Source organism: Centrocercus urophasianus, unplaced genomic scaffold (assembly GCF_019232065.1).
Source record: "Centrocercus urophasianus isolate 14NV4802_14NV808 unplaced genomic scaffold, USGS_Curo_1.0 seq_10, whole genome shotgun sequence".
NCBI classification, from domain to species: domain Eukaryota; kingdom Metazoa; phylum Chordata; class Aves; order Galliformes; family Phasianidae; genus Centrocercus; species Centrocercus urophasianus.
The window spans coordinates 48561544-48622491 of record NW_024884142.1 but is presented as its reverse complement, the minus strand read 5'-3'; the positions used below and the strand labels follow the sequence as shown (position 1 = coordinate 48622491).

The 60948-nt window shown below is 39.1% G+C and overlaps 2 long non-coding RNA genes across 2 annotated transcripts; one reads left to right on the top strand and one right to left on the bottom strand.

Annotated features, from left to right (window-relative positions):
* Window positions 1-1489: 1489 nt before the first annotated feature.
* LOC122157828 lies at window positions 1490-4281 on the bottom strand. The gene is made up of 3 exons (XR_006168033.1): window positions 4051-4281; window positions 2782-3173; window positions 1490-1569 (listed from the first exon to the last, which is right to left on the bottom strand). It is a non-coding gene; the product is annotated as an uncharacterized LOC122157828 (long non-coding RNA).
* A 299-nt stretch (window positions 4282-4580) lies between these two features.
* On the top strand, window positions 4581-55105 carry LOC122157795. Its single transcript, XR_006168027.1, has 5 exons — window positions 4581-4750; window positions 6673-6736; window positions 6867-6959; window positions 52189-52260; window positions 54496-55105. It is a non-coding gene; the product is annotated as an uncharacterized LOC122157795 (long non-coding RNA).
* Window positions 55106-60948: the final 5843 nt, after the last annotated feature.

The window sequence follows — 60948 nt, the reverse complement described above, 5'->3', positions numbered from 1 at the left end:
TTTGGAAAGTGTTGGGTAAGCAGTTTCCCTCAAGATAGGATGCAAGTGCAGCAATAAAGGTACCTATTGGAAGGTGTCTGTTGTGTTGGTAAGAGTCAGGCAACCCAGAGACAAGGAGAGAAAGTGGGAGCTGATCCTGTTCCTGCTGAGACTTCTGGGAGAAATATTGCTGGATTTCAGTACAGACAGTTGTGCTGGATGAATATGCTTATCTAGAAATAAAACCCGGTTTTCCAAGTGATTTTTTTTTCCTATCAGAAGTCCAATATGTGGGAATTAATTTCTAAAATAAGGATTGGAGTATCAGCTATGATCTAATTTAATAACTTGAGGATATGCAAAGCACCCTACAAATGTTAATGAACTAATCACCCAGCAGACTTCTGGGGTGAGAAAAATGTGATCTCTGTGTTACAAATGGGAAACTGGGGCACAGAAAAGATCAAAGATTTAGATTAGCCCTTTAGTTCTGTTCATAATTAATACACTTACCATGTACAAAATTAGCCAGTTAAAAAAAGAAAATGATGTAGAACTGTTAGCTGCAGAAGTCAGAGAAACTATTTTATTAAGCAATTATATAGATCTCCAAACCTTTCACCTCTGAGTATAAATCACGATTTAGGGGCATCAAATCAAGTTCTTTTCCTTGTGGCTAATATTATTTTCCATCCTCTTACACTTCTCAGGTGCCAAAATAGTGAAGTGGTGATACTGTTTTCATTACAAAATCCTGAAGACAACAGAACAAAAAAACTAATGTGCTCAAAATAAATCTTGACATTACCATGTGTTACATTAAAATTGATTAGATTAAGGATCTTGCACATCATTTTTATGGTCTTTACAGCAGCATAATTCCACTGCCTTTAGCTTAGTACCTCTGATTTATACTAGTGTGTGTGAAGTTGGGCTGTACTTGTAATTTAATTCCATGTATGCAGCTTTCAGCTGCAATTTTTCACACCCTTCATGAAGGTTACACATAATCCTGGCTGCCACCATCCAAGTGGGTGTTTACCAGAATAGAATAGGGCAAAGGATGACTTTGTGCAGCTCATGTAATCCAGTCTGTAGTTACTTGGTACGATATTTTTCTTTATGATGATTACATGACAATGCTGAATAAAGATTTGATCTGAAATATTTCAGCCTTTAGGGTCCATTTTTTTTGTTGTTTGAGAAGCCTTTTCCCCCTTGTTCTCAAAAGACCTTCTAGATACCTTGTGACCACGCAGTTATTAAGGCCCAGTATACAAACTATAGTTTTTCAGAAAGAATTTGCAGTTCAATGGAAAAATGTTTAGTAATGGGATAAAATTAATGTTGCATCAGTGAGTAAAAATGAGATCAAACACAAATGTGTGCTAGTTCCTACCTGGTTATGCATTAGCAATTTTATTTGTCCTGAGATGTTTTCATTTCTCTCTAAAATAATGTGGGATAACAGTTACTGCTAATCCTTTCAAAAATACATTCCTTCCTTACCAGCACTCCCTTTACAATGAGAATTTCCCTGTTTCCCTGGAGATTCTCCTCTCATCCATGCTGTGGGGTTAATCCTGAAATCTTCATTCAGACAAAAAAAAAAAAAAAAAAAGCATTAACCTTCCTGGAATATTTTCCCGGGCTTTGAGAAAAGTCTGAGGATCTAGCTTTTAAGTTTATAGGGAATCTTTCCTCTTTCATTTACAATGGTGCTGTATTAACACGTCTTAGTAATGCTTAACTTCAATGCTTTGACTTTTAATTTGAAACATGGCTATTAAGGTGATAAAGAAAGGTACTGCTAGTTTTCTGGAATGTCCTCAATAGTTTTGAGAGGTATTACATTTTCTCCAGTGTTGAGTATTTTAGTGCTCTCCCATTAATTTTTATCTCCAAACATAAAAATGAACTCTTTCTGATGTGAATCGTGAAGAATATGGATATTATATACTCTTTATACACTGATTTTCAGTTTCTGTTCTGTTATCAGGTATTTCTGTTACCCATTTTGGTTTTATGGTGCTATTTTTGAAGTTATGACTTTATCATTGCAATTCCAAATGGTACATTCAGGACAACTGAGCAAAAATAAACAATCCTGTTCTGATCCTGATTGCATCCGAACCTGCTGCAGTCTCTGATTCTACAGGGCTGGCAGTACTTCCCTTCAAGTGCAGGTTGCATGCTAAGTACATCTTTGTGGGATTCAGTGACTGGTAGGACCAGCTCTCAGCATCTTCTGTTATTCACAGGAAACCCACAGGGAAGATCTAGTTACATATTTCTTGAATTTCAAGTAGGTAGGAACACCCTGGTTAAAGGCATGTTTTTCACTCAAGCTATTATTTTATATATATTAGATGTATACAGTATATCAGATTATCTGTATAAGTATCAGGTAACTACTCCTGCTTTGCTGGTGGAACAACTTATTTGCCATGGCAAGCACAGCTGTCTTCTAGCCTTCGAACCAGATTAGGACTTCAGTGCCTTGGTTGCTATTTGGTTATCTTATTCCCTTGGCTGGCTGTTTCTTCATTCTGGTCCTCATTTTTCCTGCCTGTAAAGGATGACAATATCAAGACAGACTTGCCTTGAGATAAGAGATGTCAAAGCATGCATGCAAAGCTGAAGCTTATGTTAGAAACTTCAACCTTGGAATTAGTCTACTTTCTTTGCTGATAGTCCTCACAGTATTTGTAGAAGGTTACTTATTTCAATTTCAAGATTAATGCGCTTTAACATAGACAAAACAAACCAAAACTCTCTCTCACACACACACACAAAACAAACCTTGTCTGCTGTGCTTTAGGGATACTTGCATCCTTGAACATCCTGTTCTTGTCCCTCTAAGGAGCCATGGACTCTCTTCGTGAAAGAATGGGGAACAAGGGAAAAGAAAGAGTATGACTTACTTCCTCTGGGTTGTACCTTGGAGCAGGAACTGGATCGGCCAAGGAGTGCATTCATATGTGAAAGCTGTGCAGTGCTCCTGTGCCAAGGGAAACATAGATTCAATGTGGACTATGGTGGCAATCCCAGATTTGGTATTGTCAAACCTTACTCATCTTCTTCTCAGTTGGTAATAGCAATTTACTGATGAGGGGAAAGTTGTAGTCCCCACCAACATCTGCTGACAAAATGGGTTGGCCATGTGCTGAACTGTACATGTTATACAGTTTCACCTGCAAGGACAGATGAAAATCAGCTTTTGAGTTACCATCACACCAAAAGAACAGTTTTTTCATAAAGTCATCTATGCTGAGTAATTCTGCTTTTACTTTACATTAAAAAACGAGAATTTCTTCCCATTTTGGAGTTTTCTACATTTGCGGAACAGATATTTTGGAATACAATACCTCTTATAATTATTTGAGATAGGTATGCTTCAGTATTGTAAAGCTGATGACAAACATGAGGATAATTGGCAATATTTGTTATTATTCTCTAGGACTTTAGGATCATCCAGTAACTTCTGAGTCACTGTTGCTTTTTTGTTGGTATTTTTTTTAAATTTTTTTAAATTTTTTTCATGACTGGTCAGAAAAAAATCTGAGTCCACAAATGAAATGAGCACCAAGGTCTAGGAGGTAAAGGGTAAGAACTGAGTTGTCCACTTGCTGAAAAAATTCATGCCTTCCACCCCAGCTGGCAGCCCAGAGGCAGCAGGGGGGAAGTGGTGAGGGACAAGGGTCCCACTGATTGTTTTGGGATGGCAGTACCGGTTCTGGTGCTGAGCTGCAGCTTTCCTCCACATTCACTCATGCAGCAGCTCTGATGTACTGCAGCCTCTTGGGAGCTGTTATTTAGTGCTGCAGCAGCTAATTAAACCCTGGGAAGCAAAGTGCTGGAAAAGTGAACCTCAGCTGTATTTGTGAAGCTGCACTGCCTTATTTTCTTTCCCTTTCCCTTTCCCTTTCCCTTTCCCTTTCCCTTTCCCTTTCCCTTTCCCTTTCCCTTTCCCTTTCCCTTTCCCTTTCCTTTTCCCTTTTCTTCCCCCTCCCCTCTCCCCTCCCCTCCCTTTTTTTTTAAGGGTCCCCAAGGCCATATAAGTATCCTTACCTGCTGTCTTGCCAGAAGCTGGCAAGCTGATGGTAAGTTTTGCTCCCCTCCATCTTGCCCGGGCCAGGCACTGAGGCCTGATGTCGTTCCTTGATACCCCCCCCTGCAGTGGGTAGTAGAGGGGTGATGGCTTTCATCCCAAAACTCCTGGTGGTTACTGCCTGCTAAGACCCATAGCCCGCAATGGGAACAGGCTGCCTGCCAGACTTTCCCCACTATCCCAAGATATAATATATAGGGTTTTCTTATCTCGAGGTATGATTTCCTGCTGTGTTTTTTTTCTCCTTCTGGGAAGGCTCACTAGATGGCACTGTGTTCCTGCTGGACAAGCCACCTCTGCTCCTAGGGTAGGTGAAAGGCAACATTGCCTTTGTCTTTATTTTCATCTGTCTGCGTTCAGTCTTTACCAACGGGAGGAGGGGGAATTGGGTATTCATTAATAAAATGTGCTTTAGTACAGTTTCCCATTCCAGCTTCTGGAGCCCTGAATCATTTGCCCAAGGGAATCTCTAGTTAGAGCAATACACTTTATATTACATGATTTTCTACTTTGTTCTTTCAGTGTGCTTCTCTCTTCCTGTTACCGCCCATGCAGCAGGCTTGGAAGGCATAGAGAAAAGTGGGACTGCAAGTTTAGTGCAAGACTAAACTTTCTCAAATGTGGATGTTGCCTTGCAAGTTTGGAAAACAAATCAAAATAGTAAGTGTGTATGTTTGACTACATGCACATAAATGGCTAAAACACAGCTATCCAATGACATGAGCACATAATGTTGTTCACCAAGTTGTAGTTTCAAGAAATTCTTGCTGTAAATATTTTAATAGAAATATCTTTAAAAAGTGCTTGACCAAAATCAACTTCAGCCACCAATCCTACAACTCTGGGATGAAAGTCTCATGATGAGAGAGTTGCTTGGGGCAGTTAAAAGTTTCTATACCATTTTAGGATCCACAGATCCATAATTTGGCAGAAAAAGAGAATAAAGTGATGAAAAAAAAGGACTAAAAATGCTAAAGGACTAAAAATTAATTGTTTACCTTGGGCTGAAGCCTGAATGAAAAGCTTTTGGTCATTTCCTATTGGCTCCACAAACCTTAATATACTACTGCTTCTTTCTGCAAGAAGTGTTGCCAAGCAGAAGTACGTGGAAGAAGTGGGTGTTTGAGCTCTTCTTCACAGTGTCAGAGAATTCCTCACTACTGTGTTGTTTTGATTAGTAGCTGACTTAAATGCAGAACAATTACCAAAGGCAAAAATTCCACTGTTGGGGGGCAGACCAATTTATATAAATTTGTGCAAAACAATGTTGCTCAAAAAATGTGATTTGTGGCTTAATGCTATTTAAGTCCATTTTTGGATTGCAAACACAATTTAAAAAAAAGTATGTGAGTTTTAAAATTGAACGGCTTGAAAGGAGAGGGATGCAATTTCCTCTCTTCAGTTAAGGAGGTTCATTATGAAGGGGGTTATACTTATCAGCCTAAGACAATGAAGGTTGATAGCTGAACTCTAACAGATACTTCATGTTTTCTACAAGTCACTAGGCACGGATTTCTATAGTTACTGTATTTCCCTCTTAAGTTCACAAAAGGATATTCAGTTCTGTGAGATCTTGCTGCAGCTGGAGGATGTAGTAATTCTACAGGCTTCATTCTCTCCATAGCAATTGTAAATGAGTCAAGCGTTGGTGCAGCTGTGCATACAGTAGCTATGTGAAGGCAGACATGGAAGTAGGCCCTGTACAATACCTAATGTTATTCTCACCTGAAGCCTCTATACATAATGCCTCCTAGGCTGCAGAATGCTGCAGAAAAAAGTGCTGTGAAGAAAGTGACTTGGTAGTCTCTAAACCTTGAGCATCTCTTGCATCTGCAATGACTTTTAGTGAAGTCTATCTAGTGTTGCACAGACCCATATTTCAAGTCCATGTAATTAATGCGGTTCATTTTCCTTGTCAGTGCAGAACTTGTATAGAACTATGCTCCAGACTCACACACAAGACAGTCTGGACTAAGGTGGCCTGAGGAAAACACTAGAAGGAAAGAGTAGATGTCATATTCTGAGCTGGGCTAGATGAAGGCAGAATGAATACTGGTTCTGCTCAGTTTGAAAATAAACTCATTTTCAGTGAGTTTGGTTATAGAACACATGGTGAGTAGAAACTCAGGGTAGCAGTATGTGAAGGAGGGGTCTTAGATATCTTGGTGCAGTCATATTCGATGATCCCAATTGGATTCCATGTCACATAACTTGTGAAGACACTTATCTTCCTTGTGCATAAGCAGTTATGTGGTTCGAAGTTAACGTGATCCAATGATGTAATGGACAAAACGAAACAAGAATTGGAACTGACCAAACTTAGCAATGTTGTGAGAGTAATTCTAGACTGGTTATTGAGGGAGAAAACCCAGAGATGTTTAGCCATAAATTATAATAATGCTAGACAGATGAAATTGAAGTGTGCATTAGGGTTTTGTAACTCAAGGACACTAAGGACAATATTAAAGGTCAAAGTGCAACTTATGTTTCTGAATATCTGCCTGTGGGAACTGAAGTGGGGGACTGTACACCTAATCCCTGGTGCCTGTAAGTCTTATTACAGGATCTTCTCATTCCTACAGCTGTATGGATCATTGAGCAGTCGGAGTGGAGTAATCTTCCTTCTCTGCTGATCTGTGACACAAGGTATTATGTTTTCTGAATAACATTTATCATGCAATAGGATCATAAAATGCAAAAAACATTCTCCAGAACAACCATTTCAATTGCTGGATGAAGTCTTGTTGTGTTCTCAGTCAGTGTTTGTCTCTTCAAGGGTAACTTGTACCAACTGGAGAGCACATATATGGAATCTTGGTGACATATACATCTGCTACAAAAAGGAGACGTTAATCACCACTTCGTTGAGGTACAGCTGAGTTCTATTCATCCTTGAAAAACAAAACAAAAAATTGCTAACCAATGGTAATCACAGACCTGCTGTAGCTATTAACGCACAATCTTCATTTGGAGATACAATGTTTCTGTCTCTGTGTACTTGATTATGTAGATGCACAACTCCATGTGACATCAGCAGATCAGTGGGCTGAAGCAGATGAATCACCACCTGATGTATCAACATTATTGATGGTTTTGGTACTTTATTTTGGATTAGACTGAATCTGTTTCCCTGACATCTCATACATTGTCTTGAAGGACCACTCACCAGTTCAGTCCTTTTCTCTCTCCACTATGGACTGGGGTGAGCTGTGTAGAGAGAGGAACTTTGCATAGAGTCTGGTTTGAATGTGCTAAGGCTACTCTCCAAACCATACTGCTGGGTGGTAAAATGAAACAGGACAACACTGTGCTGCTGCTCTGAACCAGACCAGTAATGTGAGCACAACCCAGTGACCTCGTGTTTTGGGGTCAAACACTTCTGGTATCTTAGCTAGACTGTTTTGTTCTCAAGTCATTACAAACACAGCAAGGAACTTGTTCCTTTGTCTGCAACGTTGTCTAATGAATCACTTAGCTCACCATGGCAGTTAATCTTTTTTTTTTTTCTTTCTAAAATACATGTCATGACACAGCTGTTAGGTCATGTGCCCACAGGATGTTCTTCATGCTGTTTTTTTTAACCTGTTAGAACAGAAAAGAGAAAAAAAAAAGCCACGAAAAAACCAAACCCTTCTCTCTTGAGCCTCTAAACTCACTGGTGATCTTAAATTTGAGTCATACAAGCTCGCTTGTTCTTCAGCACTATGCACTGATAATAGTTACTCTTTAATTTAAGGATGGCTATCAACCATGATTTCCTATGCATATTTTCCCTTTGGGTACCGAAAATGAGATGCACATTAGCTGATTTTGGAGAGGCACTAAGTCAATCCAAAACACAAGGGTTGTATTGCCTTAGCCCTCTTGACTATTCCAAACTCAGCACGTCTGTTTTTTAAGAATGTAGGTGTGCAAATGAAGAAATGAATTTTGATTTTCTTCAGCAGGTGTCACAGCCACACAGTCCGTGTAAGTTTGAGATAAATCAAATTATATCCTTGCAGGTGATAGAAAATGTGAAAGAACAAGAAGCAAGTGAAGAGATCAATATCAGTATTTTCAGATTAGGCTGCAAAGTTCTCTTCCTTTTCTCTTCCAGACCACCATATCATAGACTTTTTCACAGATTGCTCAGGCTTTGTCTTAAACTTATCTGAATTTCTTCTCCTTAGTTTCTCCAGAGTTATTTGAATTTTCCAGGACCTCACTGTTCTGCTGGTTAGACAAACTTGTTTTCCAGATTAAATTTATTCAGAGTTCTTTTCTAACACATAGGTTTTATGTGATTAACTGAGACATCCAAGACTTCTGTACTATTGGTAGTTTCCAAATATTGTTTCTCCAATTTGGTGGAAGGCTATCATCATTTTATTAACTAATTTGTATTTGTCAAGTTGTTTACCCAATTTCTTTCTCTGGAATTCAAGGGCACTCAGTTTCTCTATGATGATGTTCTGGTCTTCCTCTTCATTAATGAGATCTCCTAGCTTTGTCAGCAGTAAATTTCATTATTATTTTTTGATATCAAAATCACTGATAAAAACATTGAGGAAATATTAATCAAAGACCAGTGACCAAATTATTAACTCTTCTCTGACTCAACTTGTCTGCCCTGTGTTGGCTGTAGGCGCATGCATGCTCCTCATTAATGCAGTAATTCTCCTCATCAATGTAGCAATTCTCCTCTTCCCCAGTCAAATCACTGATTTTCTGGACAGACTGTATCACACACTTTGCTAAATTAGATCCAATGCATTTACACAGAATCAGTTGCTGCAGTGGGAAGGAATCTCTGAAGATTATCTAGTTCAAATCTCTCTTCAATGCTGGGTTATCTCACATTTAGAGAAAAAAAAAGTCTAGTCTGGTGTGCACTTGCCAAATGAAGGTTGCACTTTACCCAGATTTGGTTTTGTCTTTCTATCTTTAACAAGTTTCTGATGGGACATGTACCTTCGCCTTGGTATGTATGTGTTAGGGGAAAAAAAAGTGCTTCTTGTTACGAGGGAAAAACTCTAGTAGGCTACTGTTGAATCAAATCTGTAGGATGTAGTTTGATTGATAAGAATCTGTAGTATGTTACTGGATTTTTTTTTCCTGCCCATTGGATGTCAACGGAAAAAATATGTATATTTTTGACAAGTGCTATTCCTTGGTATCATTGCCTGTATACAATTTTGTTGTTTTAATTTTCCTTTCTACTGCAAATGATAGCTTTGCATTTACAGACCTTAAAGCTACCTCACAGTACTCTCTTGGCAGTCCAGTTTTGAGGTAAAAGCATCAAGTAACATACCCAAGGTGAAGGATGGGTGGGATACTCTCTTCTTTCAGCTGCTCTGGCTCCCTCTGTCCCATGGGTGCACTTTAGGGTGTTAGATGTGACGCTAAATAGTTTGAGAGCAGAACCACATTTCCAAAGCTGAGCCCTTTTCTTGATTTTTGATTTAAAAAAAAAAAAATTGGGGAGGAGAATAGTAGGAGGAAGAGTGGATAGGGAGCTGTCAGCTGTAATACACTTTTTCTGAAATTCGTTTTCTACTCTGAACTTGTTGCAGATGGGGTTTCCAGGGTTCTAACACTTCAGGCACGTCAGCAGTTGCTAGCTTTCAGGACAGGATGCAGCCCCCTCCTTACTTTCTAAACCAGCACTCCAATCCACCCACCTTCCCTTTCCAACCTTAGTTTCCTTGTGCTTGGGAACTGCTGAATCACGGCCTGAACCTCTGATTGATCACCTGAGGCAAGCAATGAGTCAGCCATGGGAGCACAGCTGAAGGCAATTCACCTGTGCTGCTGGAAGGGGTGGAGCCAGGCTCCACCTCTCCTAGACCCACTTAAGAGCTGACTACGAGTAGGGAAGGATCTCTTCTGGAGATCTAGTCTGCTGGAGTTTCATAAGCGAGCCTAGGGTATGGGTAAGCTTTTTTTTATCTAGTCTCTTTCTGTTGTTATAATCTGCTTTACCTAACTCTCTTGTGTATATTGTAGTTGTAACATCTTAGTATTCACTGATTATACACCTTGCTTCTACACATACATTTTAAGCTACAACTAGCTCCCTCACTCCTGTTTCTTCCCCCTCATTTCCTATCTGACAAAATGGGGACTCCAGTCCTATTCCTCTTCTTTCTTAATTGCTCTTCTCCTTTAACCTCTGGGGTGACCAGCCTATGACTAGCCCTTTTTCTATCCAAGCCCAGTGCTCCCTTCCTCATCCTACAGAGATCCATTTACACTGGTGTTACAGGCATAGTTGTGTTGAGTGCTAATTGCATCGCCATCTCATCACACTCTGGGAGCCATGAGGGATTCACCCACACAGACATTATTAAGAATATCTGCTGCCACCCACCGTGCAAATTCACCTGGAAGAGATTTCTGTATGCCTTGAAGTCAGGAATCTCTGATCTTGATGTAGGACTTGTGAGACTGTCATGAAAACAGAAGGACTGAGTTTTTAGGTGTGACAGGTATATGTTGTGAGCGTGGAGTTGGGAGAGGAGGGTCTGTACATAAGATGCAAGAATGTGAACTGGTCATTCATGGTATTTTAGTGTCTGTAATGTTTTGCCCCCTATCTTATGAAAGAATCGTAGAATGGCCTGGGTTGAAAAGGACCACAATGATCATCTAGTTTCAACCCTCCTGCTATTTGCAGGGTGGCCAACCACCAGACCAGGCTGCCCAGAGCTGCATCCAGCCTGTCCTTAAATGCCTCCAGGAATAGAGCATCCATAACCTCCTTGGGCAACCAGTTCTAGTGTCTAACCACCTTCTGTGTGAAAAACTTCCTCCTAATATCTAACCTAAACATCCCCTATCTCAGTTTAAGACTATTCCCTCTTGTCCTATCACTGTTGACCCTCGTAAGCAATCTTTCTCCCTCCTGTTTACATGCTTCTTATCAATTTTGAACATGAAGCATTCATTTTTGCTTCAAATTAACTGTGAGTACAAAAGAAATTTTACTGAAGACAATTTAATCATTTACAGATATGCTTGAAATGATCATTTTCTGTCAGCATCAACAGCTATCTTTATGATAGCGACTTTCTTTTTTTTATATTATAGCAATATTTCCTGTTCTTTCTGAAATATTTGAAGAATGGCATTTCTGACAGATCCCAAGTAGCTGGAAATTGTTCATATAACTTATTGAAACTAATTAGAGTATGCTTAGAATGGGTCAATTAAACAGTTGTTGAAAATTTGAGTAATAAATTGATCATTGTCGATTCTGTTATGTTAGTATGCTCTTTATAGCCATTGCTACTCCCACAGATAAAACTGCTAATGTGCTTCTAATACTCAAGAGGCATGCTTCCCTGATAAGTCAGTCCTTCATAAACAAAGCAGTGTGAATCATGCAGAAAACTCATGGAAACCTGTGGCCTGTTGTAGGATAAGATTGACTGGAAAGGCTTTCAGGCATACAGGTAAAGCGTGCTCAGATAGCAAGGAAACACGATTTTTCGGATCAATCTTTGTAAAAGCTCTATCAGTATGTATTCACAGAACTTTTTATAATGAGGATGTGTCATACCTTATTTATAGGCACATTTTAAAGGTAAGTACTTGTTTTTCCCACTGGTAACGTATTCTGCAGGCATGAAAGAAAGAGGCAGAAGCATTTTAAAAGATAAAGCTGGATGATCCAGGCAGTTGAAGTCATGTAAGTGTTGACCAAGGTGAGCTAAATGAATCTCACCTCTCCTCAGAGCTTTGTCCTTTGGGAAGGTGGGAGACACATTTTTCCTGCTCTTGCCTTTCCATCTTTGTCAATATTATCTATTTACACTGATGTGTCTTTGGAAGAGAGAGGTCTGGATCCAATCCATTAAGATTGCATAAGATCTCAGTTGATGTTCAGAGAGGTAGGGGTAGGCCTCCTTATCGTGCATTGTATCTTTATAAACTGAACATAAAGGAAGTCTAACTTAGATGACACCATATTTAAGTTTGCTTGAGCTGGACAGTCAGTTGCTCGGGAGCACTGAACTCTCTAAGAACATCTGTACCACAAATTATTGTTATGACTGTCTTACCTCCCAGGATACATGCTGGATTTACTTTATTTTAGGCTTCACTGTTGATTAAAGGCCTTAAATGATATAAATACATTTTGATTGAGTTCAGAAGTGGAATCTCTCCCTGCCTTTCTTCCACACTCTTTGTTTAATCTGACACTGCAACAGAGAGTAATATTATCTTTCTTTAATGATACGTGTCTCAGAGTTGCTTAATAGAAAACAGGGCCTTTTGCAATTTTTAATCTCTTTGTTGGTCCAGGATAAAAATTCTTGGCACCTAACCATGGCCTGTGACAATTTCTACTCCTTCAGATTAACCTAACCATTTAATTTCCTTACTCAATTTTAATGCCTTCCAAATCATATAACTCTTGCAGTCACCTCCTACTTTAGATCCAGTTTGGCCAAGCTAAACACATTTAATGATTTTAATCTTTCTGCATAAATCAATCTCTCATTTTGCATACTGAGGTTATATCAGTTGGACAAGATGAAGGAAGCTCATGTCATAGATTAACATTCCCACCCTGTGTGTGCTTGCCTTCTTGCCAGATGGCTGAGAAAAGAGATTTTGATCATATTGCTCGATAAAAGCAGTCTTGGTTGGTCAGGACAGGAATACTTCTTACTTCCTTTCAGAAATATATAAAGCCCAGCAGTGGGGTAGTCCAGCAGCTGGAATTTACTAATAAAGGCATGAATGTCTAAATTTCTGTCCCTGCTTCACATTCTTTCACCTTTACTCCACTACTGTTGGAAAGCTACTTAGGATAAGGCACTCAAAAGTTCTTGCACCCAGATTTTCTCTTCAACACCGTAAGATCTGGCTCCTGCATGGTTGCTCCAGGGAAAGCGTGGGTCTCCAAAGGTATGTGCAGAAGCAGCCATCTCCAGAGAGGCAGCCATGAGGAAATATACAGAGAAATTTTAAGCACCAGCCTAGAGGTGAGTCTAATGTACTTCATAGGATTGTTATCTGTGGACGCTTTCCTCTGAAAGGGTTTAATTTCTCAAATGCAAAGGTGGGGAATTGAAACAGATTTGTGAGTAGCTGAACTGAAAATGTCCAAGGTGCTGGAGGGAGGGATTCATTGCTTTCCTCCACTTAATTGAGAACAAAGACTAGAAGGTTTTCTCATCCCGGGGAGAAACTATAGCCATGCATGATTCTTCCCAACCCCTTTATTGGGGAAGGTGCCTCTTGGATTATTGGTTGGTTAGGGCTTAGCTCTGGTGTAATCGCCAGGAACTGCCAGAGCATGAATGGTGCCTTGAGAGTATCCTCAGAATTCCACGGCCCCCTGGTATAATTAGATCTTGAGTGAACATTACTGATAATCAAGGCAGATATGGGTTTATGTGGCTGCTGAGCAGCCATCTTGAGCCTTTCCTTAGGATGAAGGAGTACCTCTGCAGAATGCGCAGGAGAGTGAGGGCCCAACCACTCTACATCAGCTCACCTGGCAGATGGTGATAACAGTGCTGGACTGACATGCAGGGTGCTGCAAGGATTATTAATAGATTAAAAGATTGTACGGTGCTCAGAGGTGTGTGATGGGGGCTTTGTAAGAAGTTCAGATCAATAAAGGCTTGGCAGTACAAAACCTGGCTTAAGCAATGCAGTATTCATGCTGTACTGAAAGCAGCATCTATCTCTTCATAGCTGAAAAGACCCAAATCATTTTTGTTTTGCAGTTCTTGTAACAGAAGCATTTATATCTAGCTAAAATAACTTTTGTTTTCATTCTTTATTCTACTTTTTTTTTTTTTAATGGCAAAATCATATTTAGATATTGGATTTATAAAATTCAGGTTTCCCTCTTTCTTCGTGGGACAAAAAGTAGTATGAATTAGCCAGCTTTTAAAAAATTCTTTAGTGCTTTTTTTTTTTTTTTGTCCATACTGATATTCCTTTCCAGCATGGAATGTTCACCTGCAGTGCTCATTGTTTTCTTAATGCCATCTGATAAATCGGTGGCAGCTGGCTTAAGTGCTTTGGTTTCTGTCTTTCAGTTTCTCATCCTAACAAGTGATGTGAGGAGAACTGTTACATTCCACAGAAAGCTTACTGAGTAGACTGTGGTCATTTTGTTTTATAGAGTGATGCTGCTATTAAGCATCTGATATTTGTGTCATATCTGTTTATATGGTAAAGTGTAGTTCAAATCCCATCTTGGTTCCTGGTTACAATGATTTTCTTTTCAGCTTTGCACCAGTATTTAAGAAGGAGAATTAAGGTAATATTAAAAACACGAAGTATGTAGTTTGTAAAGTTGACAAACTTTAAGATCAAAATATGGACTTCTCTTTTTTTCTTGATATAATCTGAAAACCATTATGGAATGCTGAATGCTTTTCCTAGTGCTCTTCCTTGTAACTTTTACTTATTCTAATTCTTAGGGCCTCAATGTCTTGTGTTTATTCTCTGTCATTCATTAGCACATGTGGGATTGGAATCTGTGGGATTACTCTGTTAAAAACAGAATATTTTCATCTCCAGAGATGTCAAGCTTGTGAGAGTGTTGATTTATGTTAATGTCATATGTTGAAGGAGATGGATGAGAAATATTACTTTTCTCTTTTCAATTAATGATCAATTGCATGGACAGCATTTTTATACTCTATGCTTGCTTTGCTTCATCTGTTGTGCCCAAGCATTGCTTGCATTTAGTGGCTCTCTGCTGGTTGGGCACTGGGTAGCGTATTTTTCATGGCACAAGTCAAATTCAGTTTAAATTGTTCTTTTTAACCCTGAGGTGATGTCTTCAAACACCTCTAACTAATTATTTTTCTGGTTCTTTCAACAGCATGTCTACAGACAAACAGAGCTTGTTTGCCTTAATAGTGTATGACATGACTGTGTGGATTTATTTCACCTTGCATATTGCCCATTGCATTTTAATTTCCATCTGGAGGAGCGGAACTTGTCTTTGCAGATCTTTGTAACAAGGATTACAGTGGTATGAGGCAAAATGAGAAATGTGCCCAGTGCTTGAGCTGCATTCTGTTGGGAGGTAACTTGCTCCCAAGTAGAATGCTTTCTACTTGATGCATACAGTGATGTCTCTCATTTTCAGCACAGTACTTTGCTCTTAAAAATTAAAAAGCAGACCTGGAAAGTGGTATGAAACATAAAATAAGCTGAGCTGGTCATCTGGGCTATCTTTAAATAGGACTGTATGGAGAAATAGACCAAGAAGGAGAAACTGATAGGCAACTGGGAGCTTAGGCTTCCAAAGTGATGGCAAGGAAACTGAGAACTTGAGATCTGGTGAGTGAGTTGGTGTTTATTATAGTAAAATGCCCCAGAAGCTGAGAAGCTGGAACCCTTGACATCCTTAGACACCCAGTAGGAGGAGTGGTGGGACAGCAGTGAAGTTTCTGAGAAATGTCTGCTTTTCAGTACAGGTTAGCTCAAAAATCTTGGTTTTGACTAGTTAGTAGTTACCAATGAAAATCTGTTTTATTGTGAATTTCCTAACAAAGTCCAGTGGAATTATTGGCGTGGTAATATATGAACAAGTTCCTGAAAAGGGTAAAAGTACAGATAATGTCTAGAAAAGGCTATATTGAACTCTGCCATTCATTTGATGTACATCCTGAAGAGTGAAAATTACTAGAGTTGATGACTCCCGTGAATGTATCTCTGTTGAATGAACCTGCTCAAATGTCTTTTTCTTTTCTGTTGCTTTCTCTCTGTTTTAAATTACACAGACTTAAATGAAGCTGCAATGGGTTTTACCCATAAGTTCCTCTGCTTTTTTTTTTCGTCATTGATTGAACTCCTAGTCTCCTGTGACACTGTTGTATCCTTCATTTTAACTGTTACTTATTGGGATCAGAGCGTCTTCTATTTGTCCTCTCTAGATCAGGCAGTAGTGGAAGAGTGCTATAATGCCACTACAGAGCCTGCTTTTTAACTGAAGTGACATTTGGCGTATGTATCCATATGTACCCATACATATCCTTATAACCATATAATCCTGGATGTGTCTTCACGTAGCAAAAGTTCACCTTCAGACACAAGTATTATTGGCAGAGACTGTTAGAAAGAGATTAATTTAATAATCAGATTCATTCTCCCCTATTAAAATGATGCTTAGATGTTGGATGACATAAACTTTCTTTCCCATATGATCTTAATTTTCATAGGAAGTCGCCTGCGATTTGCAGAGTCCTATTAAGATGTGCTAAGAAGTTCCTTGAGTCCTGCCTGGCAGAAACCTGGAGCTGCCTAAGGAACCTTCCAGTAAATTAGCTGTGTAAAAACATCAGAGAAGAATCTAACACTGAAGAAACTGGCTTATTACAGCTCTTTTGCTTTAGGGTGGATGGGGTTTTTCCTTTTTTTTTTTTTTTTTTTTTTTCCTTTTTTTTTTTTTTTTTTTCTTTTCCTGATGACTCCCCTGGGTGAATAGGAGACTGAAAAAGAAGCATGAGCTCAAACCGTAACTAGACCTAATCTTTCCAAGGAGCAGATGGTCACAGCTTTGCATCTTCCCTCCTCTGCACCAAATGGAGTGTGGGGACAATGTTTGGAGATGCTGCAATTTAAAGCAGAAGACTGTTATTTCAGATCTGCGATGTGATTTTTCAGTAGTACAGCTCTGGAATTGAGTAGATTCTAGGGTATTACAGATGCCAAACGACTTTCCAAGAGTCAGAAAACAAAGCAGCAACTGTGTTACCACAACTACGGCACAACCGATACCTTTTGAAAAGCCACTGGTACTAAAGAACCTGCCCTTGTTAAGGAGATTTTAAAACTCACCTCTTGAGTCTTTCAACATATGGTGCTCAGCAGAGCTTAAAAGGTTAAGAGCTACCCAAACAAAATATTCACTGTCCAGTAGCCCAGGAGCTCATTATCCTTAAGTACTGCAGTGTTTATAAGCATGCTGAGGAGGCAAAGGACATGAAACGTACTTCTACCTTCAGAAGGGGAATTAATGTATTACCATTCATTCCTTTTAAAGATAATATTGCTTATTTAGGAAGTGCTAAAGTACATGATGTCTTTACTGATTAAATTTCCTGTGTAAGCAAAATGTTCATAAAGTTACATAACTGCATTTTTCTTCCTACTTCATTGCTGGCAGCTTCAGTACAGGCTTTGCTCTGTCATCACCTCTGAGAGATCTGATAGCAAGGAGAAAAGAGCAGAGGGAGAGCAGGGGAATTGCAAATTGAGGAGTGATGCTGTTACTGAAAATCCTTCATTCAAACTCCCATGAATTTTTCTTCCTTCCTTCCTCTTGCATCCCATAACAGACCTAGGCTCTCTGTGGCCTTATGCTTCCCACCTCATTAGTGGGTCATTAGTGCTGCTCTGACACAACAAAGTTCTAGAAGTCGTTTCCCTCTGAGCCTGTATGAACTGAGCCAGAAACTGAGATCACCTTAAAACACCCTGAGTGATGATTAGAAAGTCAAGCCCCAAAGCTGTTATTAGGGAACATTCAGTCTAGAAATTAGAAATGGTAAGGAATATGTGTGAGGAGAGATTTCTTTGAAAGGCTCTAAAAGCATCTTTGTCTGCCAAAAGTATTCTGTAAACAATTTGTTGTCTTGCATTTATGAGTCGCTGGACGGGAGGAGATGCGAATCTGCTGCATGGATCTGCAAGCAGTGAGGAGTGACAAGTGTGTCACACTCTATTTGTTCTGTGATATGCATACAAACTATGTTGAAAACCTTTTGCCCCAGGAATCAGGAGAAGTCGTTCTTACGCCCCATTCTGCCTCTTAAGGAATCAGAAACAGTCCTCTTTCAGCAGATACAGAAGGTGTCAGTCTTCTATTCAGTCTAAGCTTTTCTCTGAAATGCAACTTGTCTTGGTTTTGGCAGCAATTAGCATTTTGTCTCGGTGTACATGGGGGACTTGCTCCAGATGATTTACAAACATCAGGAGAAAGAAGGGAGTTGATGCTGTTTTTGAGTTCCCACCGGCTCTTCTTTTTTGTTGCAGAGTAATAAAATGGGTGTTTTTTTCCTGATGAGCGCCAATATTTGTCCAAAATAACTTAAACTGTTTATGAACTTGACTCCATTCAAACATTTCTTTTTAAGGAACCATGTGAAAGCTCTTATTTCTTCCATGATGGATATTTGTCATCAGTTCTGCGAATGTTTTGGTGGACCAAAGGGTGGAGTATTCTGTTTTGCTTGTTTGGATTGTGAAACAGGAATATCTGTAACGTGACAGGGCATGAAAGAGGGTGAAATGAATTAAGGCTCTTCTTTAATGAATGGACTTTTGTTTATAACAAATACAATAAATAAACTGTGGTAAATCCACTTTCAGTAAATCCAAAGGATGGTTGATGCATACATTTCATAGGGATGTGTGGTGGCAGACTAGAACTGGTGATATATCATTCCAGATGGGCTTTTTCTTTTTCTGTCTTTCTGTCTTTCTGTCTTTCTGTCTTTCTGTCTTTCTGTCTTTCTGTCTTTCTGTCTTTCTGTCTTTCTGTCTTTCTGTCTGTCTGTCTGTCTGTCTGTCTGTCTGTCTGACATCATTCCAGATGGCATTCTAGATTCTGCAGATGAGTCTTTTTGTTATCATATTTCGGCTGAAAGAACTGCTCTGCTGTAGAGCTGATGTGATATGTACTGTTGTTTAATCTGACTATGCCAGCTCAGAACCTGGAAAGACAAGTATATTCTCAAGCTGGATGCTTCAGGAGTCGTCTAACCAATGTGAATCACTTAGTCTTTAACATAAAGGGGATAGGTTTCTTCCTGCAAAATTACTTGCTAAACTGGATTGGAGTAAATGGACCACTGGATATTCCATGCTGAGTGTGGAAGTCCTGAGCAGGCATTTACCAATAAAACATATGATTATGGCCAATGCTTCATTCAAAGACTTGTATTTATTTAGCTGAGGAGTCCCTTTAGGCAAATGTTGTGGATGACTGTCCTTTAAATTTTAAATCATAAATTAAGATATCACCACAGTCTACCATCAAGAGAAAATGAAAGGGATCTGTATCCAAACATGATGGAAATTGTGACTACTTGCCTCTCTAAGTATTTGAAAACATTGAATTTTGCCAAGAAAATTGTGCCAGAAATACAGGTCATTAGAAAGCAAAAGCTGTAAGAAAGCACAGGCATTACAATGGATCATTTTGCTTTAACGATCTTTCCAGGAAGTACAGCTTTTGAGCAGAAACTTACTATTTGTTGTATAGGGGCTTACAAACCCACTTGGGTCAGAACCTCATGGACACCTAGCCATCTAATTTCTTGTGATGATGCAAGTTTATGTCACTTTTTGTTTTCGGATGCATCTCAAAGAGTACTAATAGTGTCAGTGGGTCAGCTTGCAAGGGAAAAGTTCAAGGTGGCTGATGCACTCTGTGTGTTTCTGTTAATGTCAGAAAATGCTGGAGTTGAACTCTATAATTCCAATCCCCAAATAAATATCTGGTATTTCTGATTGCCATCGAGTTCCTCATAAAATCCCATACATACAGTGCTATTCAATATCTGGGATCCCTGATTCCCGGAAAGTTCCTTTGAAACACACTGCTAGCCAGGGTAAGTATTTCTGTGGGATATGTGGCAAGAATAGTGCTAAGATATATCTGTGGACAGATTTTACTGTTGAAAGTATGATTGGCGATCCCTTTCTACCAGATTTTGTATTAACTTGATGGTAGGCATCCAGTTCCAGCTTCAGGCACTGACTCATACCTGTAGAAATACCTCTCACTGATAGTTCATGTGCTCAGTGAGGCAACAAACTGCAAATGAACTCAAAATCATCAATCAAAATGACTTCACCAACTTGTTCCTAACTTTGATTGACCCTACATTTTCAGGGTTGAGAATGCAAAATGCAAGCTCTGTTGCTCAGGGTTTAAAGTTTGGATCAGATAAGACATACTGTTCCTTTGCTCTCACATAGAGGAATATAATTATAGCCAAATCTCTACTGTGAAAACATAGTGAGGTAGAACATGAAGTTCTTGCATGTGTAAGCATAAACCCCATCTTCTATAGGTTTTTTGACCTAATCAAGCAGGCAACTGAAAGTTTTCAAGAATGAGAAAGTGGGAACATAGCCGAAGAGAATGTCCCTTGTCATTTTTTAAAGGACACTCAAAATTTTTACCCTAGCATTTGCACAGCTCTTTTTGGGCATAATAGCAGATCTACCTAACGTAACTGTAGAAAAGATTTAGCAAAACTTCCCATTCTAGTCTGATCAGGATGCAGACAGGCACTTAAGGTCATTGGCCTGATCCACCTTGCTGCTAACAGTACCCATTTTGAGATCAAAGGTGTCCTCGTGCCCGCAAGCTCACAGGGCTTCCCAGTTCCCAGCAGATAAGCACTGGCTGGCTTTCTTTTACAGATTGGCTTGTGCAAATGTACCACTCATGACTCCCACATACAATTGGAGTGAAATAGGCTGCTGGAATGTGCAGTGATCCATCTTGAGCACAGAGCCCCTCTGTTGTGCAGAGCATAATGAGCACTTGAACATGCATAAGTTATGCATAGCTCTGCTCCCATCCAGCCTATGGGATGCAGGTTTATGTAGCAGTGAACATGGCCAGCAGTGTGCCCAGGTAGCCAAGCAGGTCAGTGCCATCCTGGTTTGAATGTATAGTGAGAGAAATAGGTTAAGGAGGGTGGAAATGAGACTCCTTTCCACAACTACTGTCATCACACTGTGCTCTGAGCTGAGCTGCCATGGATGACGTAACTGAGACAATCCCAAAATACGGAATTTCTACTTTATAAAAAGTCAATTGACCTTTGACTTTTTGAAGACCTTGATCTGCTTTACAGTTGATATTGACAGGGTAAATTGATAGAACTAAGGCAACTTTGCTCATAGTTGTTACAGAAGGCAAACAATTGTGTGGAAAATGGCCTCTTGTGATGTTGCATCATCCTGTGGTGACTTACTGGTAGTCACTGTGAACTTGTTGCTGTGGCTAATCTGCTGAGCAGCCCTAACAGAAACAAAGATGTCCTTCTTATTCTTATGTGTATTTTTTCTTTTAAGTGCATGGAAATGGAATTGAAAAAATCATCAATGTATTTTCAAGGATATTACCAGTGTATGTAGAGAAAAAAAAGCTTTTTGAACCGAAGTTCTGGATTTTCTAGGATTTCCATTGCATTTTAAGAAATGGAGGTAAAAGTGTTCAACATAATACAAATTTCTAGTCAAATAAAATGTATGATGCTGCAAGGTTAGGGTTTTATTGTTATTTTTAAAATTAAAGTAGAAATTGATCTCAGTCAGAAATCGTTTTCACTATCTTCTTGTACGGTTTGTAATAGGGAAGTAAATCTGCAGGAATAAGTTGGGCTGTTCTTCTGCTTCATTAGGACTTGTGAATATCACACTTGATTATGATCTCGGCCCCTTGCTCTTGCTGCACCATCGTCAGTCACAAACTCAGGCAGACAGGTGATCAAATTCTTTAAAGGTATGGAACTAACATGGAAAATGACCCACTGCACCCAGAGCCAGTATCCTGGGCAATCAAAAGACTGACACAATATTCACTGGTGGAAAGTTTCTTTCAGTTGTTTTTATGAAGCTCTGAACTTGCTGGTCTTTTGCTTCTCTCTTTCAGTTCTAACCCCAGTGGGCTTTTTTAGTTGCCTCCGTGGCTCAAGTGCCTTTCAGGAAAGCAAAATGGTGGCTTAATACAATGCCTCCAAATAGTAGGTTCAGGACACTAAATTAAAGAAATTGGTTTGGAATAATTTCTTTGCATTCAGATAGTTGCCCATGAAGGTGCAGGCAAATACATTGTCTATGAGTCCTCCCCGTGAATGATAATGGCTTAGGATTCCATGTGGATATAAACCAGGTTGTAAGTCGACAGCTTACTCACATTCAACCCCTGCTTGATACATACTAAGAGAAACCTACTTAGATCTTCTTGGAAAGTAGATGTCCCCTTTTGTGGCAGCTGGTAAGGTTCTGAAACATTCTTTTATTTCTTGCTGAGAGAAAACCAAGCTTTTTCAAAGATGTTCACCAAACTGAGTTGTGTGAATGTGTCACATTTCATCAAAATTGGAACTGTTTGGGAAGGATTACATGAGTCTGTTCTCATGCACTTTCTCTTCCTCTCTCTTTTACATTTTTCCCTACTCCACCCTCCTCCCTCCTTCCTGTCAAAATAGTGAGTGACCACTTCTGTTTTGCCAAAAGGGCAAAATTCAATAAAGTAAAAAATTTGGCTGTCTCTAAATATGTTCTTTCCTGTACAGCTTAGCATCAGGACAAAAATACCTCCCCTGCTGCCCATGAGCAGCAGTAATAACTACAGTATTATACAACAAAAAATATTCCTGTTAAAACTACTGTAGTAGTTAAAACTACTATATTTTTGGGGCTATAGAGGTAGGCAGCAGTATCCTTTCCTTGCCCTCTCTCCTACCCCTGTACCACAACAAATCAAAGGTCAGTGTAGCTGGAGCTTGTGAATCCCAGCGCCTCCTTCCTTGGCTGTGTACCCTCCTGATGAGAGATGATCATTTTAGGCAAGAACAATGTAGGGCAATCTGTTTCCAGATTTTCTAAATATTTCCCAACTTCCATTGCATGCTGTTGTCTTCACACTGCAAACTCATGCCAAGAACTCCCCAACAGCATTCTTCTCTGGCTTCCCAAATTACTTGGAGAACAAATAAACCTTTCCCTGAGTCACTGATTTCTGCAAGAAAGCATTTATGTTTATTATATATGAAGGAAGAATCACTTGACTGCACATTTTACAGCTTGCTGCTTTCCAGTGAAAGCCAAAAATAAGGAGATCTTTGACAGCACAGAACTGCTTCCTCCTCTGCATATTTCTAGCTGTGAACAATAAATACTTCTTGCTTCCCTGAGCAGCCAGGGTACTGCTGCACTGTGCAGCAAGGAATTGCCTAGCAATTTCTATCCCCGCCAAGCCCGTAGAGCTCTAGGACATGTTATGGCTTCTGTAACTGGTTTTAGTGCTTGGATGAAAAGCCTTTAATGTAATAAGCACTGTGTATGTGGTCCAATTGCACAGGATGATAGGATCTTCTGTATTTCATTGATCCATTCTGAAATTAGTACTGGAACAATTTAGGAGACTCTAGAATCAAATAGGAGAGGACTTCTTTTGACCATTAAAAAAACAGTAATTAAGTTTGGACCACAGAAATTTTCAGTACTTGTCATCAGAAGTACTTGAGGTGATCACAATATGTGTTAACATTTGAAATGCTCACAGCATCAGTAAAAGTTTTCCCTGCCCTATCCGTGTGCCTTTGCGTCGGGTATGGCTACGTTCTGAGCACGCATAACCCTTGATTGCCTCCAATTTTCTCCACACTGCTCTAGCAGATATGGACATTTATATTTCCGTGCATTTCTTCCTCTGGGTCAATTCCTCACCACTTTATCTGTTGGTAAAGAGCTATTAGAGCTGGTGTCCCACCATTTGGTGTTTGTGTTACAGCTCTACCACTCTTCATCAAGCTGTTCCAGAACAGAAAGCACAATTCAGTGATTAAAGCAAAGAAGGGTGGTTAATAGACAATGATTCTGTTTATCAAAAGGGCATCAGAAGCTGCCACATAGCCATGCTGTAGACCAGTACTCAGCCCTGTGATGTGGCTCAGGATGCAAGTGCTCAACGTCAGGAAAAACAGAGTGAATTTCCTTTCCACTCAAAATTTTGTGTGCCTGAAAGGTCATCTGATCTTTTGTCTCCTAGGTATATCGCCTGATTTAAATCACATGCTGCCTCTCCTAGCAGCATCACTTATATTTTTGTGATAGTTTTACGGAGTGAACACAGTAAGATTGGTGTACATTCTGAAGTGTGGAGAGTTCATTTACCTTTAGATTTGAAATCACATTACCACAGCCTAGTGCCCAAAATCCGAACAACTAAACTAATATGTTCTAATACAGGCACCCAGATTCTGATGCTAAAAGGCATCTGATAATTTTCATAGGCTTCTACTGCCTAATGTCAGCCAAAATGTCTGCTGTTTTCCTATTACTTAGTACAAATGGGCTATCACAAATCTTAATTTGCCATCCTTACAAAATGTGTCAGTGTACTTACTGTTACACTGATATGAAACTTCATCTCCTTTGTTTTAGAATAGTTGTTTTTTAGAATTATCTTTTCAAGGTGAAATGGCTGTACTTTGCTTCATGTTTGTCTGCTTGATCCAGATAGAAGCTGAAGAATAGTATTTCTGACTGTTCTTTGTGTAGGTTGGGTGAGAGGTTAGCAGAGGCTGCATTTTGGTCTGCATTGTCTGCTGATGCATTATTTTGTGCTCTGGATGATCCTTCACCAGTTGTTTTGCTTTGCTGCAGCTGTGAGTAGCCCAAGTTTAAGTCCAAGGAGCAGAAACTTTATATCTGCATTTGGATCTGCTCCTATCTGCTCTAACCAAGTATGTGATACCCTTTTAACGGAGTACACTGCAGGTTTCTCCCCTGCGTTAGCCAGTATGTGGCTGTGGACGCTGTGGGCCATGAAAGCAAATCCTCTTGAGAAAGCCTACTGCTAAACTCACTCAGTAACTCTTCAGAGGAGCATGAACATTGTTTTTACAGCTGAATCTCATGCAAGGTTTAAACTATGGGCCATGGGTCTAAGAGATGGCTCCCTACCGTATGTTTTTGTTGCACAGAACAAGGTCAAATCTTTCCGAGATTGGTGTTATGTAACTAAAAGTCTGCACAGAAAATTTTGTTTTGTTTTAGAAAAACAAAAGAATCTCCATTATTATAAGCACATGAGCTAAAGTAAATAGAGTACAGTTTAACAGTTGATTTGGAAATTTTCACTGTTTCCATAGTTTTAAAGCCCAGGAATTTGAATAATTTTTGAAGAAATTAAGCAACTGTAGCTGCAGTGGGCAACCTCATGCAGTAGAAAACTGACCATTCAGAAGAGCAATTTTTGTGTTGCAAAATAACTTAATTTTCTGCTTGCTGTCTCCTTTGAGAAACCTGCACACTCAGTACTTGTGCAGTCCTGTCGCGGAGTGATCGATATGCAGCTGCATTCTGTGAACGGTTCTGGAATTTCGTTCTCCCACTCACCCCTTGGCATTTCACAATGAGCTTTCTTGTGCTGAAGCAGGGACGGCCTCCACAAAACATGTGTTTCTTCATCACGTGGAATTACCAGATCCGGTCCTTTTCCTAATCAGCTGAGCTTTTCAGTGTGTACCGGGTGTCAGGCAAACACAGTGGCTCACAAAATCAGCTCAGGTGACTCTTTAAGGAGGCTTCTAGTGTCTGTAATTTGCTGCTTGTGTTTTCCTTTCTTTGAAGCACACCTCACTTCCCCACTTACCAAGCAGCACCATGGCACCAGTTCTGTACAAAAATGAGGTTACGCTCCCTTATCAGCAGTGAGTGCTGTTTCATTTCAACATTCATGCCACAGAAAGCTGTGCAGGGATATATAGGTTGAACACCTGCAAGACAACATGAGGACTTAGGGAGCGGGCAGTGTGGCTCAGTTGTTTGATGTGGGAGTTGGGCACATCTAGCCCTGGCAGACAGAGCCTAAGCATATGCAGACTGGTAGAGCTCTGCTAAATTCAGGGGTACTGCATCAATTTCTAAAATATGAGCACAGTGACTAGCAAAATTCCTTTTCTTGAGAGGGCATTTCCTAGCCATTAAATGCCAAATTATCCAGATTAAAAAAATCTTGGTTTGCTTCCTGTGTTGCTGTGGGTAGTTAATGAGCAATGGTATGTGGCTGCACCACCCTCTGGGGTTTAATCTCTATCTCACATTAATAGTTACACCATAGAGATCCACTGGATGGAGAATATTCCCTTTCAAAAACCCTTCTTACACCTCTGTAAACAGGCTGCACCTCTGTAAACAGTTTACTAGAGGAATTGGGTGAGAAAGGAGGCATAACAGAGCAACTGGTTCAGCTCTTTGAAATTTTGGGAGGGCTGACACAGTCTGCTTTGCTGAAGAGACAAAGGTACAGGACTTGTGTCCTGCAGGCTGCCAGTAATGTGGCCTCACTGTGGACTGTTTCAGTCTCCCATTAGGGAGTCTTGTGCACAGGGACTGTGCTGCTGCAGGGGCTGACAGCTGGGGCATGGGCCTGGCCAAGCTCTGCTCCCCGTGCTGGTTAAAGCCAGTCTGGAGATGCTCACTGCTGGGCAGTGTTCTGAAGTCTGAATGAGTTAAATATAGGAATAACAGATGGAAGAATAGAGGCAGAAGAGGGAACCCGAGGTGACGAGAAGACAATGCTGGTGAGAAGCACTGTTTTTACCAGTTTCAGTCAGTTTTCCCCACTTCTCCACTAAAATTCTGTTTGGAAAACAACCTTTTTTTCTTCTCCTGCTGGGCTTGTGATTACAAATAAAAATGTAAGCATGTATGTGGCCCTCTTGAATCACATTTTCTGCATAGCTTTATTGAATTGGTATCTTCCATACAAGGCAAGGTCTTTTCAGAAATCTCTTTTGTCACTGATGTTTTCCATAAGCCTGCTGCCAGCATTCAAAAAGTCGGTGTTGAAATAATGGAGAAAAATGGCAGTGCCAAGCAGCATGCTGTGTTCCTGGAAACCATGGGTTAAAAAGAGAAGTTTTTTGGCAGCTGATTGAAATCTAAGCAGGATTTTTCCGGTGTGCTATTTCCCCCATTTGTTCTCTCTTCACTAATATTTAACAGGCTTTTATTGATTACGGAGGCAGATTTGTACTGTAGGTGGAAATGTAAGGTTACTTTTTTGTCCAGTAATCGGTGGCTATATGTGTATCTGTGTATAATAAATGTTTCACAAATCAGCGCTGGAAGAAATCACATCCTGGCACAGTTAGCTGTAAAGGCAGAATAGCATTAGTCATTCTTAAAAATATACATCTCAAAATCTAGGTAAATTCTCCATGGAGACGTGTAGAAAGTCCCCACTGCTGCTACCTAACAATTGCATCTGAGCCTAGTCGTAAACTCAGCTTCACAAGTGTTGTCAGCTCCCTCTGGGTCTGCAGTCAGGTCAGCCATCTCTCCCCTGGTAAAGTGAGAGTGCTTCAGATCTTATCTGCAGCAAGTCTCTTTCACGTTCAGCTGACAGCTGCAGATCTGCTTTGGCTTGGGTTATTTGGACTTCCATCCTTAGGGAGCACTGTAAGTTCCCACATGTCCCCCTGCTTCCCTGTTTAAGTCCCTCAGGCACCATTCCCTGTGGAGTTTTGGCTGTGCGTGCAATGAAACTCTCATTTCCCAGCTGGGCACAGACCTCTAGGATTTTTTACAGATCTCTAGCTGAGATTTTGAGTGAAATGGAGAAGACTAATGAAGCTGATATAAATTTGTTAATTTATAAAATTTTCACACAGTTCATTTCTTTTTGACTGATCTATTCCTTGAAATAATTGTTAATTTGCTGTTTCAACTTATTTCACCGTTCACTCCTTTTTTCTTTTTTCATTTTCCTGCCTTTGTTACAGTTGCTTCTGCTAAGCTTCTTGTGTCCTCATGAGTTTTTGCAGAAAGCTCCATTTCCATACTCCATGATTCCCTTAATTCTACACCTAAGTGAAAGTGTGTAATTCTCACATGAAGGGTGACAGAAGTCTCATCCTCAGTTAGCCCCTGCCTGAATTTGTAACCCAGTTCTACAACACGTTTAAAAACACACGTGCTGTTCCCTGCCTGACAGGCCTGCTATTGCCTATGGGCTTGGCTAGCTACTGGCATGTTTTCTTCAGCAAAAGTTGCTATCACTACTTCTCTTGATATTGTCAAAATGCTGTATGCCAATGTTGGTGATGTTATCAAAGACAAGTAAAATCTCATTGAAATGCAGTACTAGGTTTGTTTGGTAAAACTTATCTTCCTTTTGCACTCTATTTACATTGTTAATAATAAACTTCTGCTCCATTTCTGCCATAACTTTGACTGAAATGTTCCAATTGTTGTTAAGTGTGTTACCTCCTTAATTTATTTTTTTTACTACTAATATAAAGCTAATGCACTTTCTGAAATTTTGTGAAATTTAATTCACAACTAGCATCTCATTTAGCTCTTCTTGGCCTTTTTTTTCTTTTCTTTTTCTTTTTTTTTTTTTTTTTTTTTTTTTTTTTTGTGCGTGAATCACCTTAAATTATTGATGTGAGAATAATTCTCTACTTTCTTGATTTCTGACTTTCTTGCTTTCCTACTTCTTTGTTATAAATTGATTGGAAAGATTTCATCATTACCAGTCAGCTTGCTCCTGATTTTCTTCAATTTTTGGAAGTTAGCTCTTTGGACACAAATTAGAAATGCTATTGATTGTCACTTTTTCTGAGTTCCTATAATTTGTACACAACACCTTTTTATGAAGACATCACAAGTGGTAGGGAGAGGAAATGAACAATTCCCCTATATGCTGTACCTGAGCTTCTCCCTGGACACTGCTTCAGCCTCTTTTACCAACACCTCTCTTTTTTTCACTCCTTCTCCAGTCCCACTAGGATGTCAATGCTGAAAAGTTCAAGGTGCACTGATGGTGTTCACCTCTGCAGACAGCTCCTGCTGCTCAGGTCTGCCACTGGCAAATGTCACACTGTGCTTCCCAGCAGTCCAGGGCCAAAGGTGGACTGCAGTAGGCAACATGAGCATTTAGGACAAGACATCAAATGCCTTCCACGAGTAGGAAATTTGAAACATGTTGGTAATCATTGGTGTTCATAGCTATAACCAATATTGAATTCCTTCAACAACCGTCTATGTCCTCTCTTTCATTGTTCTTTATTTCCGTTGCAAATAGCTTGCAACAATAAAAATGAAGAAATGCCAAATTTGTGTGGCTCTTCAAAAAAAATTCTTGCCTTGAAATTAAGTTCAGTTGAAAACTCTGATCATCCTCTCCAGATTTTGTGCAGGCCAGATGGGCTAGTGCTGTCCTTTGCTGTGAAGATGTCCTTACTGTGTGTTGCTTTTCTTTCCTCATGAGAGGAAGAAATAGATCAAAATCTTCATGTCTCCCTCCCGTTTTGCAGAAACTTCCTCCACTGCCTTCTTAGTGTGGAATCCCTCAAGGCCATATGTATAATGATCTATTAACTGATGTTAGCCAATATCTTGGTCTCAAAATTCATTGCTGTCTTTCCTTACAGTTCTGTCCTCAGGTTCTTCAGGCTTTTCTTCCTTTCTCACTAACAAGTGTTCATTATTTCTCCTTTAAACCCCAGAGCATCCCCTGGTGGATTTTTGTATCTTTTAATTTCCTGGAAGGATATGAAGGGTCTAAAACTAAAAGCTTTGCTTGCTCTTATCCAGGAGATTACAGAAGGGAATTGGATAAAAGCGAAGGTTGAATACTCAGTGCTTTGCCATCATCAGCAGCAGTATACATTTGGTAGAAAATAGCATTCTCCTTATGCAGTGGGGTTTCAAAACATTTCCCAGGCATTAGAAATTCAGGAATGAAATTCTTTAGACATTATTCTCTGCGGCCTGAAGTTCCTTTTTATTTTGCTGGAGACGGAAAAGGGAAATAGAGTATTTGGACTCCCCAACTGACATATAATCATTAAAGAAACAGGGACTGTTCTTATCACGTGCCTTTTCCTTCATTGTTGCTCAGACATTATCTAGACATTGACTATCCTATAGCCCACCAACAGAACTTGCAACCTACTCTTGTCAACTATGTGTAACATTTAAAGGTTTCTGAATACTTTGGTATCTGAACATTTCATATGCCTGAGCTGGTTTTCCTTGCCTGATGCCATGGGAAAAATCCTGTGTGTTGGAAGAGCAAGACGGAATTACAGGTCAGACTCTTGTTCATCCTGCAGTGAGCTGGTCAGAAGAATAGTAATGGATGGTTTTTGAGAGTAAGATACTGGCCAATACCAGGGAATAAATCACAGTGTTTTTCAGGCACACCAGGTGTTGCCTGAGACACTGTGAACCTCTTTCAGTCCTCTAGAAGACTAAAGCAAACCTCAGGGGAAGTACCTTAAGCTTTGAGAATTCACTGAGCCCTGTTTGAAAGGAGCTGAAGGAAAATCAGTGCTGGTGGCAGTGTTGTGGGAAGCTACAAGCAGGGAGCTGTATCCTGCCCAGCAACGGGGCTGGTTGTGTGTGCTGCTCCTTCAGATGATGGATGGTGGGAAGCTGGGTTTAACACAGACATCTCAGTTACTCTGGCCTTTTGAAAATTCATCACTGTGAACATTGTTGATACTAATTATTCTGTAGAAATTGCAGTGAGTAACCTTGTAAGACTGTTGGATTGTGTTTACAACTATGAAGGACTGCCTAAAGGATAAAGATGTATCTTTCTTTTTCCACAACACTGATTGAACTCTGATAAAACATGTTTTCACTTGTTTCTTCAATGTACCCTTACACCATGAGATGAATAAATTACACAGTAGGAAGTAAATGAAAAGATTTTATACTGATAACTGTGTGCATGCTTCAGTTTTCCCTAGTGTTTTGCTTTGCCATAATCCCTGCTTTAAAATAAATGAGCACAGTTGTACATCTCTACTCTCCCACAGTATAAAACAGATCTTTTCCAGAAGAACTTTTCTTTTTCTATTAAGTTTCATCTTCATCCTTCCTTTAGAAATGCCTTTGGAAATACAGAATTACACTAAAATTTCTCATGGTCATAGATAAAATAATGCTAAACATATGTAACTATACTTTTAGCTGTAGCTGGAAAAGTCAGTGCTCAACCGCAGAATTTCACTAGCCCTTTGCTTACTTTGCTTTCTCCTATTAAATGTTATTGATTTCAGTTTGCATCTCCTAATGACTATTATGCCAGGGGCAGAACTGGGTGACAGTGAAATCCAGTTCTATGCTCCTGCTGATAATGAAAATGTGCTAGTAGCAGACCAGATTGCTTAAATTACTGCTAGTCTGAGTATAAACTTCATGAGCTGCCTGCCGGGAAGGCAATCAGCACTAATGGACTGACTGAGCCTGTCTTGCTCCTGCTGCCATCATGTTGTCATGGTGGAGCTTTGCTGTTTGCTGCCAGCTGGGATAGGAAGGAAAAGCCAGAGGACCTGGCAAGCACCAATGAAAGATGAGTACTGTCAGATAAAGAACAATAGGAGAATAACTCATTTTTTGAGTTTTGAGCTCTGTACCTTACATCAGCTCCTGTCATACCTCTGTGATGGAGAGCTGGGCACAATGTAGGGTCTTCAGCACTGACGACAGAAGGAGTATGGCAAAGTTTCAATTACTTGTTTTTGCTAATGGCTTTGTTTCTCAAGGAAAATAATGACAAAAAGCCAAATTCTTCCAGTAGTCTACACACATGTTCACCTTACAGGCCAATTAACAGGCAAATATTTTAGCTTCATTACTTTATGCAGCATGTTAGAGGCTTTAATGCCTTACTGATGTTTTAATCATAGTTCCCTCTGTACAACCTTCAACTTATGAGCACAGTTAACTACATAAAAATTTTAAATTTGCAAAATCAGGCTTGGGGATTAAAAGGCAGGACTGTCAGCCATGTCCCTGAGGATTGTCTTATTTTTGTAAATCTGCCTGGAGGGGTTTCAAAAGCTTCTTTTCTTTCTTATCTTCACTTGCAAACCTACTGATCATTTCGATTTTTTTTTTATGCTTGAGTTTATAAACTCCCAGACTTCCAGAAAAGAGAGTTTCTTTAAAACCATGTGTCCTCAGTAATAATAATTTATAGGAGGAAAATGTAGAAATCCTGTGATCCAGAAGCGGAGTTGGTTTTCTTTTCCGCGCTCTCTCACTGTCAAACATTACACATAAAAAATTAATCCCTATAATTTCAGTTGTTCCTATGGAACTAGAATTTTAACTAGCGACCAAGTATTTCCACAATGCCTACTCATAACGCAGTTCAGTGACCCGCTTATGATCAGGTTAACTATCCTAATGCTTCCTAATTGCATTCAAGGGCAATCTGTGGTGAAAGTCAGCCCTTCACAAAAAGCTAGCAGCTTCATCTCTTCTGGGAAAAGGAGCCAGGCTCTGATGGTCACTTCCTGTCAGCCATCTGCTAGCGGCACAACATGCCATATAGCATTGCTTATGGAAATGTATATGCATGTGTGCAAGCACATGACATGCACAAACAAATAGATCTGCACATAAACTGGATAGAATTCTCCTTGTAAGGTTTATTCTCTGAGGCTATTGCCTCAGAACAACTTTATGTTTGATCACAGGCATTTGAACTGTCTGAGCAAAGCAGAGCGATGCTGGGTGGCACCACTTTGTGCACATTGCCCTACCTGCTTTCCCTGCATGCCCCTCCAGTGTGCCTCCCATAGAGAAGGAGGTGGAAGGCTTGCCTGGTTGCCAAGGGCACAGTGCTCCAGAAGAGCTAGTCAAGGGTAAGTCTGGCTTGGTTGGAGATTTCTTTTTCACCACTTTCTGATATTTGATGAATGAGACAGTGTGTGAATGTGAAAAATTTTACCTTTTTTTTTTTTTAAAGAGAGATCATCCTTGCTGCTATACTAAAACATACTTTTATTTCTTGAAAGTGACAAGAAGTTTTATTTATTTTCTCATTACAAGATAAATTTATTTCAAATAATCTTCTTTTTACTGACCAAATATGAAAAGACAGATGTGCACAAAGTAGTGGATATTGAATATCATTGACTGATAGCAGTTTCCTGGTGTAAATGTGCAGTAGCTTTGAAAAAGCATCTATTGTGAGATTAAATGTGGTCAGAATCAAACAGCTTTATCTGTGTCTATTAAAAAAGATGAATGGACAGTGCCTCCCTCTCTATGAATCAAACACAGAGGAGCTGAACATCATAAATCTCAGCCGCCATGAAGAGCCAGGGAGGGGAGGAAACATTTCTTTCAGCCTACGGTTCAGTTTTGCTAATTTTATTTAAAACCTCGGTCATAAAATAACAATAAAGAAAAAATACGCTGTAGTGTGTTTAGGGAAATTAATTCTGCCAGGAACCAACATTAGAATTTCAATTGTAATTTGAGGAGCTGTTTCAGACCTTTTCAAAAGGATTAGCAGTTGTAGCATTCAGAAAGTGAGATGACTTCAGAATTCAATACTGACTGACATCCAGCCAATAGCAGACCAGAAGCCATTTTCAGCAGAGTGTTTGTGCAGGCTTACAGCAGTCCTTTGCCTCCTCCACTGAGAAAACTGCTGGGCTCCCAGCAGCTATGTCAGTAAAACCAAATTAAATGTACCTGTGACCACTTTCTGGCATCAAGATCAGTTTGACATTGCTTGTGTCTAAATTATACTCCCTTGTACCTCCAAGGTAGAGTGGCTGCAAAACTTCCTGGTAGTGGCCCCTGGCCTGTAGCAATTCTTAGACCATGCCTATGACTTGCTCCCAGGGAGTGCAACTGCGGTGAGTGGTTGTTATCCCAAATCAAGCTGTGGATGGCATTAATAATTACACTGACGCAGTCCAGTTCCAGTGGCTGAGAATTCCTTTGATTAACTTGATAGCATAGGCTTAAAAATATATTTTAAAAAATTCGATCACACTGGGATGTGCTGGACCACAGCCCAGTCCTGTGGTAATAGTTCATCCAGCAGAGATACCTGTAAAATGCCAGAGCTTTAAGGGCAGTGTTGTAGTTACACTAAACATATGGTACTACATTTGTACTGGTATAACTGGGAGAAGAGGAGGGACTGAGGAAATGTGGGATCTTTGAGTCTCGTTTGAGATGTTTCCTATTTTTTCTCATGAATTTGAACAGTACCATTAGTATAAAGTGCTTAATGTTAAAACAAAATGTTTAACAGCAATAGCTTAATGAATATTCTATATACAGAGGTTTTGTGAGTTGTATCTTGCAAGAGAGCATAGTGCATAAAAGAATCTCATTTCTGCATCTTCAGTTTTGTATTGAGACTTCAACACCAAAGTCTTTATAGATTTTTGTACTTTCTGAATGGTCATCTTGACTTAAAGTTCAGTTTGCCTCCTTTTTTAATGGCAGAATGATGGAAAGTAGTTGAAGAGGAGCAACATAAAGAATTAAAAGCCTTTCTCCTCTTTGAGGCTGAATCATGGGGATTTTTTTCTTCTTTTAAATAAGGAGAAGACCAGGGTCATTTAGCACTTGGATACAAAAACAACAGCTCCCAATATTTCCGAATAATTACTAGTCAGCCTTCCTACAGAGAAACAACAATATCTCTGTTATCTCATTTCTGAGGATTGCACTTGGAATAATAACCTCAAAATGAGAACCAGAAGCAGCCCAGAATGTGTATTTTTCCTTACAGATTGTGCTCAGGAACTGACTCTTTAATGCATGAATAGAGAAAAGCAACAGCATTCTATTTTACTGCTCACCTTTGTTTTACAAGGACACCAAAAAAGCATAATATGACACAACAGTAAAGTCTTTCTGTGATCTTCGTTATCATAAAGTTGCTGCTTTCATCAATATTATGGTATGAAAAAAAAGGAAAATACATGAGACACATACCCATATGGAGATTTGACAGCTTGGTAGGAACTGATTCTAGCAGGCGCAATGCCCATCCTTAGAGCTGATGGCAGAAATACTTGGGAGTATCATGCATCAACCCTTCTTCATCAAATAACCAGAGATCTAACCATCAGAAAACTACTGTGTCATCATCCTATGCTCAGACAATCATATTCTTTCTCTTGCCTGATTAAGTGTGAAAAAAAAGAAGAAAAAGAAGAAAAAAAAAAAAAAGAAGAAAAACCTGATATTTGTCATAGCTGATATTTTCCATGAAATGTTTTAGTATATTCAGAAGAAAATCAACATGTATATTCAAATCTCTACTCTTCTGATAAGACATGAGCTTGTGTTTGAAGGTACTCTGCTACAGCACTGACAGGTACTACCTTCCCCAGAGATTGTAGATCCACCATTCCTAATGCAGAGTCTGAACTTTGAGTGATGCAGAGTTGTTCTGACTGTGGATGACTTCAGTAGAATTTGAGAAGTGTGGCATCTTCTAGGAAAAGATTCAGACATTTTATCTGCAATACCAGCTCACTTTGCCTACTGAAGAAGCTTGTTGGAGTCTGTGCTGGCTCCCTCCTGCTCAGCGGAGGGACTCTTAGATGTGAAGGAGAGGGGTTGCAAACATGTCTCATTTGGTGCAAATATTGGATGTAGCTGGGAAAGTTTTTTGCTGAAGTTCTGACCCTGAAGACTGGAGAGCTCTTGAGGTACTCGGCATCAGATCCATACTTTGATAAAGTAGCTGTTTCTGGATCCATTCTCCTCACTTGAAAATACGTGAACCAAGCTCTTTTCTCTCATTACTGGGAGAACTCTCTCCTTACTCCAACAGCTATTTCATGACTTTCTGCTGGCTCTGGGGTCTGATGGTGTGGTGGGAAAGGTGATTGTCAATGTGGTTATGCTGTTGGCAGAATATGCCCTCCCTAGCATGGAGTGCTGCATGGGTGGTAAGACACTTTCTTCTCTTCCAATCAAGGGGTCTGTGTGACTTGCATGAGCAGATAAGGAAGATCCTTGGTGGACAGATGCTGTAGAAAGTACTCACGTGAGAAAACTGGGCTTTGAATCCTGCCTAATATTGCCCTATGCCTAACAGATTGTCTAAGTACATAAACGGCTTTTTGTCCATGCAATAATCATAGCCATTAGCAAGGGATGGGCAATTATGGTAAGTAACGTAATTATCTCAAATTTAGAGGTGAATGCATGTGACAGTAGAGAAGCAGTAGGATATTTAGTATTTGTCTAGAAGAAAACAGACAACTGAGAAATAAATTAGCAGTGAAATGCAAAGAGAAACTTCAATGCAAAAATATCTGTAATGTTTCACAAAAGCCCAGTGGCTCTCCAACCCATGTTTATCATGGGTATAATGGTTTCATACATAACTAAGGCTGGCTGCACACAGTGGAATTAATTTTACCTTGTATGTATCTGCTCACTTTCCTTCAGTAAAAAACTCTCCCTTTTGAACAGAAGAGAAAAGGGAGAGCATGAGCTGTTGCAGTTTTTCCTCACAATTTGCACTCTCTTATGAAATCTGCATTATAGCAGCCCAGATAGCAAGCAAGAAATGGGTGCTTATACCAGTGTACTGTTCCTTGTTAAAAAGACAGACTCTCTAGGAGGGTTGTAATACAGGAAGTTCAGAGCAAAGAATAGTGAATAAAATGTTTCCTGATTGGATGTCTTTGGTTGCTGTAACTTGTTACTGGTTTGTTTTTTTCTCTAAGGTAGAAATTCACTTCCACAGTTTTTGCAAAGATATTTGGCCAATCTTTCTCCTTGTATAAGGAATTTTTTCTATGCATCTCTCTTCTTTATGATGGGATGACATCTGCTCCATACTCATCCAAACCCACTAAGTCCCCTCTGTACTGGTATCAGGGAATGACATTACTGGCAGTGGATGCTGAGCATTAGGGTAGGAAATGAAGCTGGCTCAGGATGAAGAGGTTGTGATATATGAATGGATGCTACAGGACTCAAGTGAGGCAACATTTGGACCTGGATTAAAAGAGCAGTTTAATTACTCAGCACAATTCAAATGAACCATTAAAAGACAGACAGTACTGAAATAAAAGGAAAAATCGCTGTGCAGAAAAATTAAGCTTTTATACCACTAGTCTGTTTTGCCATAGACAGTGCTGCTTCATTCATCAGAGTATTTTGTCAGCCAGTGCCATACGACTTGTCATCACTTGTCAGCCTTCTTAGGCTGAGGTATGGGCAGACATGGCAGCATGGAGCTCTCTAATTGGCTTGTGAGAAGCTTAGTTAATGGCTGCAGTGTAGGCATACCTTCATTTTGATTCCCAGAGGCATGTAAAATGCTCTGCAAAACATGCAATTGACTTTTGCGTAGAAAATGATTTCCTTTCTTGATATACTTCAATGAAAACCTTGTTTCAGTTTAGGCTTTCCCACAACAAACTGCAAGCTAACTATACAACTTGTGGGCCAGAATGGATATTTTCAACCTACAATAATTCAGCAGACAAATTTTAAGGCCCATAAATGTTTTGTTAGCTGAAGTCATGTTGCTTTTTTTAGAGAACTTCAACTTAACTGGATGAATGATAGAATGAGTCTCTTGACTTGTGAACAATCAGTAAGATTCCATAATCTTTATGTGCTTCTGGGAGCTGAATGAAAGCACCAGGTGTACAACATCAGTGAGTCAGTACTAGTAGAAAGTAATTAATAATGGTAAGTGAAAAATTTAAAACCTACTGTTAAGAGATGCTCAAAAGACAATTGTACAGTTCTTCACTATAGAGGCTCAAAGAACTGCAGTTGCTACTGACAGATGAGCTTTGCTCCAGGATCCTCTTGAACATCCTTGTAAAAAATGGTGGACCCAGTTGCAATGTTTTCAGGAATTAAAAGACTGAATTAGACAGATACCATTGTCCAGTGGTATCAGAAGTACAGAAGCATTGCATAAACAGCCAGGGGTCAGCTTCATTCCTTCTTTTTATTTGAATTGCATAGCTCAGGAAACTCAGCAATGTGGAATTCATCCCTTCTATTGATAGACTTGACTGAATAAAACTTATGGTATGTATGAACTTGCTTCTTCTTACATGTGACAAAACACAGGTTAGAAATCAATTAATACTGCGATATGTTTACACATTACATTTGCCCTTCAGCTGTTTCCCTAAAATATAATGTGTACATCAACTTTGTACTGTCAGAAGAGAATTACTGGGCTATAGATTCAGACTTGAAGAAAGCAAATATCCTGGAAATGTTGTGTTTGTAGAGGAGCGCCCCACCATTCTCCCCGAACAGGATCAACAGCAGGAAAAGATGGGGTCCAGCTTGAGATGTCTATAAGCCCCTGTGTCTGCTGAGAGCTGAGTCTTCAAAGTCATCAGCACTGATCAACAAGGCTAGAGGATACACATATTTGGAGCTGAGGCAGGTAATGCTGTTAACTTCAAGATGCTGGTAAAACTTATGTTAGAAACCTTCCCATTACAACACCTGAATTCAGATTCTACTGAAGTGTAGGGAAGTTCAAATTTCTGGTAGCTTCTCAACTTTTCATCTTTAGAAAATAGATAAGCCAACACCAATATCCAGAATCAGTTATTTTAAAGGACTGTTGATTGAATGAAATCTTTATGGACTAGGCTAGTCTTTATACCCAGGAGCAAAGCTGTATCATTAGGTTATCACGAACAGGACTGAGCCTGAGCACAGATAAAGGACTGACGTAAACCCTCAGATGAATGAAAGCACGTAGAGCTTTCTGAATTAAAAACAGAAATAAAAATGGGTCAATGAAAATAGTTATCCAAGCTAGAAGAAAGGCTAAACACAGGGGATTAAGCAGGCTGGAGAGGCTACAGATGTGTGACCCAGTCAAGTGTGACAGACCCTGCAGCTGCTATTACTGGAAATGAGCTACAGCTGTGCCAAACTCCATGGGCAAAGCAAGGAAGGGAGGTTCCTGAAAAAGTTACTCGGTGCAAACTCACACAGCTTTTTTGCTGTCCATGTTTTCTGGTTTGCCTGTTTGCTGTTTTTCGATTAACCTCTCCCTTGCATATAAGAGTTCAGCAATTTTCTGAAGACTGAAGCCATGGTACCTGTAGCCTGTCACCATGCAGTTAAGTAGGTGTTGAGAGATGGTGGCATGTGAAGTATGCAACACAGAGGTGAACAGAGATAAAACCTCGGTAAATTGCCATAAGATGCACTGACATGAAGAACCGTGAAGAGCAGCATAGGGTTAAGAGTATACAGATTCCTCTGATATCCTCACAGTATCATTTGACTTTGCTTCTGTGCTGCCTATCTATTAGGTGTTCTCTTCCTTGAAGCATAGTTTTGTGATTATTCAGTGCTATTAAACACATTTAACTGGTGGTCTTAGGGCCTGTACTTGCCCCTGACGGAAAGAAAAAGTATCCAGTGATTGCACAGATTCCTAATGGTAGTTTAAGGTTAAAAAAAAAAAAAAAAAGTTTTCTAATTTTTCCATTTTTTGATCTACTAAATGTTTAATGTGAAATCTATAGTTATTTCTGGAATCAGATTCCATATGGTTTCTTCCCCGTCGACTTTGGCTGGCCTTCTTACCTGCTCATCTTTTTGTTCCTGGCTGCAGAGTGGCTCAGACTGTTGGCCATATGAAATTAATTCTATTTTAATTTGCATTGCTTGCAGCCCAAGTTGTGAATTGGAGTCTCCTGGGTGCCTGTGAACAAAGCAGCAGGCATGGGGATGCCTTACTTGGGAAAGGAAGTCCCAGGTGGGAGTGAGAGCTAGCCCTGTGCAAGCAGGGTTGTTGGTCCTGCTGGTTTGCTCAACGCCAGAATGAGGACCACACGTGCTGAGTTATTCTGCAAAAGTTAGTGTGCCAGGCTTAACACCCTCCTCTCTTTGTGGACTCATTTTTTGTTTAGTATATGGGGGTCTTAGACCATTGGATTTTCCTTGCTTCGAGTGTAAGTCATGACAAAAATGAAGTGAGTGCAGAATGCATGGCTTCTCATGTCAGAGAGGGATATTTGCTCTTCTATAGACTGCTGTCTATTGAATGAAAGGTTGAAATGGAGGGCAGGTTTGCTCAATGCAACTTTTCAGCTAACTTCTGATTAATTCCCACCTTGAGTGCCTAAGGTCACAGTCCATATTACTCTGTGTTTATTTGTGGCTTATGTGCACAGCTTAAGTGACAAAGTTTGATTCATCTGTCTGGTTGGCAGAAAATATCTTGCAAATATAAGGTTGAAGTACAGGCATTCCTTTGCAGTCTGCCCAGAAGTGGTTAATTTCCACAGTTCTTTTCAGAGATGCTACATTATGCCTGTTCAGTGGAACAGGTGTAATCAGGAAGACATTTTAATATGCAATAACTGCTGCTGAGGAAAGTAATATTTGCTCTTATATTAAACCAGGTAGGTATGTTCTGAGCCATAGCAACAAGCCCTTTTAAGCATGTCTAACGACTGTCAGTGGCATGATGTCCAGGAAATGGTAATGTTTGCTCAAAGGCAGACACATTTCTTCATCTCTCTGATTTTGCCATAGTTCTTCTAAAGCACACATAATTACACTGTACTTACTGATAAAAACTATTTGCAGACAGAACAACCTGTAATCATAGCAATTGCTGGTCATCGTGACTTAAAACTTCTACAAACTTTGAGGCAGTACAGTAGAGAGGAACAACTTGAATAAATTGAGTACAGGCTAAATTTGATTTTGTATTGGCCGTGGACAAAGAAAGAAACTGTGTGAATATTTCACAGCAAATATCTCAGGCTGCTGCAGCTTGCTGACAGGCACTTCCCTTCCACCACCTGCACTTTTCCATTCCAATTTCAGAGCTTGAGCTGCGCTTTTGCCTCTGTGCTGGTCTCATAGAGGGCATATTGGCAGCTGCCAGGACTTTAGATAGCTTGGTAGCCCTCTACAAGGATTATGAAAGAGTGAACATTTTAATACATGTACCCAAAGATACCAGTTTACTTAAAGGCTTTCCCGACCAGCTCATGTCAGCCCTGATTTGTGCTAAGAACTTCTTTATTTTAGGTATGAAGGTACATGTCTCCTTTTAGATCGTGCACATTTTTAGTGAGAAGGAAAGGTGTGAATGGATGTCCTTGTGTTCAGTGGGACTCTCCCATCACCGCTGATGCACTGGAAACAGTCCTTGGCAAGACAAATTTTTACCCCTAGGTAATAAAAAGTCACATTGAGAGCACTGTCACAGCTTTTAGTTAGTACAATTCCTGATAAAGCCAAAACCTTTCTCTGGAGCAGATCCTCTGGTCCCTCCTCATGATGAGGGTGTAGCCTTATGCAGGATTGCATCCAAATTCAGTGGGAGATTTTCCATTGCCTGCAGTGGCCTCTGAAAGGGGCCCAAGGGTGAAATCAATCATGTTTCTTGCTCCACAGTCCCAAGAGCACAAAAAAATTCTACTGAAGTGTGTATGAGACATCTGCATCCTGTGGGAGCACACTCGATGTTGCACTGACAAAAGAGCTCAGCTAATAAAGTGGCAGGCTCCTTGCTGTATGAGTGATAATAGCAAAAACATTTCTGAAGCAGATCTTACCCTTCTTCAAATGAAATTTTTGTGTACTGAATATCCGGAGGTACGAATTAAATGCTAACAGATTATTAATTTATGAAGCAGCCTTGGAGGATTTATACTGCAAGGCTCTCTGGGTTCTAAACTGGTTACTCTTGGCATCCTGGCTTGTCTGAGCCATTTCTGTCAAAAAATGCCTTCATATGGCTGCTGAGATTGCTTTAGAATTGATTATGTAATTCAATATAGCCAAAATAAATAAAATATTTTAAAATTTCAATAACAGTAGGATTGACATTTGCAAGAGCAATGAAAAGCCAAGGGAAAATCTGATACTGGGCAAAACAGCTCTCATGTCCAACCTGGGAGCTCTCCCCAGGCTGCAGATAAGTGCTGGTGCCTCACGTGTTCATGCTGCAGAAGCAGGCAGCTTCAATGTGAGTAAGAGGAGCAGCAAGCACAGCTTTCTGCCTTGCTGTGTGCCTGCAAAGAAAATTTCTACAGCAGTTATGTAGTTGAGTAAATTTATTTTATGAAATACTTATGAGATGTGATTTAACAGCACTGACATTGAAAAATAACTCCTGTTCTTTCCCTTGTTTTATGTAAGAGGGAGTTTTGAGGCAGATATATTTTTGCATGGTGCAGCTTTTTTTTTTCTTAATGATCATTTCCTAATCAGGACTCATGTGCCCCTATCTCTTAAGAGTTCCAGAATCTTGGAAAGTCCACAGTACTTCAAAAGCTGGATTTTTCCTTAGTGACACCAAGGGAATGTAGGAAAAATCTAAAATCCCCCACATTAGAAAGTATCCTAGGAATACACATTTTTCTGACTGGTCCTTGTCATCAGATGTCTTTATCTTCAGCTGCAGTTCTCTGAGAGATACTGGGGTTTGCAGGTTGCAGAGAAATGTCTTAGTTCAATTGCACAGTCTTGACAGTTAGGGATTTGGAATTTGCTTCAAGTCTTCACGAAAAATCTTTCTAGCAATTTAACCTTTATTTAAAAACATTTCCTTGGAAGGAATTACAAAGGGATTTAGGACTGAATTCATAAATAATTTTGCAGTCGTGATCAGAAGTCTCCTTCACAGTTGCTCATAGACATGGGATTTAATTTTACATTTTGAACCAAAAAGCTGTCTAAGCTGACTAAGAAAGGTGCTTCCCAGCTGCTGGGAGGACTTGGTCTTGCTTGTGTGGTGTGACAGATTCACAGCTCAGGGTGAGAGACTTCTGCACTTAACTGTAGCAGGACAAGTCGGAGCTCCTGCAGCCATCTCAAAGCTTCTCCAAATGGAGGCAAATCTCTTTGTTTCCCCAAAGATGGATGTATGGGGCTGAGCTGAAGGTACAAGACAAGGGATTTTAGAAGAAAGATGTGGGAACATCTCTGAAAAATTGATCTTAGCATGAATTCTTTTTAGGCAGTGGGATGGGAGAGAGCTTAGATCACTATTCTGTTACATGGCTTAGTAGATGTGTTTTGGTATCTCATCTTGACAGTTGGGCTTGACAACCTAAGAGGTCTTTTCCAGCCAAAATAATTCTGTGATTCTGTAATTTCCAAGGCAATAACAGAAAAACCTGTTTTTTTCTGGGCCCTGGAAAAAGTGAACTAGAATACAGCCAGTTACTTATCCTGTCATTATGGTTACTGGTACAACCACTTGGACCTATGAATAGTCCTAGAGCTCACCTGTGCTACTCTGCTAGCATCTAGCAGTCACAATTAGCAAATGCCACACTTCTGCTTGACAGGCTAGTTTCTTTCTCAAGTCCTTTTCATTCTTCTTGGTTTGGACACCCTCAGTACAACAAATAAACAAAATACCTAATCACAATGGTGCTGGTATGTTCTGTATTGTGCCTGCTGACAGCTGGAAATGGAACTGAAACCACTCTCCCATTCTGCACAGTGGATTAAAACAGCAGGCAATAAAATTAGTCATGCTCATCATGAGGCTGGTGTTTAATTAATGACCTAGCAGCAAAAGGCTCCCAGCTGATCATTACAACAGCTTCTAGAGATTCCTTCAGCACAGTTTGCTGTGTAAGACTATTGACATGCAGACAGTGTGCAAACTGACTGGGAAAAATGAAGTGGCATCAAGAATGTTTTGGCTGCATTAACTCTGAATATGTCCTTGCTGCCCTGGAATTTTGGTCTAAAACACAATATTGTTTGAAGGTAGTCTGTAGCTTTCAATAACAAATTCCAATAAAAGGAAAGGAATAGAATACTAGCAGCCAATAGTTGTAATTTGAAAGAAGACTGCAAAAAATATATTTTGCTTGCTTATTTTAAAGGTAGAATTTAAGGAATTTAAATTTTGTTCTTAAATCCTAAAGATAATCAGAAAAAGCCATGTATATCCACTGGCTGATTTATTAGAAAATTAGATCAGCATGCTGCCAAATATTCAGATTTTGGACATGTTTTCATGTTGATTCTTGTGATGAAGATCACAGATGTATCAAGGGCACATCCCACAGTATTTATCTGCACCTGATATGTAATGAGTTCCTTAGCTCTGCATCTTAAAGGAATGCTATTTTTCTCTGGTAAAAATTAAAAATCTCCTTCCCATTACAGAGATACAGAGGTAGAGGATTTGGGAAACTAAACTTATGGGATTCTGACCTTCTTAGTCTTATACTCTTTGTTGGAGGACTGACTCACAATCATAGCAATAAATTTAGCATTATTTTATTCGATTTAGAGCCCTTGCTTCAGAAATAGAGATGATGTCTCAGTATTATTGTCTAAAGAGAAACTAGCCTTATGCTGAAAGTATGACATTTTTTCTTTTATTTATTTTTTTGAATTGACAATGTGAAACATTTGTACAATAAGGAGAAATATTTCATTGAAAGGCCTTTTCATTACTGCTGCTCAGCAGTTTGCATTTATGCACATTCATTTTTAACACCTCCATTTTCAAGTTAGAATAGAGTTGTTGGATTGTGAGTTATTCTGCTTCAGGAGGACTCATGTCCTTCTGAATAGCAACAGAAGTAAAGCACAGAGAAACCCAGGTGCCAACCTAAGCTTTGTTCAATAAATACAGCTCACAGTCAGCACTACATACCCTGTTTCTGAAAACCAGGCCATGGATTATCCAATTAAATGCTCACCTTTGAAAGTTAAGATGATTATTCCATCTTCTAGTTCTTAAAAAAACTCGAGGGAACTGCTTTTCTTGGTATCTCAGTCGTGCCTTCATTTCTCCTGAGTCAGGAGTTGTGTGAAGCTGACTGAAACAGACATTTTCCACTTGTCTTGCCAATTCCATTAGGAGCTTTAGCCCCCTAGAGGGAATCAATGCACGAATTAACCAAAGATTTATGAATCCCCAAAGGGATAATTTAAGGCTGTATTATGGTACAGTGGATTTTAATTCTAGCTGAGAAAATTTGCTCCTCTAACTTTCATATTTGATTTTCTTCTTGTCAGAATATACAAGAATTAGATGATTTTTCACCTCCCCCTCCCTCCCCACTCCATAAAAGGCCTCCCAGAAAACTTCCTTCAGGGATTATAAAAAAAATTACACATGGATTTGGATGATTTTATTTCAAAATCTATATTGAAAGAACAAGTGATATTCTTTAATGTCAAATTTTAAAGATAGGAAAACTACCTGCTAGCATCAAGCATGAGGGTTCAGTGAGTAGAGCAGCTTGTCATCTGGTGTAAATCAGGACTACTGTATTGAAGGAGAGAAGCTCAGTTGAGCCATATTGTTTACAGTAAATGAAAACCTATCCTACTATTTCTCAGCGCCATTAGGCAGGCTGAGAAATGATCAGATGGCATTCAGGCACAGAATGAATCTAACTCTTCCTCCAATCCCATGTTCTGGTTTGCTACCTTGTTGTCTCTTAATTTCTGTTTCCTTTTAGGAGCTGCTAACTTTGCTGTTATTGCTTCCTTTCTGCCTTCACTGCTTTTACATTCTTTGGATGAGCCCTTGGGGACACAGTATTTTTGTCAAGTTTTCTGATCTTGTAGTAAACCCCCATCTTAGCCTTTGTTTATCAATTATTTGATATTCATTTACATAATGTGATTTTGATCACATGGAATTTGTTTAGCATTTGGTGAGTGTTCCACATCTAATTACTAACACATGTTATAATTCACTGTCAAGTGAATGAGCCTTTCAAATGTAACAATGCAGAAATAACTAATGGGACCCTTCTGAGCCTACTTAGTTTGGAAAAAACTGGAATTGAAAGACTTGAGAAAGGGAATTGGCTTTCTAGCCAATTAAATGGCACATACAGCGTTGGCTCTCCTTACATCAGGCTGTTAGGATGAGATGCTTAGGATGACAGTTCCAAGAACAGCAGAGAAGGAATGGCAAAGCATTGGATTTTTGCTGCTTTGTACACTGTCACCCATTTTCAGTCTGGCAAATACTTCATGAAACTTTATTCAAGTGAAAATTGGAAGACTGGTATTTGTGATTAACTGGACAGGGATGATGACTAGGATTATTATTACTATTGTTCATCGAGCATTTTACAGACAGTAATGAAATAATTGCCTCAGAAACCTGATTGCACACACTCAATATTCAAATAAAGGGGAGAACTGAACGGTGGCTTCTTCCACTCATCTCATGTGTTCTGTTGACCCACAAGAAAATCTCTTCTCTCTGACTTTAACTTGTTTAGTCAGTCCGCATTTTTACAGTGGAAGAGCTATCCTTCATAGACCTTTAAATAGAAATGTAAGAAGTTCAAGAGAAAATAGTATTATGTCAATCAGGAGAGAATGTTAGAGGAAATTATTGACTGAGAAGGAAAACATGGAACAAAAGTTTTGGAAAACATGGCAAAGCAGTTTGGAGGCATACATGACTGGAAAGAAGGAGCTATTGCAAAAGAGATGGAAAGCAGGAAACATGAGAAAGACTGTGAAGATAATCAGAAAGAAAAACATAGTCTGGTGAAAGACTTTTCTAGAGAAATTATGGAAGACTGTTAAGGATTCCTATACACATAGGATTTTAGTATCTATATGAGAAACACAATTTGAATGTGGAGATGCCAGACGAAGAGGAATTGGCAGCAGATTACAGGAGAAATAATCAGAATTTGAATATGCTGCTCTTTATCATGGAAACACTGTGAAATACCAGTATGACACAGGCTTTATTTCAAGAATTCTGAAGCATAGAATCAAATCTGGTGTCTGCCAACCTTGGCTGTACCTTGATTTTTGAACCATTATGGCAGTGCTCTTGGAAGCTTTGAACAACTTCCAGTAGTAATGTGGAAACAAACATACTAAAACCATACAGGAAATGCATAACAAGAGCAAAGATTTAAATATTCTTGTGTTTTCCTTTTAAGATGTCATAATTAAAGCTGCTCCTTTGACTGAAAAGAAAAAAAAAAGGGCAAGCTGACAATTTCTTTTTAAGATTTGGGTGCAAATACCTAAAAGGCATACACATTGACTTTGATTCATCCTAACAGTGTTTGGACAAATAATCAAGACTGCTCCCTCACAAGGAGCTCTCTCCACAGATACAGGAGACTGATAAATACTTCCAGAGTCTGATTCAAATCCTCAATTCGGTGGTGAGCTGAAGAAAAGCTGTAAGGATTCACTGTTTTCATGGAAGGTAGACCTCAAGGTGAATGCAAAGCTGTCTCCTTTTGCAGCACCATCTCTATGCAACTGTTGAGCACAGCAGTCCATGATATATTGAACTTTATTCTTCTTGCAGCTATTATATTTTTATGTAAGTTTGCTGTGCAATTCAAATCTCAAATGGTGAGAGAGCCAGCCTCAAACTACTTCATGGAACAAACATAGCTGACAGTTACAACTTAATGCCAGAGAGGCTGGAAACTCTTCATCCTTACAGAGTTTGAAAGCATGGCTTGACAAGACCTTTACTTTAAGAGAGTGGACTAGATGACTTCCAGAGGTTCTCTCCAGTCCAAATTTTTCAGTGATTTTATGATTCCAGTAAAGATGTATTTGCTGAACAGTGCCAGTAACTTCCACATCTATTTCTGATTTTGGAACATACTTGAATGGAAATAAAAATAGCTTTTAAGTTAGCTGTTTTTTGAGTTGCTTAGTCTAAGTCTTTGGGATAAAAAATCCAGATTTTTTTCTTTTTTTGTTTGTTTTTAAAGAAAATCATAGAATTATAGAGTTGTAGAATGTCTTGGGTTGAAACGAACCATAATGATCATGTAATTTCAATCCCCCTGCTATGTGCAGGGTGGCCAACTACTAGAACAAGCTGCCCAGAGCCACATCCAGCTTGGCCTTGAATGCCTCCAGGGATGGAGCATCCTCAACCTCCTTGGGCAACCTGCTCCAATTTCACCACCCTCTGTGTGAAGAACTTCCTCCTATTATTTAACCTAAACCTCCCTGTCTCAGTTTAAAACCATTCCCCCTTGTCCTAACACTATCCACCCTTAAACCATTGTACTCTCTTCTGTTTATGCGCTCCCTTCTAATACTGGAAGGCCAAAAGTCTTTCCCTGCAGGACTGCTCTCAGTTTGTATAAATACCTGGGATTGACCTCGCCGAAGTGCCAATCATTAATTTTCAGTTAATTTTTTTGAGCATGAATCTTGGAAAACAATTTCCTGTAAAAGACTCCCTAGTGATAAGATTTCATGAATTGTTCTCATTCCCCGAATCAGAAACACGATGTGGGCTTTGAACAGGACAACAAAGTGCTGTTAATGATTAAAGCCTGTCCCAACAAGTTTCTGAGCTTCTCTGACAACAGAAACAAGCAAATGGTTTTTCACAGAAAGAAAAATTAGGGGATGCAGTGTATTTTGGCAGCAAGAGTCAAAGACTCCTTACTTCACCATACCTACTAATACCCAAGGCAATGTGGTTGATTTTATATAAACACAGGTTCTGTCCCAAGCAGATTGATGATAGCAGGTTTCTGCTTACCGCCTTCATGACTTCAAAACTTCATGGGAACCCTCAGTGTTTGAGCATGATTCTTTTGGTGCTGCCTTTGTTATGTGCTTCCCACACACTGCAGCCAGCAGCCCTTAAATTTATATTTTTTTGTGTAAAACCCACACACTCTTATTGTCATCAAGAAAAATGCACACATCAGGCACTTACATGTTCTGGTTCATGCAACTAGGAAATGACCAGAATCAGACGGTATTATGGCTATTAGCAGCAGCAGCAGTAATGCTTCTCGTTGCATCAGATTCTTTTTTTTTTTCCTTTCCTTGACATGCATAGCCAATACAGATGTTTGAATGTATAAAAATATCAAATTAGTTAATCTATCAATTGCCATTAGTTGCGTTCAGGAACATAGTTAGCATTCCTTAACATTGAACATATTTGTTGCTTCTCATAGTTGAGCCAAGAGTACAAAACTTATATAAGGTATCTGAAGCAGTCCTCAAATCAACATAGAATGTAAAAGAGACATTTTTTATTAGTAATAGCTGATAATAGCTGCAGGAACTTTGCTGATTCTATAGGAATGGATTTCCAAAGAAATTGCAAATTTAAAGTCATAAATTTTGTGCTTAGTCACTTATACTTGAATGTACAAACTTATCAACCTCTTGCCTTGTCACCACATCTGAAAGTATAGCCATATAACTTATTGAGTCCTTGTCTGGTTCTGTACTAACCAACTCTGACCTACCTACGTGAATTAAATAAGCAAATATACAGGCTCATCAACCTGTCTAGTACAAAGTGAAGTGGTGGTCACTGTCTGCTGTGTTTTCTCTCTTGATTACATCTAGTAAATTCAGTGTGAACTAAGAGCATCCAATAATTGGTACATTCTTCCTGCAACTTGGTTCACTGTCATATCACATGTTTTTTGACAAATGAGAGCAGGTATACCAAATCAAAGAAGAAATTAGCCCTAGTTCTTCTTGATAGCCTGTGTCACAGGCTCCTCTGCAGCTTTCTGCAACAAGAAGATACCTTAAGCTGATTTGTTCTCCAAGGAGAGAAGCAGCATAACCAGAATCCCATTATTCTGTCTGTGTAACATCTTGAACATTTTGTCATTAACTTTTTACCTTCCCCTATAAATAAGAATGTCAGAACTAGCCAATAAAAATGATAATTTGGAGAGGCTTGGGACAGTAAGATCAGACACGGTGTTATTACTTTGAAGTTCATCTAGATGAATTATGACCTAATCTAGATAAGTTTCATAGCAGAAAAGTGATTAGCAAATTCATTATCTATAGCTTTTCCAGCTGTATGTTCAAAGCTACCAGGAAATATGCACAAAAGTCTTTCAAAATCTCCCCAGTATTTTTCTCTTGTTGATTTCATTTTCTTGGCATCTCATCAAGTGTGACTCAGTCTTTTCTCTTTTGGAGTAAAAAAAATATCACTGATGGGGATGCTTGAGCTACCTTCTACCTGCGATTCAGGTTGGAAATAATAGAGTATGTGTACAGAGCATTAGCAACTTGGTTAATTTTGTTAGTGCAAGCCTTCCCTCAGTCACATCTCCCCAAGACAGAATTTTTCCCAAGAATGCTGACATGTTCAGCAAAATTTTTGATCTTTGTGGACTGAGTATGTGATGCTGGAGTCCCAAATCAGAAATTTTCAGCTTTTTGATAAGTACATTTTTTTTAAACTTTGTCCACATTAACACTTGCCCTGCACTGTATGGTGATGCTATTCAATCCTTCAGTGTGAGCCAGAATTAAAGGCATATCTCTCCTCGTTCTCCATGTCCCCCACTCTTTGGTTCCCTTTTAACATTGTTTTGGGCTCACTGTATACTAAGGGGAAAATATAGCAGGACAGGTGTGACGCTTTAGTAGGAAAAACACTCAGATTTTCAAATCCCCTTTCTTAGAAAAAAGGTGCTTTCTGACTTATGAGTGATCTTCATTATGACTGGTGGTCCATACTGAATGATAGCCCATGAAAATAGATTGTTGTCATTAGTAATTCTGGACTGTAGTTCAATGGCAGAGAAAGGTCTTGGAAACTACCATCTTACTGAGTCATAGAATCATTAAAGTTAGAACAGACCTCTAAGATCATCTAGTCCAATTGTCCACGTGCCACCAATATTGCCCAGTAAATCATGTCCCTAAGTATGACATCTGCTCTTTCCTTCAACACCTCCAGGGGAGTAAAGCTTAATCTGTTCGGAAGATCTTCCTCAAAATTCAGTCAAGATGGATGCTTATTAGCATTGTTAGCAAGTTGCTGTATAATTTTCATCTCCTGCATTCTTTCAAAGTAAAGGCAAATTGCTACCAACTCAGATGGCATCTTTCACTTACTTTTTGCTGATGCATATAACTTCCTCAGGTATACGGAGATGAGTTCCTATTCCTCCATAATAAAACTTTCACATTTTCCTCTCAAAGGTAAGCATAATGACTGTCTGGGAAATGGAAATCTCATGATTTACAAAATAAGGTTCAAGAAAAGCAACAGATTTGGGTCTCCACTTCCCCATTCTGCCAGTGCTGGTCAGAACAGAGGCTACCTGCAAAGGGGCTCACAGGACTTGTTGACTCAGAAACAGGCTTCTGAATTTTCCTTACTTCATATTGCTTGTTTCACAACTGGACTGATAACTTCTATGAACCTGGCTGATGAGAGATGATTTTTTTCACATGAATCACTGAAATCTCTTCACCCGCTAACAGCTCTGGATGTCTGCTGACTTCAAGCTGAGTCAGTAACTAAGAACAAAACGTTCTGGTTCCCCTCCCATAGGACCCTTGCATTCCTCTTTCCTTTGTGTAATGTGCAGTTAGGCATAGAAGTAAGTACTTTTACAGTTAGTAGTACTGCACATCAATTGCCAATCAGAGCAGGTATATTTATTACTACATACAGTTGCTTTAAAAGGCAAATTACAGTTTGTGTAGTTCTCACTGACCTCAAGGCCACTGCTTGTTAAAAATGTAATGCATGTGTTTAATATGTGAAACAAGTTCAGTAGCATATAATTTGGATGATATGTAAATCTTGTTTTTATATGAGAACTAAAGTAATTCAAATGGTTCCTTTCACTGGAGCTTCTCATACACTATCTTGTCTATCCAGGAAAGCTAATCCTTAGGAGATTTACAGTGTTTAAGGTGGTTTCCAGGTTTTTATTGAACAGATTTGTGGAAAAAAAAAAAAAAAAAATAGTGGTCTCATTTGATCTTAAAAATATGCCTTAATTTTTATGTTAGCATCAAGACAGGATTCAATGGAAAATTAACCAGAGCTTTTGAGTCTAATACTCTATCCACGTAGGGAAAAATATTTTTGTCATTTGTGCAATGTAATCTGGAGTAGATTGGTATGCAATAAGATCTTTAGGATATGCCTATAGTTTCTTTTTTTCAGCTAGTCTGAAGCTCTCATGTCTGGATTAAGTAAGGGTAAGACTGGAATATAGATATGCTGTCACTTTAGCATCATTTATTTGAAACTATCTGCTGGACATGTTGGTAAATTAAAGAAAACAGAACTGCAGTGCCAAATGCCACATCTTAATCTGAGTGTCACTGGTCCTCACCATGTCCCTTCGGAAGTCTCCAGCTCCAGTTCTTCAGTTGTTTCAGTCCATGGCCTTTTCTCAAGAACAGCTGGGATTTATGTCACTTCCTTATGTGACCAAGTCATTAGGAATCATATGAATGTAATCTTTATTTATTTATTTATTTATTTTTTTCTCAGTTGGTCAGAAGTGAGACCTTCTCAAAATACTGAAGCTTGTTCTTTGAAACAAAAAGGTGGTGCAAGACGAATAGCAGAAGCCTTTGGTTCTACTCTGCCTTGTCTACCATAGAAATCAAATTCTGGGTCTCCAGTGGAGAAAAACTGTTGTATCAAAGAAAAAGATACAGTGGAACATACTAAAAACTCTTCCTACCAAAACTATTTTTTGTGAATTTAAAAAAAAATGTCATTTTTTCAGCTATTCTGTCTTTAAATACCATAAATTTCATGCAGCTGTAGTCGTAGCAATATTCAGAGCTCATCTTGTGCATTTTTCTGTTTGTCTCAGATAGTTTGAAAGCAAAGTGACTACAATTACTGCCATTTTACAGATGGAAGAGATGCAGCATGTAAGAAGCATGTGAGTAATGGCCTTTAATCCTGGATACCTGAAATTAAAATCAGCATGAAAAATGGCAGAATTATGTGTTCACAAGCCTCTAAGCTTTTCTTTTCTGCTTCTATCTACTAATACATCTTCCCTTCTACAATGCCATGCTCTTGGAAGGGAAGCAAAGGAGCTCAGTCTATGGGAGAAGCATAACCTTTCTCTGTCTTGGTGTGCCATGCCTTCTCTGTCTCTGAAGTGAATCAGAAGCTGGGGAGAGATGCTGAGCAGCCACCTAAAAATCATTTGCTTCTGCTGGTTATGCAGTATCTGGCAACTGCAATGGGTAGCTGGAAAGCTTTTGTTAATATCTCTTCTGCTTGTTTCCTGAGTATTTTTCCAAAGCAGCTTAGTTGTATGCAATAAACTCTCATTTCCTAATGCCGGTCACTGAAAGCGTATGCCAGGGGATCACTGTAAAGCCTTATTACTTTGTCCAGTCACATCATCTGGAATTTCTTGAGAAGGACTGATGCAAAAAAACCACAGAGAAGAATTGTGTTTTTCATAAGGCGTGTGAAATAGAACAAAATGTGAGAACAGGCTTCCCAACTTTTTGGACAACTCTTTGCTCTTTGATATTGAGTTTTCACAAGACCGCATTTAGTCTAGGCATTCTTACAAAGCTGAGGAACAGTCCACTTGTAACAAGGCCAGGTCAACCCGTCGTCTTGTTGCTATGAGTAATGTTAAAATTACTGGATGGATAAAAAGTGGCTCGATCCCTGGAGCTATGCACAACTGACTCTGAAGCTGATGTATTTTAACAGCTACTCTGCGCTGTGAAAGTGAGGTTAAAGTTGCAGAGGTACCTCCACGTGTACTCCTAATGTGCTTTCATTTGCTGTGCAGGTATGATTTTGACTGTGTCAGGCACTGAGTGACAGATCAGTGATGTGTCTTCTGCATCTGGCAGCACACACTTTGGGGAAGAACTGTAACACCACAGTTCTTTCCAGAAATGAGACGCAAGCAACAAAGTCATGACTGCACAGACACTTTGGAGTGTAAAATGCAATTACTTTTGCCCTTTTAAGATGGAGATCTCTTGCCTTCTCACTTCTCTTGAACTATCTATCTTTCTTCAAAGCCTGCAAAACTGAAAGCTTAAAACTTTGGGTAGACTTTTAGGAAAGGAAAAGAAAAAGAACTGACAAAGATGAAGTCTGTTTTCGGAGGAATTTAGAGATAACCCTGCTGGAAGGGCTCTTCTTTGTACTACAGTAATAGCTTTGTTTATAAAGAATGACTAGTGCAGTAGACATGGGGTCAGTGTTGAAGCTGGTGTTTCTTTTAGCTAATCTCCAGCTCTCTCACATGCCAAATTGACCTGTTTGGGATATGAAGCTCAATTATCTTTATGGGAGAATAAAGGACAGGACTGGGGAGGAATTTATCATCCTTTTAAAATACTCTATTTCCTGATAATGATGGCAGGGGCTAACACCAAATAGAGCAAATGCATTTTCCCATGATAAAGCCATTGGAATAGATTTCTTCCACAATTCTGAAATACAAATATCAAAATTAGAGTAGATTCTGAGTCAAAACTTCACTACATTTGAAGTGAAGGCAGAGGGGACTGACGAGTGGGTCAGGAATTTATGACTCATATCAGTAACTTCTGTTTTGTTAAAATAAATCAGTAACAGATACTGATAAGATCATAGTTGATTGTCAGTGTAACTTTTGCAATTCATATTTGGCAATTCTTCACCTGCTGTTTTGTTTTTTTTTTTAAGTTTGAATTTATCAAATACACCTTCTTTACTGAATGGATTCTCTTCACCTGAGCAGACTTTAGTGCTGAAAACGTTTGCCTTGTTGGAGATATTCTTCAGAATACCAGAACTTCAGAACTCTCAATGCATATGCAAAGGCTTTGTTTGCTGCTTGTGAAATGGCTTCTGAATTATACATGCTATTTTTCACCTCAGATTGTCTGGACCTTTCACCTCACAGTGTATGGACCTTAAAGAGACTTTTTAAGATCTCTGCCTGCATTTAAACACATTGTATGGTCTTGACTGGCTTGGATGTCCCTCTTGATTTTCTTATAGCTTCTGTGCTAAAAATCTTGTCAGATTTGTTAATACTCATTCCAAATGACCATAGCTGGGACCTGGTGAAGCTAAACTCTTTTTGTTACCACTATTTATGCTAATACAAATCAAACTCTGACATTGTTCCTTTAACATTTTCTTTCAGTACAGCTGAAAGACCCGAGGATTGAGCGCGAATGACCTCTTTGGGGTGGTAAGTGACTTTGCAAGCAGGGGTTTGGAAGTGCCTGGAAGGAGGAGAAGGCATCTGTGCCCTTTAAAAAAGCAAGACAAGAAAAGAAGGCTTTCAGACCCCTCTTCTGTTGCCTTGTTTAGTCATGGCTGGATTAGGATATTATAAACTCAAGGAATGGTGTATGTTGTGTTCTGAACTAGAAAGTTAGAAGCTCATGCAGTCACTGCTGGGCTTATGTTTCTAACAATATCAGAGTGACAGCAGATTATTTTTTTTAAGTCCATACCACTTCCCATGTTGTCCCTGCCCAGGAAGGTGGTGGAGGCACTGACCCAAGAGGTGTTCAAGAAATGTTTGGACGTTGTGTTGAGGGACATGGTTTAGTGAGAACTACTGGTGATCGGTGGATGGTTGCACTGGGTGATCCCATGAGTCTTTTCCAACATTGGTGATTCCATGATTTTATGATTACTGCTGTAGCATGCTGGTAGTGGTCTACCAGATAGATGGAAAGAAGAAAACTTTTATATCTGCATATATATAAAATAAAATAGAAAATTATACAGGAAACAAAACTAATAATGGGTTATAAAAAAGAAAAAAAAATAGGAACAATGAAGAACATAAAATATTAGCAGAATTTTGAAAATTAGGAGTTGCATGGAGATAAAGGTTTGGAAGACAAAAGAACTGTACTGCACAGTGCCATTTTTACACACTATATACAAGCTAGTGCTATCTTGTATCAAAACAGCACTGTGAGTTAGAACAAAGCTAACTGAGAAATCCTAGAAGGCACTGGGAGAGAAGAAGACATTCAGAATTTTTTTTCATCTCTAAGTGGGGTAGTATCAGGACAACCACTAGACTCAAACTAGTGCTCATATTTAGAAACAATCTAAGTTCATTACTGAGAAAATGTGAAGATAACAGTGATTAGCAGACTGGTAAATTGAGAGGATGAGGCAACTGATGGAGTGATCATGATCTCATGATAAGTAAGGACATTCAAATGTGTTTTTGAATGAAAGCCTATAATCTGGGAACAAAGAAAGCTGGACACAACTGCAGAACATGGGCTTCGGCTCTGGAGAGGTGCCTGAACTGATATTTCAGCAGTTGCCCTCTGCAGAAAGCTGCAACTAAGGCAAGTCTGGGTTGTACAGAAGAGCAGGACCAGGAAGATAGTTTCTCCCTTTGTAACAGCATTGCTGGGTGGTGGTATTCAACAACAGAAACTGTTTTTCGAAAGGAAGAATGAGAAATTGGAGACAAAACAGAAGGAAAGCATAAATATGATTTGAAGGTTGAAGAATATTTCCCACAGGTGAAAATAGAAAAGTGCTAAAAGAAGGTCTGAGGTGATTTAATTACAGCACATAACAAATGCAAAGAGGTACAGAAAAGGAAGGCAGCATGGTGAAGGCTTAGCAGCTGATCTTGGACAACTCTGAAGGAGGAATAATCCTTTAATGAGATAGATAAAACTTCAGGACAAGATAGGAAGTGGTTTAGCTATCCTTTAGAGCCTTCAGATCAAACCCTAATGCCGATTTCTGTTGGCAGGTTCAAGAAAGAAATGTAATCACATGTGATATAATAGGAGGAACATCAAATAACCTAGTGCTCCCATTAGGAGCTAATGGAGTGGTATATCTAAACTCCCCCATGATTGCACAGTTCATGAGAACTTTTCAAATTTTAGAAAGTTGGTCCTGTGTATTATTTTCATGTTCACTGGAGTTGTAACATACATTGCAAACCATATCTTTTGTGATCCTAATTATGAAAGCAATCAGGAGAAACAACTTTAATGCAGTGTCTGAAAAATATTAAAAATTACTATGTGCTGAGTTATTTCATATGAATATAGTAAGCACCACAATGATTGCTGGAATAAGTGGTAATTAATAATCCTTGTGACATTGTAAGAGGACAGAAGAGATAATGAAAAAAATTATACTTCTTTGGATAGCAACACCAAGACAGTCACAATGAGGTCTATTAAGAGAACATCTTCTGGAACACAGCAGCTCTGGGACTTGACTCTGTGGCCACTGTAATGGTAAATGTATCCTGCTGTCTCATTACTATTTTGGAAAATGCTACAAAAATTCCATGCTTTTGGGGTGATTTGTTGTGCATATACTAAGAACAGCTGAAGAAACAGATTAATAATTACAAACATGAACGAAAGCCTGAAAATTCCCCTATTTCCTTCACTTTAAACATGTTACCATGTACTGAGGAATTAAGAGGAACTCTCATATGTGTTAAATAAAACCTATGCAAGTGCTGAATCTTGTTTGTATATGTGTATATGTGGCTATATATGATGCAGCACACATGCATAGTGATCTGCAAGCATAGATATAAATGTTCCGGCCAAAGTGGAAAAGATATTAAAACAAAGTCACATATGAAAGTGCAAAAAAACAAAACAAACAAAAATGATCTTTTTCAGCATGGCACTGTGTTTATGAAACACAGAAATACATTCCTTGTATGTGGAATTTACCTGCTGTTATGGGTGGACATAAGATCTGTAAATGGCAAGGTGTGGTTTCCTTGCATTGTTTGGGGGAGTGTCTGTTTGGACAGATTTAAAACAGTGATCCAAAAGCTTGACAGTAGCAGCATGAAAACATGTTTTTCAAAAATGATAGGCATGTTTCTGCTATTCTGGTACATTCCATGCTTCTGATTCAAAGGAATACAAACAAACAAACCTTCATTAAGCTATTACATACCTAGGCAAAGTAAAATGCTTTCTAATTTACTTGTGTGCTAAGACAATGGAATTTGTAAGAGGCTTTTTGAAGAAAAGGTCAATGCAGTAAATTTAGGGTTTATATATATTTGAGTGTTGCATCTTGTAAAGTGTGTTTCTATATGCCACAGGCAGGTAACTCTTGATAATGTTCTATGGCAGAAATATGGTTTCTCTATGAACGTCTTTTTTCTTTTTTTCCCGGTTAGTATTCTGTACTAGAAATATCAAGTTCCAATTTAGCTTTATTGACTTTGGCAGTATTTGCAGAAAATCTATCAGATAACATCATTTGTATCCAAAACTTTTGAAGAACTTTTCTTATTGTCCTCAAGGACTTACAAAAGGGAATGTGGAGCTGGGCTCCCACTCAATGAAGCCACACGTGTTTTGCATGTGTTTGAGGTATGGCTAAGTCAGAGGCCTAGAGGAGGTAAGGAAGGAAGCAGGTTATGTCTGGATGCACTACATAGCACTTGAAACAGACAAGCAGACAGCTTCCATCTTGTCAGTTTGGTTATAACCACCACCGTGACCATCCAGCCACAAGCTTCATATACCTTCTACAGACTTAGAATCCAAAAGAAGTTTTGCTGTAATTGTGCCAGTGGTATTCATCTCTGTGGTTTTAACGTGCTTCATGAATGTTGTTTGTAGGTAGTGGTATCAGTCTGAACCTGGGAAAGATTCACCCCCTTATTAAAAACAAAAACCAAAATAAACAAACAAAAAAACCCCCAAGAATACAGGATCTTTATCTATGGTTCAGAGAGTTTACAACTGAGTCCATGCCAATTCTCCTGTTGTGTGTGATGAAGAGAATTGTGTAGATGCAGTGCTGCTGTCTGGAAACCAAAAAATCTCTGAAGTTATGAAACACACACAACATACATTCACTTCAGGTAGTATTAGGCATTTAGATCCTTTTGCAGACAGAATACAGAGACGATAGGATGTTGTTTGTAAGGACACTCAGGCATTGGTCTTCTCAGTGTTGCAATGCCTAATTGACTATTATTTTGTTTCAAAAATGGCTTGAGATTCTAAAGCTGAGGTTTAAAAGGAACTGAGGCACTTAAGTCAGAGTAATGTCTAATTCCTTCTTATTTATCCAATATCTTTCTAATGCAAGATGCAAAAATTGTCACAGACGTAAAGACTGAAATATAAATTTTCTTATTCATGGATCTGTTTTGAAGAATACCAATTCCATCTTCTTCCTTTGCTGTTTTTACATCAAAGAGTCTTGTATTTTTTGCTTTATGATTACAGAGCTTCTGTAGGGAGTTGGAAATGTTTTTGTCTTGGTGACAGAAGACATGGGGTTGCATCCTGTTAAGTGTAAAAAAACCCTAACTCTTGAAAATTGAGTCAAATAATGTATGATTGAGCAGACTCATGTCTCTAGAGACAACTCTAGATAGTTAAAGATAAATAAGTCAATCTCTACAAGCTTCAGGCTTACTTGATTTGCCTTGCATACATATACTTGGTAAGTGGGTGAAATGGTACCCAGTCGAAGAATAATGAATTCACCCTGAACCTCCAAAGTTTTAGGTGAATGCTGTTAAAATTTGACAATTTTCTCTTGATTTAAAACAGATTTTAATGTGCTTGAATATACTGAAAAGAATTCATGGGCCCGTGTAAAGTTTCTAATGGTCAATAGTATTTGAAATATTAAAATGTAACTCCTCTCTTTTCATAAAATTTCCTAAGATTTGTTGAATAATGTTGCAAGCTGGAAAATCTACATACGTGTTTCTGAATTCACTGTGTAATTAGTTAATTGAAACACCGTAGCGCATAACATTTAATCCAATTTCCTCATCTCTTAAGATTTAATATCAAGATCTCTCTGATGGAAATGATTATTAAAACAATCCATCTTCACGCTGACCTGAAAAATCGTTGAGAGAACACTGTGATAGGTTTGTTCGGTTCTTATTTCTTCCTGATCATGTAGAATTTCTACAGCACCACTGCAAGAGTTTTGACATTTGAATGATTTCAGGTAACTGCAAAGATAAGAAAACTTCTCAAAATATAGGTTGTACTAATTCTATATTAAAACTGACAATTCAATTTCAAGCCCACTTACAACTGGTTAAATCACTGGTTACTGTCTTTGCTTTTTTCAAATCAAAGCTTCTTCAGACATATTTACTTATTAATTTTTTACAATAGTGCAGAGAATATATAGAGAAACTTCAGATACCTTTCTGGTTGAGATCCATACATGATGTATAGATCAGATCCTGCTCCAAAGGGCTTTCAGTGACAGTAAATTAGACAAACTTGCCCAAGACTGCATAGAAACAGTCCTTCCTCCTGTTCCATTGTTACTGCAACAGGTCACACAGTATCCATTGCCTTGCAACTTACCATAGGAAAAAAAAAAAAAAAAGAAAATGAAAAAAACCTTCCTCCTTTACTCATTTCTATGAAGAGTCTCTCAAGAAAATGAAACAATTAGTCCTGTTTCATAGCTGAAGACTGGACTAGATCAAATCACAGGGATCTGTTTAAGTTGTATACTGTCTGGCTTGTCACATCTTCTCTTTCCTTTGAGACAGACATACTTTGAAAGAGTATGTTAGGTTCCAGAATATATGTCTTGCCTTGGCATCCTGTATTTGTGTGTGTATGTATGTGTGGGAAGGGAGATTACTTTATTAATTGTAAGAAAATATCCTTCAGGGATTATGCTAAATTATATTCTTTTTGCAACCCCTGAGAGAGGGCATTTCAGATGATATCCAGTGACGTGCCTAACATGGCTTTTGCTGGTCCAATGTATCATCTATTCCTCTTTCAAATAAGGCTAATATTGTCACAAAAGTAGACCACATCAGTGTCACAGTAAACCTCCTCAATGAGGCAAGGCCAGTAGTTTGACTCTGTACTCCTCTCTGGACTAAAGTTTATAGAGAGTAATTAGAACTGCAAGGTGGTGTTGCTACATTGGCATTATGCTGTCTTCAGTTCAAGGAAAGGTACATTGTAATAGATTTTACTAACTTGAGTGTTGGACTTGCCTGATGTGCTGATGTTACTTCCTGTCTGTATGTCAGCTCTGGCTCTCTGCAAGGTATTTCATTGCATGATGCTAACCTGTGGCAGTAAATCCTCTGAGAGGCAATTATTCACCACGTTTATGTGACCCCTTTTTACATTCCTATTTGTTCTTCCCTGAGCTATCTTATTTAAAATATTGATGTTGCAGCAACATAGTGGGTTTCCCTGGCTTGGAAATTGAAATTTTCAATCACTGAACAGCATGATAAGTTTCATTTTGCTTAAGCTGACTTGCCATTAAAAGTGTAATGAGGAACATCTTATTTCTCAGCAAAGATTGATTTGTCTCCTATATGTGGGTCAGCAAATTTATTATATATGAATATAATGTAACACCGTTGTGAGAATTTGAATGCCAGCCTTATATCAGCTGCTGAATAATCACTCTTTGCTTTATTTAGCATGGCATAGTTTGTTTGTCCTTTTCTGCACATAAAAGACTGAACTGGCTGTGCTTATTCCAGTTATGGGTACACAGGCACATTGGAAAGACAGAGAGGAGGTGGAAAACTTCAAGAGGTGCTCTGAAAGTAGAGACTCCTATTTTGTTACATCGGCCCATGGCGTCAGAGGTG